At 35.5% G+C, this 72,089-nt stretch overlaps 4 protein-coding genes across 6 annotated transcripts; 3 read left to right on the forward strand and 1 right to left on the reverse strand.

The window, feature by feature from the left end:
* The first annotated feature begins 11,556 nt into the window (after window positions 1-11,556).
* Window positions 11,557-12,789, forward strand: LOC136064173 (uncharacterized). Its single transcript, XM_065765580.1, has one exon. It carries the CDS (start codon window positions 11,557-11,559, stop codon window positions 12,787-12,789), a length of 1,233 nt encoding a protein of 410 aa, XP_065621652.1.
* Window positions 12,790-20,523: 7,734 nt separating this feature from the next.
* LOC112009301 (uncharacterized) lies at window positions 20,524-23,054 on the forward strand. 3 transcript variants are annotated; one of them, XM_065765587.1, is made up of 2 exons: window positions 20,524-21,496; window positions 22,781-23,054. In XM_065765587.1, the coding sequence occupies exon 1, from the start codon at window positions 20,582-20,584 to the stop codon at window positions 21,488-21,490; it is 909 nt and encodes a 302-aa protein (XP_065621659.1). In that variant the 5' UTR covers window positions 20,524-20,581; the 3' UTR covers window positions 21,491-21,496; window positions 22,781-23,054. The 3 variants fall into 3 exon arrangements, with proteins under 3 accessions (XP_065621659.1, XP_065621657.1, XP_065621658.1); XM_065765585.1 differs by having other exon boundaries at window positions 20,525-21,496; window positions 22,540-23,054; XM_065765586.1 differs by having other exon boundaries at window positions 20,525-21,496; window positions 22,803-23,054.
* Window positions 23,055-30,903: 7,849 nt separating this feature from the next.
* On the reverse strand, window positions 30,904-32,721 carry LOC136064179 (uncharacterized). Its single transcript, XM_065765590.1, has 4 exons — window positions 32,525-32,721; window positions 31,976-32,052; window positions 31,493-31,592; window positions 30,904-31,077 (listed from the first exon to the last, which is right to left on the reverse strand). Exons 1-4 carry the CDS (start codon window positions 32,609-32,611, stop codon window positions 30,919-30,921), a joined length of 423 nt encoding a protein of 140 aa, XP_065621662.1. The 5' UTR covers window positions 32,612-32,721; the 3' UTR covers window positions 30,904-30,918.
* Window positions 32,722-35,020: 2,299 nt separating this feature from the next.
* Window positions 35,021-60,034, forward strand: LOC112031927 (uncharacterized). The gene is made up of 39 exons (XM_024064628.2): window positions 35,021-35,214; window positions 35,689-35,765; window positions 36,151-36,250; window positions 36,666-36,773; window positions 37,346-37,462; window positions 38,236-38,386; window positions 39,976-40,223; window positions 40,388-40,576; window positions 41,391-41,467; window positions 41,546-41,663; window positions 42,499-42,582; window positions 43,576-43,671; window positions 43,909-44,010; window positions 44,651-44,719; window positions 45,795-45,890; window positions 46,007-46,114; window positions 48,659-48,772; window positions 49,002-49,085; window positions 49,254-49,382; window positions 49,732-49,930; window positions 50,050-50,193; window positions 50,384-50,427; window positions 52,635-52,718; window positions 52,845-52,913; window positions 53,003-53,079; window positions 53,434-53,503; window positions 53,729-53,878; window positions 54,349-54,414; window positions 54,562-54,706; window positions 54,840-54,904; window positions 54,994-55,059; window positions 55,288-55,381; window positions 57,428-57,464; window positions 57,591-57,648; window positions 57,777-57,887; window positions 58,341-58,408; window positions 58,709-58,775; window positions 58,856-58,924; window positions 59,626-60,034. Exons 1-39 carry the CDS (start codon window positions 35,128-35,130, stop codon window positions 59,701-59,703), a joined length of 3,915 nt encoding a protein of 1,304 aa, XP_023920396.1. The 5' UTR covers window positions 35,021-35,127; the 3' UTR covers window positions 59,704-60,034.
* Window positions 60,035-72,089: the final 12,055 nt, after the last annotated feature.

A 72,089-nucleotide genomic window follows, 5' to 3' on the forward strand; every position in this document is an offset into this window, starting at 1 on the left:
AAATAAAGCTCATTGGTGCCAAAGAAAATGATAGGGATAATGTAAACTTATAGGGTGTTCAAAGACTTGAGAGAAATGAGCCATGAACACAAATCCTTAACTACAACAATTCTAAGATAATGCTCAAAATTAAAAGTATGAAAAAAAATTACAACGTCAACTTTGATTAGTTTAGAAAAGAACACACACACACACACACACACATATATATATATATATATTTTGAAAATGTTTTATTGTGAAGTTTTTGAGAAAAACACTTTTTTGAAAAAAAGACCCTTATTTATTTATTTTAAATGAAATACAACTTCGTAAAAGAACTATTTTTTTCTAAAGACAATTTTTAGGATTTTTCATAAAAAAGTAGAGGATATTTGAAACATTTTTATAAAAAACAAAACACTTTATCTTTGAAGGATATTTTTTCGATTTTTAAAAAGATGGGAGAAAATATTTCCTTGTAGGGAATTTTGACGTGGTAAAACCTATTTTTTGAAAACATAGATTTTTTGAAGAAACATCCACTTGAAAACACTTTTTTTTTTTTTGTATGCAGGAAAAACCTTTTTGAAAACATATTAATTTCGAATTTCCCTTTTGTTTAAAATAATTTTTTTTTATTTTAAATTCTTTATAAAGAAAGGTTATTTAGAAAAGCATCTTTTTTAGAAAATACTTTTTTTTTTTGAAAGACTTCATTTAAAAAAAAAAAGGTTTGGAAAAGATTTTTAAAAAGCATTTCCTTTTAATAGTGTGTAGAGGAGTTGTTTTACTCAAGCATTTATTTTATGGCAACATTAATGATGAGAAATGTAAAGAGACAATAATAACAAAATGCAGAAAAGAAATTGCATGGAAAGTAAAGTAGAGAAATTTAAATGACATAAAAGTAAAGAGCTGAAATATTGTAAAGGTGTATGTAGGGTCAGTTTTTGTAGCCCAAGCCCAAAAGGTATGGGTTGAAGGCCCAGCGAACTCAGGACAATAAATTTGTAGAGAGTGGGCGAAAGAGCTAGGCTGGTTATGAAGTAAACAATGGTTGGCTAGGTTAATTGGAGTGATGATAACATGAAATAATGCCTGAACAACTCCATGGATGAATGTCCGAAGAGATGTTTTATTAAGTGAACAGTGATTACAACATTCAGAGCTACAGTAAAGTTTTTCTTTCTCTTTTTTCTCTCCCCTCCCTCTCTATTATCAGGGACCCTTCTTCTTTATATAGCATCCTCTCCTATCATCTCCATCGTCCACCTGTTCTTCATCTGCGTATCTACTCAAGTGCATGTCACGTCATGTGTCTACTTTAGTTCTTTGTGAGTGGCGGTAGCCGAGGTTACACTGTTCAGGGTCTTCTCCACATAAATGTGGCCAGAAAAGTTGTTGTAGTGCATTAAATACGGTGGTAGCAGCTTTTCATTTATATATTTTTTAGTTCTAATCATCTCCGGATCCACCCAGAACTTATCATTATCATTGGGATTGTTAGGAAAATTATTCAGACCTTCCACACGTTTGTTTGATCAAGGCTATTTGTGGCCGAGGAGTAAGACGTCTTCGGACCAGTAGTGACCTCTTCGGACGGTACTCCCCTTTTACTACTGGGCTTCCTGCTTCAGATGGGCCGCCCCAACCACCTATTGCTCCTCGGAAATATAATAGTCCTTAACAGGGTGTCCCGGGCCCATTAAGTAGCTCTGGGTTTTTTCCCCCCACAGTGTATTACAAAGATTTTTTTTTTTATGTCACTCTTAAATAAATTTTAATCTCTTTCAAGCCTTATGAGTTCTTCGTTATAAAGAAGTGGGAGTTCTAAGCCATCAACCATTCTAATGAGACATACCTATATTGTGCTTTATTTGAGGTTTAAAAACCATTTAAGAAGGGTGAAATAGATAAATATATATATATATATATATACATATATTTTTAATTTAGGTGTCTAGGTATAGTGTATTATTAAAGAACATAGAACATATTATTGAAGAACGCAAAAACATGGGTCATAGATTTATAGTTTGACAAATATGACCCTGATTTTACTTATAAATTGGAAACTTGATAGAATTGGATCCTTTTGATTGCAATGATTCAATAAACCACCAGTTGGGATAGATGTACATGAATAATATCCACCCTATATAGGTATAATAGGTTTCCTCCATGTGTGGCTAGAGAAAATTCCAAATTATGCGTATGAATAGAATTTTTAATTAATAATTTCAAGTTGATCAATAAAATTTATAAGTAATTAAATCAATTAAATATGATTTAAGTACTTTTCATTATTCCTAATTTATATCCGGAAAAGAAAACAAAATCATTTGTAGTCTCGTCCTCTTCACTCAAGCTAGATAACTTGTAAATAGTTTTTCTTGCAAAACAAAATGAATGTGTAATAGAGAAAAATAAATTATGTTATATGTTTTCTCACCTCATATCTCCAAACAATTTTTTTTTTTTAATAATATGACTGGGCCAAACATGGAGGCCTACGTAACCTTCCGAGGAAGGATCCGGTCATCACATAGTTAAAAGATGCTGTGGTTGTTTTGGTTTGTCTAAATTTTTGGTTAAAATGCTCCCTTGGGTTTTCTATTGACCAAAGCCTCTCACAATTAATTTGGATTAATTATGTTTATAATCTATTTGAAATTAATCATGTGATTGCATGTACACTATTTAATTTGGATAGCTAACATTTAATACTTTCCAAGAATTTTATTGATATTAAAATTTAGTTGGAAAAGTTTAGTGCCGATTAGCTGGTTTTGGGTCCCATGTTGAAATTAATGGGTTCAAATTCGGGAAAAAAAAATCGACAATTTAACATGAAAAAACGGGGCTAAAAAAAAAGATTGATCTTGGCCAAATTGCAGATCGACCTATGGACTTGGTATTCATCTACCAATCGGCATACTTAATACAAAGTTCTGTACTCAACCTTGAGCAAACCCTAATTTGAATTTACCCTCCGTTTCTCCCCTATTTTCACTAACTCCAAATCAATGACCCATATCGAAGAAATTTATAGTTTTAATACTTTCAATTTTTTTTTATATAATCCAGCTATCAATTTCTAAAAATAATTTAAAAATTATAATTATCACTAAACATTCATCCATTCTTTTAATTAAATTCTTTTGTGTGTGTGTGTGTGGATCTTTATTAGAAATTCCTAAATCTACCATACCCTTACCCACCTAATTTGTAGAAATTAGAAACCTTGCTCACACCTAACCACTTAGTACCTAGGGGGGAGCCATTAGAATACTAAGTTCAATTGAAATTAAATTCTTGTCTTAAAACATATACCAATTGAATTTTCGAATCAAATTAATTTATCCTACCCACATCCTTTAGGCATTAAATTACAAGGGTCAACTTTGATTGAACAAATTCGATCTTTATGATGGGGTTCTTTGATCTTTGCATCAATTTGATCGTTGTGAAATTCGATGTTTTTTATTTTAGAAAAGACTTGATTGACATTTACTCTTTCCTAAAGGAAACTTAGGATTTTGACCTCAAGAGGATTCCTGGTTACAAAACTAGGTGTCAACAAAATGATTCTCAATCTCAACAGTGTAGCTAGAAAGGTGAAAGTCATTTTCTGATAGAGGATATGAATTGGGGAGTATATGGATGATTTCAATAGGCCGAATATCCATCGTATTATTTAAGATATATGTAAAATTTGGTTTAGAGGAATTAGTTTGTGCTAACAAAAAACTATTCTAAAATTGAATAAAAGAGTTACCAGAAACAATGACTAGATATGATGATACTCCGTGATTGAGACTACCTTTGTTGTTACGAGAATAAATATGTTCGACTACAATATAATAATGATTATTATGCGATGACATTAGATTTTGTTAGTTGGTGGATTGTTTGATATTTCCTTAATCTAACCTTCCACCCCATCTTTTAATGAATGTCATGTGTCAATCTTCATTGAAAAGGAAATAGGCACTATTTATTCGAATTCAGCCTAGTAAAAGGTTTTACCAAAATATTCATTGTTGTCTTAATCTTCAAAAGAGTATTAAAGAATTATTTATTACTTTTTTAGTTTTTTAAATGCACTAGGAAATAATTTTTTTCAATCACAGTAGATTTTTAGCAACTACTTCATAGGACTTATATTTAAATTTCAACAAGAAAATTACCAAAAACATGTCATTTGAAAGGGAAATACCTTGTGATTGAGATTTCCAAGTATTTTTGAACAAATATAGTTTGCTTACTATAAAAATATAATACCTTTATTATCTAATACTTGGGCTTATAAATAAGGTTTGTCAATAGTAGTGTGAACTTCAATCCAACAACCACTTTATTTAATTAGAACAGACAAAATGTTTGACTCGAAAATTAGAAAGATGTTCATTGTCATGTTATTTGTATTCCAGTCACTTTTCTTCGTGACCTCAAGTGCTAGAATATCACAATGGACCGATCCTCAAAAAAATCATCTTGCAAGAATCAACCCGAAAGTACCTGGAGGACCCAATCCTATACATAATACAATTTCCACATGGACCGATTCTTTACAAAATATTCAAGCAAGAATCAACCACGATGTACCTGGAGGACCCAATCCAATACGTAATCCAGCCAGTGCATGGACCAATCCTCTACAAAATAACCGTGCAAGAATCCACCATAAAGTACTAGGAGGACCCAATCCTATACGTAATCCAATCTCTGCATGGACCGATACTCTACTGAATATTTGGGCATAAATCAACCACAATGTACTAGGAGGACCCAATCCAATACACAATCTAGTTAGTGCATGGACCGATCCTCTAGAAAATAATCGTGCTAGAATCAACCAAAAAGTATCAGGAGGACCCAATCCAATACATAATCCTATCAGTGCATGGTTCGATCCTCTACAAAATAACCTTGCAAGAATCAACCAGAAAGCACCAGGAGGACCCAATCCTATACATAATTCAATCTCTGCATGGATTGATTCTCCACAAAATATTCAAGCAAGAATCAACCACAATGTACTAGGAGGACCCAATCCAATACATAATCTAGTTAGGGCATGGGCCACTCCTCTACAAGATTCCTTAGAAAGAATCAACCGTAAGTGAAACACCTGGAAAACATCATAATCTTGATAATCCACAAACCTAAATGTGCCATATAATAACAAAAGGATATGAGCCTTTACAGTACTTGTATCGATCATAACTATTATTTTTTATGTTAGAATAAATTGATGGGCTTTTGAATTTATAATTGATGATTTTGAACTAGTGTTCTACATGTTTGTTCATCCACCGTTGTGATAATATCTTGGGGTTTCCTGCAATGACTTGGCATAGCAATTATAAGACCATAAACTAAAATTTGTTTATTGCTAACTAATTGGTTCTAGAATTACTTATCGTTTTGTTGAATCATTGGGTTTAGACATTAATTCATTGATTTTTATTCGTTATGAAAAACATTAGCAACCTGCCCTTTCTGAGATTTCTTGAGATCAAAGAATCACATCAACGATTGATTTGATTCCTGCGAGATACACTTTTGTTTAAAAGAGTTCAACCAATTCACAAAGAATTTACTTATAAATTGGAAACTTGATAGAATTGGATCCTTTCGATTGCAATGATTCGATAAACCACTAATTGGGAAAGATGTAGATGAATAATATCCACCCTATATACATATAATAGGTTTCCTCCTCGGGTGGCTAAAGAAAATTCAAAATTTTGCGTGTGAATAGAATTTTTAATTAATAATTTCAAGTAGATCCATAAAATCCAAAAGTAATCAAATCAATTAAATTTGATTTAAGTACATTTTTTTAATTCCTAATTCATATCCAAGCAAGATATGAATTAAAGTGCTCTTCAAGGTTTTTGATTGACCAAAGCCTTTCACAATAAATTCAAATCAGTTAAGTTTATAATCAATTTGAAATTAATCATGTGACTGTGTGTAGACAATTTAATTTGGATAGCCAAAATTTAACATTTTCTATGAATTTTAATGATATTAAAATTTAATTGCACAAGTTTAATGTCGATTAGCTGGTCTTGGGTCCCATGCTGCAATTAATGGGGTTGAAATTCAGGAAAAAAAATCGACAATGTAACATGGAAAAAGGGGCCCAAAAAAATGATTGATCTTGGCCAAATTGCAGATCGATCCATGGACTTGGTATTAATCTCCCAATCGGCATACTAAATACAATGGTCTGTACTCGACCTTGAGCAAACCTAAATTTCAATTTACCCTCCGTTTCCCCCCATTTTTCACTAACTCCAAATCTATGAACTTTATTAAAGAAATTTATAATTTTAATAGTTTCATTTTTTTTTATTTAACCATAGTGTCAATTTAAAAAAATAAAATAAAAAAATCATAATTATCACTAAACATTCATCCATTCTTTTAATTAAATTCTTTTTTTTTTCTTTTTGTGTGTGTGTGTGTGTGTGGATCTTGTGTGTGTGTGTGTGTGTGTGTGTGGATCTTTGTTAGAAATTCCTAAATCTACCATATCTTCACCCACCCAATTTGTAGAAATCGGAAACCTTGCTCACACCTAGTCACTTAGTACCTAGGGGCGAGCCATTAGACCACTAAGTTCAAGTGAAAATAAATTCTTGTCTAAAAACATATACCAATGGGATTTTTGAATTATAATTAATTTATCATGCCCACATCGTTTAGGCTTTAAATTACAAGGGTCTACTTGGACTGTACAGATTTGATCTTTGTGCTAAGGTTCTTTGATCGTTGCATCCAATGTGTCACTTTGATCATTGTGAAATTCGATGTTTTTGTTATTGATTTTAGAAAAGGCTTGAATGAAATTTACTATTTCCTAAAGGAAACTTACGATTTTGACCTTGAGAGGATCCCTGGTTACAAAACGAGGTGTTGACAAAATGATTCTCAATGGTGTAGCTAGGAAGGTGAAAGTCATTTTCTGATAGAGGAAGGTGAATTGGCGAGTATATGGACGATTATGATAGGCCGAATATTCATCATCTTATTTAAAGATATAGGTAAATTTTGGTTTAGAGGAATTCATTTACACTAACAAAACACTATTCTAAAATTGAATAAAAGAGTTACCAGAAACAATGATTAGAAATGATGATACTCTGTGATTGAGACTACCTTTGTTGTTACGAGAATAAATATGTTCGACTACAATATAATCATGATTATTATGCGACGACATAAGATTTTGCCTGTTGGTGGATTGTTTGATAATTCATCAATCTAACCTTCCACCTTCATTGAAAAGAAAATAGGCAATATTCATTCAAATTCGACCTTGTAAAAGGATTGTGAGTGTCCTTTTTCTGGACAAGGTCCAGGCCCAAGTAGAAGAAAGGACCTTGGGCATTTTAGTTGTTGTTTTAAGGGACTAGGCTTGGTTCACCGCAGCTAAATGGACTGATTACAAACCAAGTGGTGCACAGAGCAAGAATCCTACAATGCATACATACTAACAAGCAAAAAAATATATGCATGGAATAGCAAGAAATAGTAAAGGAACAATGTGTAAACAAAAAACATAGAATAATTGTTAAGGATCCTTAAAACATGTGAGATATTTCATTACTTTTCTTAATTGTGTATTACAATGTTCTTACTAAGACATGTTACAATGTCCAAATAAGTTCAAAAATTATAGACTTAGATGGATCTCTAAGTCTCTAAGACTTGCAAAGTTTGAATTTCTTTGAATCTAAGTATGTTTTATAGTGGTTGTTTGAGGATACTATACGATATTTTCCTTTCTTTTACTACTTTCTTTGAGTTTTTGATAGAATTTTCTCAATAATTCTATTTTGATTCACTGTTGCTGAATGCCCCTTCACTATTGGATGCTTCCCCTATTATAGTGTCATCCTAGGGTTCTGGGGTACCACTGATTCCCCTCTTTTGCTCTCCTGAGTACCAGAGCTAATGTTGTGCCAACAATTTTGGTGGCTGGTCCCTTCTTTGTTTCTCATAATTTTCTTCTTGTGTGCTTTCTCCCTAAAAAGCCTTTTGTTGACTTTCTGTTCTGGGACGTCCCTAGAGAGCTGACCTCTAATCTCTCTTCCTTCAAGGTTTTCTCACCTTTTCAGACTTAGCTTTTTGGCTGTCTTTCCTTTTCTCATTTTTCCAGAGTGAGCCGATTTCATCCTTGCCAGGTTGAAAGTTCTTCCAGCTACTTCCCTTCATGGTTCCTCTTTCTAGGTTCCCTGAGGTACCAGCCCTTTGTTCATGAATTGTTAGTCTTTAAGCTTTCTGATTCCTCTCTGCATCATTGGGTGGCTGATAAGGACGTATTTGCCCTTCGTTTCTTGTGTTTCTTGGCACTCCTTTTGAGCTGTCGTAATCTCATCCTATCCTTGCTACACATCTGAGGACCCCAAGCTCTTGGCAGTCCCTGGGTATCTCGGCCTAGTTCTTATCACTGGATTCCCTATTGATTTTCTGATCTCGGCAGGCTGAGCTTTCTCCTTTCTTCCCTTCGTTTCATGGGCCCTAAGGCCTATCCATTCGTGGGTCTTGGGCTTTAAATCCCTTTTTCCTTATTGTGAGCTCAAGCCTTTTATTTTTTCTATGGAGTTCAACTTACTGTGCCATTTTGGGCCTTGGTGCAACATTGTAGCTTTTTAGACCTTAACAAGGTTTTACCAAGTTATTCATTGTAGTCTTAACCTTCACAAGAGTATTAAAGAATTATTTATTACTTTTTTAAATGCACTAGGAAATAAATTTTTTCCTCGTACATAAATCACAATAGATTTTCAGCAGCTACTTGTAGGACTTATATTTAAATTTCAACAAGAAAATTACCAACAAGAAGTCATTCAAAAGGGAAATACCTTGTGATTGAGATTTCCAAGGATTTTTGACCAAATATAGTTTGGTTACTATAAAAATATATTACCTTTATTATCTAATACTTGGGCTTATAATTTATAAATAAGATTTGTCAATAGTAGTGTGAACTTCAATCTAACAAGTTAAGTGGGTGATATAACAATTTGAATAAAAAAATAAGACTTAAATTTTTTTTTTTTTTGGGAGTACAAATACAATTTATTTTTTAATCTTAAATTTAGAATTGATTCTCTTAAGAAAACCTTATTTATGCAAGTATTAAAAAAGATTTTACTAATAGAGTTCAAATCTCCATTTTCATTATCATAAATTTTGAGTAGAATTTGTGGTGTGCTTTTGTGTTAGAACTATTTTCCCTCTTTCTTGTGTGTGTATGTATCTTTAAAAAAAAAAAAAAAAAGTCTCCCTCTTCATTAATAAATAAGGAATCTATTACCTGCACAAAAGAACTAAATCAAAGTGTGTTATATTTTGGCTTTAACATAGGCAAAGCGTTCTTTCACTGGGAATATGTGCCCGTTTGGTTCGACTTTAAGGAGCCAAAACGTGCGTTTTCTAGCCCAAAACTCAAAACAAGTGTTTGGTAAAAATTTTTAAAAGTACGATATACAAATGTGAGTCATTGTAGTATGTTTTGTAAACACTTATTGGCAATATTTTCACTTAACAAGATGCGTACTGAGAAGGTTAAAGCCCACTGATTAAAATAGAGGAATTTCACTACCATATAAGTGTAAGGATACTCATGAGTATTCGACTATATGGGTCAACTCTAACTTGACATGTTTATTAAATGAGTCAAGATTCTTCAACCCTAACATAACCCATTTATTAAACTGATCAATCATGTCAACCTGTTTATTAGATTTTATCAAAATTAAAAAATTAAAAAGATAATTAAAAAAACTAATTTTAGTATTAACCAAATTGATATGAATTATGAAAAGCCAAAAAAATAAATATTTTTAATATAAAATTCAGAATTAACAAGTAATTGCATCACAAATAATCATTCAAAACTAAAGCTGTGGGGCCTGTTAGTTAAAAAGGTATAGTAATCCTCAGAAGTAGGCTCGGGGCCCAATGGCCCAATCCAATGACACTTAGTTATCCGAGGACAGCCTAAAAAAGTTTTATTCTTACCAAATGGGTAATATAGGAGGAACGAGTAGATATTATATACAGCGGCATAACACACGTCCGAGGACACCAAAATCCGAGGTGAATGTAACTTTCATGTTAGTGGAGAGACTCCGCCAAGTTGTATCTGAACTGGAAATTGGATATAGCTTAAGGAGGCGTCGGGGAAGGTAACAAATATCTTCTAAGGCCATCACCTCCACATTAAATGTTTTCCAGCTAACACTCTGGCCGCATTAATGTGGAGGTGATACCTGAACAGTAACTAAGCAGCTTTATGGCCACTAAGCTGAAGGTTCCGGTAGGTACTGGATGGGACAAAAAGGAGCTCCCAAGATAAGAACTACACGTGTTCGATGGAAACGGGGGGAAAACGGAGTATATAACGTAGGAACGAAGGAAATAAGGGGGACTTCTTCTGGCAGAAAAAAAAAAGAAGAAAGAAGAGAGAGAGACTGACTGAAAAAGAGCCGAGGAGAGTTTTTTTTTAGGAATAAACCTAAAGTATCCCTTGTTACTTGAGGAGTAGAACCTTTCCTGTCACACAGTACTAGTTCTTGAACCCATACTCTAAAAATTTATTGTTTGGGCTTGATGGGCTGAAAACCTATTCATATTCAGGGTCAATCCAAATTGAGTCCCTACAATTGGCGCCGTCTGTGGGAAGAACTTGATCTGTTGAAAAGGAAAGGCAGGTGTGATACTCACGATGGAAGAGGGAGTACCACAGTAACCATTGACAGGCCCGCAACAGGTAGATGCTAATTAGCACCAAGCAGAGTCTAGGGGCTCTCAGCACAGCAATCCTTTGGTAGACCACGAACAAGGGGAGGATCATGAGGGAAGTACCTGAACAACCCATACAGTTAGAAGCCGCTCCCGGGGTAAAGGCCATGCTTCCCCTATAAAGAGCGGAGGAAATTTGCAGCGTGAGATTAACAAGTTGAAGAGGGAGTTGCGATATGAACGACAAAGGCGTAAGGCTCATAACTCTAAACACTCCTCCGAGGAGTCGGATGACACCAGTTACAGGCAGAGGTCGAGAACTCCCCCCAGCGAGTCTTTTTCGTGTGAGGAAGAGTACCACCGTAATCGAAGAAGTAAGAGTCCGACTCGCCAGGGTCAGGGGAATGATGCCTTGAACAAGGCTTTGAATCAGGTCTCTAAGTCACCTTTCACACGACATATTGAAGACGCTAGTCTTCCTCGGCGATTCCACCAGCCTGTGTTCACCATTTATAATGGTCGAACAGACCCAGTGGAACATGTTAGCCACTACAGCCAAAGAATAGCTATTCATGCCAGGGATGAAGCCTTGATGTACAAGGTTTTCCTGTCTAGCCTGGGCCCAGTGGCAATGAGATGGTTTAATGGCTTGAGAACTAATACTATTGACTCTTTTGAGAAGCTCACTCAGGCCTTTGGTGCTCGCTTTATTACCTGTAGAAGGGTTGTTCAACCCTTGGGGTCGCTACTATCCATGTCTATGCGAGAGGGGGAAACCCTAAAGCCTACTCAGACAGATACTGGGAAATGTTCAACGAGGTGGATAGGGCTCACGATGACGTGGCTATGAACACTTTTAAGGAAGGTCTTCCAACTGAGCACGGTCTGAGGAAGTCTCTGACTGGCAAGCCTGTTACTAGTGTACGTCAGCTTATTGATCGAATAGATAAATATAGAAGAGTAGAGGAAGATCAGATGCAAGGCAGAGGGAAGTCTAAAGTGGTAACTCAAGAGAGGAGGGATTTCAGGCCGGACCGGTACAACAACAACCGACCTCGGAGGGACTTTGGGGGGCAGTCGGGGCCTGCCAACTCCCAGGTGGTTAGCGCCGTGTTCCGAGAACTAGTGCAGCGAGTTCTGGAGAAGATAAAGAACGAGCTGTTCTTTAGGTGGCCCAACAAGATGGCGGGGGATCCTGCGAAGCGTAATCGGAATCTTTACTGCCAGTACCATCAAGACCACGGGCATATCACCGAAGATTGTAACAATCTGTGGGATCACTTAGAGCAGTTGGTGCAGGAGGGAAAGTTAACCCAACTTCTGCATCAGTCCGGCGGCCGAGGAGGCCACGTGGGCTCGGCGTTTCAGGGGGATGCCTCAAGGGGACCTCCTTTGGGCACGATAAACGTTATATTCGCTGCCCCAGGGAGAACTGGATCTTGCCCTTCCAGGGTAATGTCTGTATCTCAGTGCTCAGAGGAGAACCCCAACTCGGGGCCGAAGAGGGCCAGACCTGGCACCTCGTTGGTGTTAGGCTTCTCAGAAGAGGATAAGAGAGGAACCATACAACCGCATGATGATGCTTTGGTGGTTACGATTAGGATCGGGGGGTATGACGTTAAGAGAGTGATGGTTGATGATGGAAGTGCCGCCGAGGTAATGTACCCTGATTTATTCAAGGGGCTGAATTTGAAACCTGAAGACCTGACAACATATAGTTCCCCGCTGGTGGGCTTCGAAGGCAAATCCGTCACCCCGTTGGGAATGGTTAGATTACCCGTGCAGGCTGGGTCAGATATGGTGGAGGTAGATTTTATTGTGGTGGATGCCTTTTCTCCGTATACGGCTATTTTGGGAAGACCATGGTTATATGCTTTGGGGGCTGTTTCTTCCACTCTTCATCAGGAAGTGAAGTATCCCTTAGGGGGCGAGGTTTCAGAGATTTTGGGAAACCAGAACATGGCTAGGCAGTGTATGATAATGGCCATTCAACATCGGCCAGAGATAAGCACTTCGGCTGTAGCCGAGGGTGATTTATAGCAGTCAAGGGTTCAGGGAGCCCAATTCGGCGCATCCCCGGAGGAAATGATGTGTGAGGATTTGGAAAGGGTGAACGTTGGCGATGATCCAGAGAAGTATTTTCAAATCGGGGCTCAGTTGCCTTTGTTAGAAAAAGAAGATTTGGTCGAGGTTCTGAGAAGAAACGTTGACGTGTTTGCATGGAGTGCCTATGAAGCCCCGGGAGTAGATCCGGAGTTCATCTGTCATCATCTGAATGTCAACCCCTCATGTATTCCAAAGAAACAACCACCTCGGCGTCCGTCCAGGGTACACGTTGAGGCTATTAAAGACGAGGTGACCAAGTTGAAGCAGGCTGGGGCAATCAAGGAGGTATTTTATCCTCAGTGGCTAGCCAATACAGTTATAGTGAAAAAGAAAAATAGAAAGTGGCGTGTGTGTGTTGATTTTACAGATCTTAACAGAGTGTGCCTAAAGGACCCTTTTCCTATGCCCCGTATAGATCAGTTGGTGGATGCTACAGTGGGTCATCCTCGGATGAGTTTCTTTGACGTCTTTCAAGGCTACCATCAGATCCCACTCGCGTTGGACGACCAGGAGAAGACTGCTTTTCTCACTCCCACTGGAAATTACCACTATAAGGTGATGCCCTTTGGTTTGAAGAACGCGGGGTCTACCTACCAGAGAATGATGACGAAAATGTTTGAGCAGCAGTTGGGTAGAAACATTGAGATTTATATTGATGATATGGTCGTAAAGAGTAAGGTAGTGGCCGAGCACGTGGCGGATCTCAACCACACTTTTGAGATATTAAGGAGGCATAAATTGCGGCTGAACGCATCCAAATGCTCGTTTGGGGTAAGTTCAGGTAAATTCCTGGGTTACATGGTAACTCATAGGGGAATTGAAGTTAACCCTGACCAGATTAGAGCCATTGCTAACTTGCAACCACCTCGGAATCCCAAGGAGGTCCAGAGACTGATCGGGATGACCGCCGCCTTGAATAGATTCATATCCAGATCGGCGGATAGGTGCAGGCCTTTTTTCTTACTGCTCCACAAGTGGAAAGGATATGAATGGACTGAGGAGTGTGACTTAGCATTTCAGCAGCTGAAGGAGTATCTATCTCGGCCACCCATCATGTCTAGCCCCAAGGTAGACGAAGTTCTTTTTTCCTACCTGGCGATCACCACTTATGCGATTAGTGTTGTTCTGATACGAGTGGACAATGGAGTACAACGGCCGGTCTATTATGTGAATAAGACTCTTCACGAGGCTGAAATACGCTACCTGCCATTGGAAAAGGCCATTTTAGCAGTGGTGCACGCCACCAGAAAACTTCCCCATTATTTTCAGGCGCACACAGTGGTTGTTCTGACTCAATATCCGATCAAAGCAGTACTTCGAAGTGCAGACTATACTGGTAGGGTTGCCAAGTGGGGCACAATTTTAGGGGCTTTTGATGTCAAGTATATGCCCCGTACTTCCGTGAAGGGTCAGGTGCTTGCCGATCTAGTGGCCGAGTTTGCTGAAGGTCCTGAAGAGACAGAGACAAGCCCAGGTGGCATGGATGAAAAATCGGTTGGCCTCATTTCCGCGCAGCCTATCTTACCTTGGACGGTGTATGTAGATGGGGCAGCAAATCAGCGGGGGTCTGGGGTAGGACTTGTATTGATATCTCCTGAGGAAGTCATCATTGAGAAGTCTCTTAGGCTGGGATTCTCAGCTACTAATAACGAAGCGGAGTATGAAGCCTTACTAATAGGAATGGCAATGGTCAATAAGCTGGGTGGAAAAGCTGTGGAAATCTTCTCGGACTCGGGGCTTGTGGTGGGCCAGGTCAGAGGGGAACTAGAGGCTCGAGATACAAGAATGCAGGAATACTTGAGCCAGGTTAGGCGTATACAAGCCAATTTTGAATTCTTTAAAATAACCCATGTCCCTAGGAGTGGAAATGCCCATGCAGACTCTCTGGCTACTCTTGCCACCTCCTCGGCTCAAAACTTACCTCGGATGATCATGATCGAGGACTTGGGCACACCTACCCGAGGAACAACGGAAACGCTACAGGTCAACCAAATCAGTTCAGCGCGTAGTTGGATGGATCCTATAATACTATTCCTTGAGAAGGATACACTGCCCGAGGACAAGTCAGAGGCAGAAAAGATACGAAGGAAGGCTCCCCGATTTTGGCTATCCGAGGATAAGAAGTTGTACAAACGCTCTTACTCTGGGCCTTATCTGCTCTGTGTACGCCCTGAAGCGTCGGAGGATCTGCTAGAAGAACTACATGAAGGAATTTGTGGCAGTCATACTGGAGGAAGGTCTTTGTCTCATAGGGCGATCACCCAAGGGTACTGGTGGCCAGGCATGCAAAAGGAAGCACAGGAATATGTGAGGAAATGCGATCAATGCCAAAGGTTCGCACCGAATATTCATCAGCCTGGAGGAGTCCTTAATCCTCTTTCCAGTCCTTGGCCTTTCGCTCAGTGGGGCTTGGATATCGTTGGCCCTTTCCCTAGAGCAGTAGGAAATAAGAAGTACCTGCTGGTTGGCACGGATTATTTCACGAAGTGGGTTAAAGCTGAGCCTCTGGCTAACATCAGGGATGTTGACGTCAAAAGATTCCTATTAAGGAATATCATTACTCGATTTGGGGTTCCTCAAACTCTCATCTCGGACAACGGTCTGCAATTTGATAGCAAGGCTTTCAGAAGGTATTGTTCCGACTTGGGGATAAAAAATAGGTATTCCACCCCAGCCTATCCACAGGGAAATGGACAGGCCGAGGCTGTCAACAAAGTCATAGTGGGTGGACTTAAGAAAAGGTTGGATGATGCAAAGGGAAGATGGGTGGAAGAACTTCCGCATGTTCTCTGGGCGTATAGGACGACGCCCCGACGATCAACAGGGGAGACCCCATTCTCAATGACGTATGGAGCTGAGGCCGTGATCCCTATTGAAACTGGCTTTCCAACATTGAAAACCAGTAATTTCACCCCGGATGGGAATGATGAGCTGTTAAGGAAAAGTCTAGACTTAATAGATGAGCGACGAGAAAAAGCTATGGTTCAATTAGCGTACTACCAGCACAAGCTGAAGCAGGGTTATGATGCAAACGTCAGACTAAGGCCGTTAGCTCCGGGAGACTTGGTGTTGAGGAAAGTCTTGGGAAATACCAAAAACCCAGCCTGGGGAAAGTTGGGGCCCAATTGGGAAGGGCCATATCGTATTACATCTGTTGCGGGGATAGGGGCTTACTATTTAGAAGATTTAGATGAAAAAACCATACTCCATCCCTGGAATGTAAGCAACTTGAGAAGGTATTATTATTAACAAGTTATGTTTTACTTTCCTTTATAATTTATCTTGCTCCCGCAATATGTGTTTCTAGAATGAATGGAAGTATTAAACAGAAACTAAGTCATGTCAAGTCCTCGGACCACAGCTTAGTGGAAATTAGTACACTATGAATGGAAGTATTAAACAGAAACTAAGTCATGTTAGGTCCTCGGACCACAGCTTAGTGAAAATTAGTACACTCTGAATGTAAGTGTTAAACTGAAATTAAGCTATAACAAACTGTTTAGACATTAAACTTGCTTGTAATCAAGGCCTTCTAAAAGGGGTTCATGTGACTAAAGATACATATCGAAGTATATGCTATGAGCATCACTTAAAGCATTTCAAGGGGATTAGTACCCCTTTGGATGAAATGTAAAAATGCTATCCTAGGTAAGTATAATTTTCTAATGAATGTTACAGGAAACCTTTATAAAGCCGCGGAGGTCACTGTTATAACCTGCTGTGAGTTCTTAATAATCGAGTATAAAGTTGTGATTCTTCCCTATCATGTCAACTCTTATCCTTCTTACTTTTCGAGATCATAAAAAAATAGATAACCAAACATAAGAAATAAAGAACAATCATACACGAAATTATATAGGTAATAAACGAAACCCCAGATGTCTCTTATAACTTGCCAAAAAGAACTACTGTGGCAATCAGGAACATCCTTAAAAAAAAAGAGAGACGCTAAAAGGAAGTTATCTACAAGTAACTATTTAGTTAACTTTATTTGGAGCTTGGGAGGGGCTTTGCCAGCTACCTCATGAGGAACATCCTTTTCCTGCACCGTGAAAATGTCTTCAGCAGGCAGGGTAGTTGAGGCTAAGGCCTGTTCGAAAGTGCGAGAGGCCGCTTCGTCTTTGAGCCCTGCTACTTCTTTGGCCGAGGAGAGGTCATTTTCTTTTCCAGGCACTAATGATTGCTCCTGCTGACCGAGTGTGGGAGAAACCTGAGTCTGAACTTCCTCGGGTGGCTCAGCAACAATAGCAGATACCTCCCCTATTGGGGTAGAGGAGGTAGAGACCCGAATAGCTGGGGGGGAAGTAGATATTTTCAGGTTTCCTCAACTCCGAGGAAGATCCAACTCCAGCTCGGTCGAGGGCCTCTTGCCAGGTCAGGGCACAATATTCCCGGCACACGACGGGCACTTCAGCTCGGAAATTCTCCTCTGTCTCGGCAACGCCCACATTGTAACCCTGCTGCTCAGCAGCGTCTTTTCCTTTTTCAACCTCGGCTTTGGCTTTCTCAGCCTGATCTCTGAGCTTCTGGACTTCTTCCAGTTGTGTCTGCAGGGCCAGCACCTGTTCCTTAGAGGTTGCTAGTTGGGCGTTGGCATCACGCAGAAGCCGCCCTTGGTCCTCGGCCTGCCTTTGGAACCCCGCCCATAAATGCAAAGGATCCCCCACCGTTAGATTTGCATCCAATCGTTGAACGTGTGGGACAACAGAGCAGTTATCATTTAATAATGGCGTGCTCATGACGCCGAAACGTCAGGAGCGTGCCTTGGGCAAACAAAAAGACATTCTGAAAGTGGGGGAAACCTACGAAATAATTGAGGGCTGGATATCAAAATCTCCCTTTTTCCCGAGGTGGCAAAAAACGAGATTTTGAGGGGCTATTGTGGGGTCTGTTAGTTAAAAAGGTATAGTAATCCTCAGAAGTGGGCTCGGGGCCCAATGGATCAATCCGAGGACACTTAGTTATCCGAGGACAGCCTAAAAAAGTTTTATTCTTACCAAATGGGTAATATAGGAGGAACGAGTAGATATTATATACAGCGGCATAACACACGTCCGAGGACACCAAAGTCCGAGGTGAATGTAACTTTCATGTTAGTGGAGAGACTCCGCCAAGTTGTATCTGAACTGGAAATTGGATATAGCTTAAGGAGGCGTCGGGGAAGGTAGCAAATATCTTCTAAGGCCATCACCTCCACATTAAATGCTTTCCAGCTAACACTCTGGCCGCATTAATGTGGAGGTGATACTTGAACAGTAACTAAGCAGCTTTATGACCACTAAACTGAAGGTTCCGGTAGGTACTAGATGGGACAGAAAAGAGCTCCCAAGATAAGAACTACACGTGTACGATGGAAACGGGGGGAAAACGGAGTATATAATGTAGGAACGAAGGAAATAAGGGGGACTTCTTTTGGCAGAAAAAAAAAAGGAAGAAAGAAGAGAGAGAGACTGACTGAAAAAGAGCCGAGGAGAGTTTTTTTTTAGGAATAAACTTAAAGTATCCCTTGTTACTTGAGGAGTAGAACCTTTCCTGTCACACAGTACTAGTTCTTGAACCCATACTCTAAAAATTTATTGTTTGGGCTTGATGGGTTGAAAACCCATTCATATTCAGGGTCAATCCAAATTGAGTCCCTACAAAAGCATATCTCAATATCACAAATAAGCAATCATAATATGTCAAAGAAAATAAACCACAACAACTAATAAGTTTATATACCTAGGGTTTGAAGGGTATATTGGCAAAATATCATTTAATTAAACGAGTCAGACATGTCAAACGGGTTCCATGTGATGGACACTAACCCAACCCATTTATTAAACGGGTTAGTTGTATCAATCTACATATGACACAAATCCATTAAGCCTCAATCCATAACCTACTAATTTTATATCATGTTGTGTCGGGTTTTTGGGTCGTGTCCAATTTTACCACCCCTATATAAGTGTACTAGTACTTTTTGGGGAGTTCGTTTATTTAACAAATGACTTTTAAACTCAACCTTAAGTTTAGGTTAGACCATAATTGTACTTAGTAAGTATCAAATCAAAATAAAAAAATAAAAAACTTACTGTGTAGGTGCATATTATGCTTATGAATTGTATGATTATAGGATTTAATATGTTATTTTTTGAAATCTTATGATTTAATTTGTTATTTTGAAACTATAGGATTTAAGATGAAAGTTTCCAAAAATACTAAAATTGGTAGCAATATTGGACGTTAGGACTAAATTGAAACCAACTAAATTGACTCCCAAGACACGCTGGTTTGGACTGAAAATAAAGCAAAAACTTTCTCTATGAAGACTACATACAGAGTAGCTCTGAGACTGAAATCCGCTGCCTTGGCTGAACACTCATCGGTTCGGGCACACGGTGTTACTTGGGGCAAAATTTGGAAGCTCAATGTACCTCCTAAAGTGCGAACTTTTCTGTGGAGGGCGTTCTCAAACTGTCTACCAACCAGGGACAACTTGTGTCGTAGAAAGGTCCGGGTCGAGGCAACGTGCGAGCTCTGCTGCTAGGAACCTGAAACAATGGCTCATATATTCTGGAAGTGCCCGTTCGGAAGAAATGTATGGGCGCTGGTCAGAGGGCGCGTGCAAAAATGCAGCAACGACATGGTGGATTTTTTCCTGCTATTCAAACACATGCAGCAAACGTTGGAGCCACCAGAATTGGACAGGTGGGCAATCACCGCGTGGAGTATCTGGAATGCGCAAAACTGCTACTACTTCAAGCATGTTCAGTCACAGCCACGATGGACCAAGGAAAGTGCAATAGGATTGTTGAATGAGTACCAAACCCTCGTGGCAGCACAGCAGATAAGATGTTAGAGCTGGTTTTCTCGTGTCTACTTATTTTCGGACAATCTTTGTAATTCAGTCCATCAAGGCCGCCCCCAGCCCCCAAAAATGCCATTCTGTTGGTTTGGCCATACTTGTAAACAATAGTGATTATTTTAATACAATTCTAACCTTTTGCTAAAAAAAAAAAAAAAAAAGGGTAAGAGTTTGAGATGAAAGAAATTTTAAATTTATAGATTTTTTATGGTCTTTAAAAGGAATAAAATGCTTGAGCTACAAATTTTTTTACAAATTATTGATATGATGAGTGGTTATTAACAAGTAAAAAAGTGGTATAAGTGATAAGTCTAAATGTAAACCAATAAAAAATTGCTACCTTTAGAAATTGTAAAAATATTGTAAAAAAATTTGTGCTTATAAAATCACTGTTATAAAAAAAATGATATTATTAAGAGAGCAAAGTGTAATTTTATATAACAAAATTACTAAAATTAATATCTAAGTATATATTCTAATATTTTTTTTTAAAAAAATTACTTGGTATATATTCTAATTCTGAGAAAGAAACACAAGACTACAAGAGGAGTGATAAGGTTTTTTTTTTTATTTTTTTAGATACAAAATAAAATTCTAAACTAACATAATTTAGGTATATATATGTGTATGAAATTCTCTTTTAGAGACTTCTGGAATGACTATTGTATCAAAGATACGCAGTGATAATGAGTTTTTAACTCAAAAGGAGCGCCACTTTTTTCATGTTAGAGTTAAATTTTTTCCCTACGTGTCACTTTTTTTTTAATTATTATTATTATTATTTTGTCTCTAGAGTTTCTCAAGAAGACATGTAACAACTGTGTTCCTCTTACCTCATAATGCATAAATCAGGAAGGAGCTCAAAAAAAAAATGGAGCAATGAGAGTCAAACCCAAAACCAAAACCAAAACCAAATCCCCTCCTTCTCGTACAAGAACAAGAAAATCAAAATTAAATCTATACAAGAAAAAGAAACAGAAACAGAAACAGGAAGAGGAAGAGGAAGAGGAGACTAACAGTAATAACAACAAAAGCAACAGCAACGATGACGACCTTGTTACAGTGGCAGTGGTGCCCACCACCGGTGACGTGTCCGTAGAAGTTCCGGGCCCACTCTCACTACTCCGGAAGTTTCCAAACAACTCCTCTGCCAACAACAATAATCTCAACCAACTCGCTCCGGCGACGCGTGAACTCTACGCGAAGACGGCGGAGTCTTTGAAGAAGCTGTTGGTTTCGGAGCTTTCGCCGTGGTCTGGGGACGTGGAAACGATGGTGGCATCGGCGAACAGGGTTTTCGAAACCTTGGATTGGCTTCAACCATATTACACTGAGTTCTACGACGCCGTTAGGGCTGTCCTCTCTCGCCGCGCTCAGCTCTCATATTTCGAGACCGAGCTCCGAACCCACCAAAACGAAGAATCCGGCGCCGTTTCGTCTTTTCAAGCTCGGTTGAAAGAAGCGGTGGAAGCGGTGGTTAGATCCGAAGCCGAGTATTGGAAAGCCATAGAGCGGGTTAGTGGTCTGAAGAGTCGGGTTTCGGAAATCCGAAAAGCGCTGAAAAATCTCGAGCTTGAATCTGCGTGGGAAGAAGAGGTGGTGCTTGCTGATCGGAAAAGAGAATGGGAACAATGCCTTGAGTCTCACTTGGCTATTAAGAAGGAAGAGAAAGAGTTGGCTGAGCAAATGGAGGAGAAGCAAAAGACCATCGAAAAGATCAAGCGGCTTCGCGATGAGGCCGAGTCTGGTGTTCAAGGCTCTATAAAGGCTTTGTCTTCTCTCTGCTAAAACAATGTAATGTTACTCTTATCTCTCCGAATTCTAACTTTTTTAATTAATATATATATATATATATATAGACATTAGATTAGTTGCGAACTCTGATAGTAACTTATTTGAGCAATGGCTGCTTGGCTAGAGCAATAAATCTCTACCAACATTGGGTGAGTTTGTATAAGCTGTTGGACAATGGTGTTTTGAGGTTAAAATGAGCATTTGTAAAAAAGTTACAAAGAATTGTGGTTGCAAAGTAGAGTTTTGGGTTTTAAAAATGTTGTTTTAAACTCCCAAAACGCCTAACCAATCAAACTCTATCTATGGGAGGTAGAGCTCATTATAGTGTCATATGAGGTGCAGCTCATTGGCAAAGATAAAATGATTTTAGAGTATGGTCTATCTAGAGAGAGAGAGAAAATGTTGTGGTGGTCTTTCCAGTGAAAATACAATTGTCAAAGTGCTGTCTTTCCAGCTCCAGCTTAATATGATAGAGAGCCCAAGTATGCCAAAATAGATAAGAGTAAAATCGAATGGTTTGCCCTTCAGTCCATACAACACACACATGTAGGTATTACTTCAATCTGATGCTCATTTCAGATCCTGTTAACTATTGCAATTTGGCCCTAACCAGGGGCCTGCTAACCATGAAAATACCAAGCACATCTAATGGAGCATTGGAGCTTTAGCTTTGACCTTGCTGAATACAAAACATGATGGAATTATTTGTATCATCTATTAGAAATTTAGAATCAGTGCTGATTTATATAAACAGTTTTCCAGCTGAGCACTGAAAGTGAAATCACTGACATGATATTGGGAGTTTCTTTATTCTTTTGTTGGAAGGGGAGAGGGGGCTCTGCGTGTGCCGGGGGGGGGGGAGGGAATTTTATGATCACAGAAATTCTTTTGTTGGAAGGGGAGAGGGGGCTCTGCGTGTGCCGGGGGGGGGGGAGGGAATTTTATGATCACAGAAATTGTGTGCGCTTATTATATGAGAGATGAAATTGTAATTGACATCACTGTTTTTGTATTTTCTGAGAGAATTGACTTCACTGTTTTAGAGTCCTCTGGTGCATTTGTTCGATCAGTACTTAGATTTCAAAGACCCAAAACTTCCTGAGGACACTTAAGGGGTATTCGCACGATTAGAAGAGGAAGTATCAATGGGTGCAGCGTGGGTTTGGCCATCCCTAGTTGTAAGCAGCAACTAGCAACATGCTGTAGATATGATCTCAGAAATTTTGAACAATGCGGAACAGTCTCTAGAAGTTGACATTTGGATTTACACCTATTCATCTGCAGTGTACTTTGTGCTTTTTCACAGGCTGGTGGTGATCGATGACAACTTGGCTTTAGCAGCTACTACCATGTTTTTTATTGCTTTTTTGATAGAGAGAAGGCAGCTTGTGATAATATCTATTTTCTACTTTCTTTGTATATAACTCAAATAACTTGGATAGTATAGAGGCTTCTCTTTCTCAGGCTTGTGCTGGGAGATGTGCATAATGACAATATTTTGTAACCCTCTCTTTTGTTAATGCAATTTCTGACTGTTAGTTTCTGGTTTTCTGCTTAAGTTTCTGCTTTGGATGAATACAGTTTATGGTAGACAGACTAACAGTATACAAAAAATTTACTTTTTATTCTTTTTAGCCCTTGTTTGAGTTGGGAGGACAGGAATTCAGGGAAGATTATCGTGGATTGTATAATATGTTTTTTGATATCTTGAGGGGGTGTTTGGTAAGGCATTTTAAACAACGGTTTTCAGTATTTAAACAACATTATATGTATTTTCACACACTTTTTTACCCACGTATATTTCCAAAAAATACAAACAACGTTACTCTAGTAACATTATCAAACGCTCCCGAATATCCCGCAATTTATAGTTTTGGACCATCTAGGGGCCACCATTTGTTGAGTGCTAAAGCTTGCTATGTACGACATCATAAATTGAAACTTTCTAAATTTTAAATAATATATATATATATATATATATCAAAATGTTGTGCTTCTTTAAGTTAGACATCTCTTGTTAATCATTTGTTTATTGCATTTTCTTATTGAACTCCAATTAAAAAAAATACAACTTTCACTTGTCAAAAAAAAGACTTTCCTAGTGAAAAAATCCAATCCATTATTAATTTCTGTTGATTTATATGATGAAATTGCCGGTTAAGGTGTATCTTAGTTTTTGGAGGCTTAGAATGAGCCGTAGAATTAGACATCCTTGATTCAATCCCACTAAGAGTTCTCTTAGGTTACTTGATACATAGTTCTGGTAGGTGGGATTGCGTATTTGTGGTTTATTCTATAGAGGTGAATCCAAAAAGCCATGCCTTGGTGAGGTTTTTCATCATTATATATATATATACATATATACATATATATATATATATATAGTATAAATGCGATTTATTTATATGTCACTCTGAGACAAAGTGATATTATATGGGACAACTACACATAAAATTTCACGGTTTAGAAAGAAGAAATACTTGCAAAGAGGAATCAAATAAATTTATGCTTGGAAAAAATGAAAATTTTTAGCATTGTCGAAAGGCTTTGCAAATGGAAGTGATGACATTGTCCTCAAACCCCTTACTCGAGTGGTGGCTGATCAACAACATCATCGTCATCATTATCTTCTACTAGTTGCATAATATATAATTATTTTGTAATAGGATAGAATTACAAAAAAGAAAAACAACATAACGTAAAAGCAAAGAAGATAGAATTAAAAAAAATTTTAAAAAATGCAAATAAGATAGAATTAAATATTATTTTGTATCAACCTACGAACGTTTTTTTTTTAGACTGCCTTTCTTCTTTTTTTTTTGAATAAACATGCATCCTAAGTCATTTTTTTAGATTTTCCTAATAATAAATTAACAAAAGAAGGTATTTGATTTTCATCTAAATTCTTTCTCTTTTTGTCCATATCAACATCTTCACAATATAAAATTCTCTATATATATAGTTTTTTTTTTGGTGTATTCTTCCTTTTTACTATTGAGTATTCTTCTTCTACTACCTATCTTATAATTTTTTGTTGTATTCTTCCAATCTCTACCCTATCAAGGAAGTCGATACCGTACCGGTACCGGCCGTACCGGTTGCATTCCGGTATCGAAACATTAACGTTTCATACCGGTTTAAATACCGGCCGTACCGGCCATACCGGCCAATTTCGAGCAATATCGGCTGGTACCGGGCGTACCGGCCGATATAGAAAAAAGGTTTTTTTTTTTTTTTTTTTTTTAATATATATATATATATATATATATAAAATTTTTGTGCCAAATGAAATTTTTTTAGTTATAAAAAAAAAAAGGCTCATAAATATAAAAGCATTCAAACTCTCTCTTCCTCTAATTTTATATATAGTATTCAATATATGATAATGTTTATTTATTTATTTATTTATTTGTATTGGACTCATCGTTTTCTACTCTAAATTAACTTATTTGGCACAAAAATTAAAAGATTTCGATTAGATGGAACACATGCCGTAAAATTAAACTCTAATTGAAATTCAATTTTTACACTGAACTAACTAACTTTGTTCAAAATTTTAAAATTTTTTATTAGATGGGACACGTGATGCAAAATTAGACTTTAATTGAATATCAATTTAAAATCTAATTGGATTTTCTCTTAACTTTACTTATTAATACACACACACACACACACACAGATGAATTATAAACTTGATTTTTTTTTTTTTTTTAGTTCTACAAAGAAAAGACTCATAAATATAAAATCATTCAAAAATTATGTTTGTTAAGGTTTACTTATATTGGACTCTTCATTTTTTTTTTACACTAAATTAACTCATTTAGTACAAAAATTAAGAAACTTAAATTAGATGGGACATATATTGCAAAGTTAAACTCTAATTGAAATCCAACTTTTACATTGAATTAACTCACTTGGCACAAAATTTTAAAAATTTATATTAGATGAGACACATGACACAAAATTAGACTCTAATTGAATTCCAATTTAAAATTTAATTGAATTTTCTATCAGTTTTACCTATTATAGATTAAAAGTTACCTATCGGCCAAAATGAAAGTTATAGATTAAAAGTTTTATTGTTATTTCCTTTTCATCCTTTCAATTTTAGTAACAAATTTTAAAAATCAAATTTGGCATTACTTCCAAATACTTACTCGGTTAACCTCTTCTTCTCAATGTATCAAAAAAAAAAAAAAAACCCTTCTTCTAATGAAAAAGAGTATATATTATTGTTATTATGAATGAAAATAATTGGGTTTAAAAAATAGCCGGCATAATTATTGAAATGACCGTTGTTTTTAACCAATATTGATGAGTTCTTATATGTATATTACGAGTCCAAATCTTCTGTCCAATTTTTCCTACCCTACTCTATACTCCACCAATAAATACTTGCCACATGTTCACCTAATTCGTTAAATACTATCATTATTGGCTTATTAATACTACAGTTATTAATTAATAGTAGTATTTAATTAATTAGGTGAACACGTGGCAAGTATTTATTGGTGGAGTAGGAAAAGTGGGACAGAAGATAATATGAGAATAATTGCTATAATTGATTTGCAAGTATAATCAAAGCTTTTAAGACCCCATTTAAATGATGTTAAGTGGAATATATTCCTATGTTATTTTATAAGGAAAATACTTAGGTATTTTCAAAGTATAGCAAAATTTTGCTTTCACTCCTCTCATATTCATGGTGGGCTCCACCATGAATTTAATAAGTGGACCCCATCATGAATGTGAAAGAAAGAATATCATTCATTGCACTCTGAAAATACCTAAGAATTACTCATGGACAAAGTTTAGCTACAAAATTGATTATAGTCTTTAGCTACAAACTCACTCAATATCTTTTTATTGGAGGTGAATTTTGACAAATCCACCATTGGATTACATCTTCTTCTTATATCCTCTATATTTACAAAATTTCAAGAAAATTAAAGATTAATAGCTATGTCATCAATAAATTTTTAAATTGCAAGTTTTTGTAATTTAAAATTATGCATAAAATATAAGATTATAGATTATATAGTAAATGATATCCGATTGACACAAAAATTGACATGCGCATTAAAAGCGTAAAGAACATGTAATTCAACGGTTAGATTTTCAAAATATGCAGTAATATTTATTTTATTGAGTAAGCTTGTAGTCTAAGACTACAACTAATTTTGTAGCTAAACTTTATCTATTACTCATTTTATAAGCCTTCATGTTCGGCCTAAATGAAAGTGATATATTAAAATTTTTTTTTTCTTCTCATCCTTTCAGTTTTAGTATCATACTTTAAAAATCAAATTTGGCAATCCTTCCAAATACTTTACTCGGTTAAACTCTTCTTCTTATGGGGAAAAAAATATATATATATATATACACACACACACATTTCTATTTTGAATTTATGAGTAAAAGAAAGTGCTAGAAGAAAACTTCTCACCCTTCATGTAGTGTAGACTTGTAAGGGTATAAGTATATATAGTGAAGTGGTTGGGTTTGTTTGTATCCTAGGACGGCATGCAAAATTGTTAGCCTACTAAAATTGAAAATTCCATAAACTACGTGTATTATCTCAAGAGAGTGATTTAGTCCGTGTTATAATATTCACGTAAATAATATGGTTGACTAAGTAGTGAAATCTCACATTGATTATTAATAAGAAGAAAAAATGATTAATACAATATAATTGAACCTAATTTTTTTGAATTAAATGATGTCTCTACGCGTTATATGTTAACCATTTATTTCTCATGTACGAGATAAGTCAAAACGAGTTAATAAATATCTCTTTAAATTTTAAGAAATAACATTAGTCTGGCGTGTTTTCTCAAAAAAAAAACAAAAACAAAAACATTAGTTTGGCGTGTAGCAGGTTTGGTGGCATTTCTATTTTATGAAATAACATCTTTTTGTTTCGGAACAGATGGGATAATTTGGATTCTAATACCTTTGGCGTGTAGTAGGTTTGCTGGTAGAGATAATAGATTGCACGTTGGTTTCTCTTTTTGGGTGTAATTTGCTAGTAAGGGGGAGGTGGGGTCTATTTGGTTTTTTTACACCGTTATTTCCCTGCTAGTTCTGGTGTTTTGGACTCGTGTACAGTTGATTTTTGTTGTTATTATTATTATTATTATTATTAATGGAAAAGAGGGAAAAAAGAAGAAGAGGGAAATAAAATTATATTTTGTTAAACTTTCATGTGCATTGTATTGATTAGTGACTAGTTTATCAAAGTGTGTATGGACTAACGCAATTGGCCACTAATTTCTTTAATTCATTGGAATATCTTATGTGGAAAGCTTAGGTGCAATTTTTTTTTTCTATTACATTAAGTGAAAGAGGAGGGATTCAAATCCAAGTTAAAATTGAGCAATGCCATTGAATTATAAGGCTCTTGACAAAAACATTTTATTAGATGCGGTGTTTTTTTTTTTTTTTTTNTTATCACTTTAAGCAGGGGAAACAGAATACCAAAAAAAAAACCATCAGCAACAATTTTTTCTAGTTCATGGACACCTAATAGACCTAGGACTCATGCATCTCTTCCTTTCTCACTCAAGTCCTTAATGATTATAATTTCCTTTTTAAAAATAATACTAACAACAACAATAATAATAATAATAATTTGTATTAAAAATCAAAATGCAAGATTACAACGTTGTTTGGACAGTGAGGTACTAGGTGTGTACCCAGCTGTATACCCAAAGAACTCTCAAAAAATGTAAAGATCTATAATTTCTACAAAGTATTTGGTATATCCATCTTTACTGATAACCAATTAAATAAAGAGCTCACAACAATTGATTTGAACCTCACAGTTGACAACTCCTCTGCCCCTTAAAAGTTCTTCTATTCCTCTCCCTCCACAAAATCCATATCAAACATGACGGTACTAAATTCCATGCTCTATGTCTGAAGGAGATTGGTTTCCATCTCCAACCTTGAAGCATCAAGTGCATAAAGTTGGGCATCACCCATCAACCTCCACACAAAACCCAAAAAAAACCCCATAACCCATCAAAAGTGCCTCTTTATATTTAAGCAATCGCATAAAACCTCAAAACTCATTCTGATTCCACTCTTTCCCCAAAGTCATGTACTACCAATTTGGATCAATAATATGCCAGAATAACTAATTTCATTTACGTCATCTGTACCAACCAATTATTGGCTCATTTAGATGCAACTATGTAACCAAAGAATGTCTCATTCTGCAACACTGACATCCAAAATCAGTTATGATTCTAAAAGAATACTAATAAGACCAATATTCTTTAAAGTTGACTAACAGCTAGGACCATGTATTCAGTGGAGCTATCAACTAGGTCTTTCATCTATCTCAATCATAGAGTAATGCCTTTTCTACTCATGGCACAACTGATTGGAAAGCAGTCAAGCACCATACTACGCTATAATCTAGGAAAGTGAAAATTTCAAAATACATGCTTTTATTTATGTCTCTGAACATATGATGGAATAAGAATACAGGTAATCATGACTAATTGACCATCTGCTTCCAAATTCAAAAGGTCTAAAATAGTCCATAAGTTGCACAAATTTCTAATCAATTAGAAATTTTTCAGCAAATTAGTTTGTTCCAAACACAGGGGGTCTATAGATGATGGCTAAGCCATTCTCGCATAGGCAAGGACATGGAAACCTTTTACATCTCTTGTATACTTCCCATGTACTTGGATTGTGGCCCTTTGCTCTTCTAATGAATATTTTTTACTTATCACAAAGTTTACACTCAAAACATGATTCATACAGTAGAAGTCTCAATAACTATCCCCCACTTTAGCATAAAAACATTGCACACATATCCTAAGGATGCAATTTTAGAAGGATCAGATTACCTTTAAAATTTTGAGCACCAGCACCAATAAATTGTATAGCCCGAGAATTCATGGTACCAAACTTTACATCCTTGCAAGAATCATATAACCCTTCACCAAAACTGTCAGTTACGTAAAAATCAATCCCATCCACAGTCATATTGTTATTAACCTGAAAAAGGAATGAGTTTCATAAATAAAGTTAAATGTTTATATGCACCATTATGTATCTATCTCCAATAAGACACGCACGCATGTATGTACATCACAATCACCTCATCAAATGAGAACAAATACTTTAAAAGACTTATTTGCTGAAGCAATTCCAAACTTGTATCCAACAAAAGATATTGAAGCCAACAACAATAGAATATACAGGAAACCTATGGGGACACAGTAGATATCTAGTAGATGTTGCTGCTTGTATCTTAGGAGAATATCATTAGATATGGGCTACACAATGCTGTTAAAATATGTGCTCTGACTACTCAATTTAAGAACCAAAAACCATTTATAAATAACAAGATTCCAAATGTATTTATAAGATGTGGTTGTTGCAAATAGTTTTGAATTTCATTATACAGTTGAAGCACAATGAGGCGCTGGTGCAGACAACAAAATTAGTGCTACTTTAAATTTCCAATGATGTAAAAACATATTTTATAGGAGATCATGTGAAATTATGTTTTAAATGGTTTTTTTTATTTTCCTTATTGATTTATTCCTTATTTCCAATTACTGGTGACTACTCCTAACAACCTAGTTGCTGATGCCTAGGTTTTCCTGCTTGGTGCTGATTCCTGGGACTTTCTCTTTTCTTATTCTACATTCCTTTATCTCCCCTTTCCTATCCCTTTGAACCTGTTCTGCATCGGGGCATAACAGAATGATAAAATCAAGAGCTGTCTTCAATTTTTGCAGGGAATGATAAGTGGCATCCTGACCTTGGAAATAGCAGTCACATTGATAAATAAACTCTGATTTGGAGAGCAGGTAAGCTCACAGAATAGATTTAAGAAGTTTCTCAAGCACGCTGGACAACCTACAAGAAAAGGATCGCCTGCAAGAAAGGATAAACATAAAACACATATATAATGGATATTATTAAAGGGATGCTGGACATCTTGTAAAGAAAGTGCAAGAAGAAGAACAATATCTGAAGAGCTCAGCAAGGCACACTCAAGTCCTAAATAAATAATGAAACCAGTAAATATGTGGACTGTTGGCGCATGTACCAACAACATTAATAGACTAGGGAAAAAAAAAAAAAAAATCATCAGTGCAGTATACGTGAAAAATATTCGTCAACTCAGTTCATATGTATCTAAGGAAAACAGAACATTTTCCAATTCTAATTCCATTTATGTGAAACATAAGCCTGCTGGTTTCAAATTTAAAAATAAATCTAGAGAAATTAATATTTTTTATTCAAAATATAGACTTTGGACAAATAAAACAGAAAACCAAGACTGCCATTGTTATGAAGACAAATTACTATTAGGCTTTCCCAAACAAGTAAAAAATATGAATTATCACATCCAATATCATATAATGCCTGGTCTAATTCAGGAGTGGCCAATCTCAGCCTAAAATACAAACAAACAAACAAACTAGACAAAAGAAGAATCTTACTTGCTGGACTTGTTGCCGTAATGTATTAAACTGAGCTTCTGTACAACAAACATTTCCAGTAATTGTAGGACATAAACTCTGGATCTTTGATGAAAGCAACTCATCTGGCTGGGAAGCATAACAATATAAAACCGTCAGGTAATAACAGCAAAAGCTTAAAACTAACAGACCCAGAAGTAAGATAGACTGCTACTGCACACAAAATTGTGTGTAACAGTTTTTTAAGTCATGATTTCATTTTAAAAAAAAAAAATGCACACACAACTTTGTGTGTAAAAGGCCGTAAGTTCAGAGGGGAAAAAAAGACACTAGATGTAGATTTTAAAAAAAGAAGTCATACCCCCCTAATTTTAGAGAGGCTGATTCCTCGACGCACACATAGATACAAGGATAAAATATCGACAATAATAATAATAAAAATAGTTGTAATATTAGTGATGTAACTTCTGTTGCTGAAGAGCTAAAAATCTAAAATAGAAATTTACAATTCTACCAAAAAGAAAGAGACAATTGTAACAAATACCTTCACAGAAGGGGAACTGTATGGACAGTTCAATAATTTGCCATCCTCTCGTTGTCCACAGATGTCATACATTGCACAATACTCTTCAGAATGCCTTTCCCTAAACAACATCAACAACTAAAAAATCTCAATTTTACGAAGCAAAAATCGAATTCTTTCTTCATATATAGTAAAGCTACTGCTACGAACAAGTAGTTCGAATCTTGCGAATTTCAAAAATCAGGACTCAAAGCAAATTAAATATTATAAATTTTGCAATCATTTAAAAAAAAAAAAAAAAAACAACAAAATCAAGCTTATTCTTCAGCATATTCACCACTGAGTGAAAACAAAACAGCATTAGCAACCACATCATTTAGAAACTGAGCAATTTTATATACCAATTGCAATACTTACTATGATTCGTAGTTTAGCATTTTTAAAAAAATAGATATAAAATTTTTAATTAAAATAAAAAAAATGAAGAAGAAGAAGAAGAATCACCCTGATGTGACAGAAGGAGTCAAAAGAAGCCGTGTATCAGACCTCTCTGCAGTGACTATAGATAGTGTAAATAAGACCTGCACATACATATATTTTCAAATTCAGCAAGATCAGACACACAAGTTCTCCGTGAAGCTACACACACACACACACATATATAAAAGAAGAGCACACAAAATATGCATGTATAAGATAACTCGCCAAAATTCACTTTCCAAATTATTATTACTATTTAATTTTAAAACTCCGTTTGGTTACTGAGAAAACACTACTAGAAAATAAAGTAAGTAAGAAAGAAATTGCTCTGTTTCCACTTCGATTTTTCTTTTTTAAAAAATTATTTGAAAATATTTAAACGATGTAAAACAAGAATTTCTTATAATCATTCATTAACTTTCTTTACTGTAATTTTCCTGAAAAGGAAACAGAAAAAGAAGGAACCGAGAAATCAGGGAAAAGTTGAGAGAAAGAGAGAGAAAATCAAAGAATCGAGCAGGAACAGGAGGAGGAGGAGGATGAGAAGAGAAGCATCAAATCTCTTCTTCTTGCCTGAAACAAGGAAACCGAGAAGAGAAACCCTAGAAAAATCCCCATTGTTCTTCTTCTGCTCCAGATTTCCGTTTGAAAACGAGTCATGCGCTTTGTGTCTCTATTTCTTTCTCAGAGAGAGAAGCTCTGAGTAGAAAAAATAAAAGCGAGCCGTTGAAAGGTGTTAGTGACGTGCTGAGTTTTATGGAGTGAAGAGAGTCAAAATCCCGTATTTATAGTAACTTACTGAGATAGTCAGATGGAAGTTAATTCAGTACTGTGACAGTACTGATGTTGCCAACTTTACTGTTTTCGAAAAGAGAGATTTTTTTTTTTTCTTTTTTCTCCTCACAAAATCTACGTATGACTTTAATTTTACGAAATTGCCCTTGCTTTCGGTCGATTTGTCTGGAATCTAGACATTTTTTGTTTCTTTTTAATCGATAAATTTGATAGCCTTGGTCGAACATTGGTCATTGGAGTGAGTATGTTCATGGGAGTTGTTTATGGGAGTGAGGATGTTTCAGTAATTTGGCTTATTAAGATAAAGGGACTTGCTACTTTACGCGCTAGTTCTGTGCAAAGTCAGGCGCAATGCCCATAGAACTTAAGTCTGCTTTAGATCATGTACACACTACACTGTCTACACTAGTAAAGTTATTGGAGGAGTGAGCCTCACACTAAAAATGTGCCGTTTAAAAAGTATATTATATATATATATTTTTTTTTTTTTTGAAAGGAAAAAGTATAGTTAAATGTTAATATTGAGTAATTTCAATTAAATTTAACCAATTAACATTAAAAGCTTAAATTATATTTAAGGAAGGATAATTATTCAATTTTCCACTAGTAATTTTCCCTCATCTCGCATTAATGAATGGTAGGTTCTATTATTAATTTAATTAATGAGAAGTGTTATGTTCACAACACTCTCACAATATTCTCACAATATTTTCGCAACAAATTCTAAGTAACAAGTTTTAATTTGAATCTACTACTAGAATTACTTTCTTGCCTACTGGTAATAACCGGTAACAACTTGCCACATAGAATTTATTATGAAAATATTGTGGACGTAATCCCGCAACATTTCTCTTAATTAATAGGACTTACTATAACTTGAAGTGAGAAAACATTTTTACTCAAAAAAAAGGTGAGAAATTATTCTTGAAATACTAAATATAAAATATTAGATACAAAAATTTATATTTGGCCCCCCAAATTGAAAATTAGTCATTTCAAATTGCAAACTGACCCAAAAATTATAAATATTAAATAATCATGTTGACTTATACGTGTTCTTTATACACCCAAAGTTCAAAGTTTGAGATTTTGAATTTTAAGTGAATTGCTACATTTCCACTTAAGTGCTTGTTATTTTTTTTTTTTGTCCATGTGTTTGTTTGTCTTACTTTTCAATTTAACAACACTAATTAGTTTTTTTAGTAAGAAGAATATTGGATATATAACAATGATAAATATGATTTTCAACTTTTGTGGTTAATACTATTTTATATGTGAAATTTTTAATTTTCATATATTTTTTTTTAATTTTACTATATTTCTTATTATTGAATGGTTAAATTTGTTTTGGTACCTTCATTTTAGAGGTCAAACTATGACAAGTAACTTCCATCCAAAGCAATAGGTGATAGGTTTTAGCCCAAGAAGCAACCTCTAAAAAAATTAAAAGTAAGGCTAAATATCATCACCTCTCCTAAACCCCACAAAAATAAGAATTTTGTTCATTGAATACAATTTTTGCTGCACCCTTCTCCCCTCAAAGCAATAGTCTTGGCTATGTCCTTATGGCACTTTCTAATGTTTCTGTAACAGCCAAGGTTCAAATCTCTCCTCCCCTATTGTAATTATTGAATTATTTAAAAAATCAATTAATTACATGGTTCTATACTTGTATTGCATTGAGTAATTAATCACTTGGTTAAGTTTAATTATTATTAAAAACTATACTTTTTTCCTTTCAAAAAAAAAAAAAAAAATATATATATATATATATATTTATATACTTTTTTAAACGGCACATTTTTAGTGTGAGGCTCACTCCTCCAATAACTTTACTAGTGTAGACTGTGTAGTGTGTACATGATCTAAATCAGACTTAAGTTCTATGGGCATTGCGCCTGACTTTGCACAGAACTAGCGCGTAAAGTAGCAAGTCCCTTTATCTTAATAAGCCAAATTACTGAAACATCCTCACTCCCATAAACATACTCCCATGAACATACTCACTCCAATGACCAATGTTCGACCAAGGCAATCGAATTTATCGATTAAAAAGAAACAAAAAATGTCTAGATTCCAGACAAATCGACCGAAAGCAAGGGCAATTTCGTAAAATTAAAGTCATACGTAGATTTTGCGAGGAGAAAAAAGAAAAAAAAAAAAATCTCTCTTTTGGAAAACAGTAAAGTTGGCAACATCAGTACTGTCACAGTACTGAATTAACTTCCATCTGACTATCTCAGTAAGTTACTATAAATACGGGATTTTGACTCTCTTCACTCCATAAAACTCAGCACGTCACTAACACCTTTCAACGGCTCGCTTTTATTTTTTCTACTCAGAGCTTCTCTCTCTGAGAAAGAAATAGAGACACAAAGCGCATGACTCGTTTTCAAACGGAAATCTGGAGCAGAAGAAGAACAATGGGGATTTTTCTAGGGTTTCTCTTCTCGGTTTCCTTGTTTCAGGCAAGAAGAAGAGATTTGATGCTTCTCTTCTCATCCTCCTCCTCCTCCTGTTCCTGCTCGATTCTTTGATTTTCTCTCTCTTTCTCTCAACTTTTCCCTGATTTCTCGGTTTCTTCTTTTTCTGTTTCCTTTTCAGGAAAATTACAGTAAAGAAAGTTAATGAATGATTATAAGAAATTCTTGTTTTACATCGTTTAAATATTTTCAAATAATTTTTTTTAAAAAAGAAAAATCGAAGTGGAAACAGAGCAATTTCTTTCTTACTTACTTTATTTTCTAGTAGTGTTTTCTCAGTAACCAAACGGAGTTTTAAAATTAAATAGTAATAATAATTTGGAAAGTGAATTTTGGCGAGTTATCTTATACATGCATATTTTGTGTGCTCTTCTTTTATATATGTGTGTGTGTGTGTGTAGCTTCACGGAGAACTTGTGTGTCTGATCTTGCTGAATTTGAAAATATATGTATGTGCAGGTCTTATTTACACTATCTATAGTCACTGCAGAGAGGTCTGATACACGGCTTCTTTTGACTCCTTCTGTCACATCAGGGTGATTCTTCTTCTTCTTCTTCATTTTTTTTTATTTTAATTAAAAAATTTTATATCTATTTTTTTAAAAATGCTAAACTACGAATCATAGTAAGTATTGCAATTGGTATATAAAATTGCTCAGTTTCTAAATGATGTGGTTGCTAATGCTGTTTTGTTTTCACTCAGTGGTGAATATGCTGAAGAATAAGCTTGATTTTGTTGTTTTTTTTTTTTTTTTTTAAATGATTGCAAAATTTATAATATTTAATTTGCTTTGAGTCCTGATTTTTGAAATTCGCAAGATTCGAACTACTTGTTCGTAGCAGTAGCTTTACTATATATGAAGAAAGAATTCGATTTTTGCTTCGTAAAATTGAGATTTTTTAGTTGTTGATGTTGTTTAGGGAAAGGCATTCTGAAGAGTATTGTGCAATGTATGACATCTGTGGACAACGAGAGGATGGCAAATTATTGAACTGTCCATACAGTTCCCCTTCTGTGAAGGTATTTGTTACAATTGTCTCTTTCTTTTTGGTAGAATTGTAAATTTCTATTTTAGATTTTTAGCTCTTCAGCAACAGAAGTTACATCACTAATATTACAACTATTTTTATTATTATTATTGTCGATATTTTATCCTTGTATCTATGTGTGCGTCGAGGAATCAGCCTCTCTAAAATTAGGGGGGTATGACTTCTTTTTTTAAAATCTACATCTAGTGTCTTTTTTTCCCCTCTGAACTTACGGCCTTTTACACACAAAGTTGTGTGTGCATTTTTTTTTTTTAAAATGAAATCATGACTTAAAAAACTGTTACACACAATTTTGTGTGCAGTAGCAGTCTATCTTACTTCTGGGTCTGTTAGTTTTAAGCTTTTGCTGTTATTACCTGACGGTTTTATATTGTTATGCTTCCCAGCCAGATGAGTTGCTTTCATCAAAGATCCAGAGTTTATGTCCTACAATTACTGGAAATGTTTGTTGTACAGAAGCTCAGTTTAATACATTACGGCAACAAGTCCAGCAAGTAAGATTCTTCTTTTGTCTAGTTTGTTTGTTTGTTTGTATTTTAGGCTGAGATTGGCCACTCCTGAATTAGACCAGGCATTATATGATATTGGATGTGATAATTCATATTTTTTACTTGTTTGGGAAAGCCTAATAGTAATTTGTCTTCATAACAATGGCAGTCTTGGTTTTCTGTTTTATTTGTCCAAAGTCTATATTTTGAATAAAAAATATTAATTTCTCTAGATTTATTTTTAAATTTGAAACCAGCAGGCTTATGTTTCACATAAATGGAATTAGAATTGGAAAATGTTCTGTTTTCCTTAGATACATATGAACTGAGTTGACGAATATTTTTCACGTATACTGCACTGATGATTTTTTTTTTTTTTTTCCCTAGTCTATTAATGTTGTTGGTACATGCGCCAACAGTCCACATATTTACTGGTTTCATTATTTATTTAGGACTTGAGTGTGCCTTGCTGAGCTCTTCAGATATTGTTCTTCTTCTTGCACTTTCTTTACAAGATGTCCAGCATCCCTTTAATAATATCCATTATATATGTGTTTTATGTTTATCCTTTCTTGCAGGCGATCCCTTTTCTTGTAGGTTGTCCAGCGTGCTTGAGAAACTTCTTAAATCTATTCTGTGAGCTTACCTGCTCTCCAAATCAGAGTTTATTTATCAATGTGACTGCTATTTCCAAGGTCAGGATGCCACTTATCATTCCCTGCAAAAATTGAAGACAGCTCTTGATTTTATCATTCTGTTATGCCCCCGATGCAGAACAGGTTCAAAGGGATAGGAAAGGGGAGATAAAGGAATGTAGAATAAGAAAAGAGAAAGTCCCAGGAATCAGCACCAAGCAGGAAAACCTAGGCATCAGCAACTAGGTTGTTAGGAGTAGTCACCAGTAATTGGAAATAAGGAATAAATCAATAAGGAAAATAAAAAAAACCATTTAAAACATAATTTCACATGATCTCCTATAAAATATGTTTTTACATCATTGGAAATTTAAAGTAGCACTAATTTTGTTGTCTGCACCAGCGCCTCATTGTGCTTCAACTGTATAATGAAATTCAAAACTATTTGCAACAACCACATCTTATAAATACATTTGGAATCTTGTTATTTATAAATGGTTTTTGGTTCTTAAATTGAGTAGTCAGAGCACATATTTTAACAGCATTGTGTAGCCCATATCTAATGATATTCTCCTAAGATACAAGCAGCAACATCTACTAGATATCTACTGTGTCCCCATAGGTTTCCTGTATATTCTATTGTTGTTGGCTTCAATATCTTTTGTTGGATACAAGTTTGGAATTGCTTCAGCAAATAAGTCTTTTAAAGTATTTGTTCTCATTTGATGAGGTGATTGTGATGTACATACATGCGTGCGTGTCTTATTGGAGATAGATACATAATGGTGCATATAAACATTTAACTTTATTTATGAAACTCATTCCTTTTTCAGGTTAATAACAATATGACTGTGGATGGGATTGATTTTTACGTAACTGACAGTTTTGGTGAAGGGTTATATGATTCTTGCAAGGATGTAAAGTTTGGTACCATGAATTCTCGGGCTATACAATTTATTGGTGCTGGTGCTCAAAATTTTAAAGGTAATCTGATCCTTCTAAAATTGCATCCTTAGGATATGTGTGCAATGTTTTTATGCTAAAGTGGGGGATAGTTATTGAGACTTCTACTGTATGAATCATGTTTTTGAGTGTAAACTTTGTGATAAGTAAAAAATATTCATTAGAAGAGCAAAGGGCCACAATCCAAGTACATGGGAAGTATACAAGAGATGTAAAAGGTTTCCCATGTCCTTGCCTATGCGAGAATGGCTTAGCCATCATCTATAGACCCCCCTGTGTTTGGAACAAACTAATTTGCTGAAAAATTTCTAATTGATTAGAAATTTGTGCAACTTATGGACTATTTTAGACCTTTTGAATTTGGAAGCAGATGGTCAATTAGTCATGATTACCTGTATTCTTATTCCATCATATGTTCAGAGACATAAATAAAAGCATGTATTTTGAAATTTTCACTTTCCTAGATTATAGCGTAGTATGGTGCTTGACTGCTTTCCAATCAGTTGTGCCATGAGTAGAAAAGGCATTACTCTATGATTGAGATAGATGAAAGACCTAGTTGATAGCTCCACTGAATACATGGTCCCTAGCTGTTAGTCAACTTTAAAGAATATATGGTCTTATTAGTATTCCTTTTAGAATCATAACTGATTTTGGATGTCAGTGTTGCAGAATGAGACATTCTTTGGTTACATAGTTGCATCTAAATGAGCCCAATAATTGGTTGGTACAGATGACGTAAATGAAATTAGTTATTCTGGCCATATTATTGATCCAAATTGGTAGTACATGACTTTGGGGAAAGAGTGGAATCAGAATGAGTTTTGAGGTTTTATGCGATTGCTTAAATATAAAGAGGCACTTTTGATGGGTTATGGGGTTTTTTTTGGGTTTTGTGTGGAGGTTGATGGGTGATGCCCAACTTTATGCACTTGATGCTTCAAGGTTGGAGATGGAAACCAATCTCCTTCAGACATAGAGCATGGAATTTAGTACCGTCATGTTTGATATGGATTTTGTGGAGGGAGAGGAATAGAAGAACTTTTAAGGGGCAGAGGAGTTGTCAACTGTGAGGTTCAAATCAATTGTTGTGAGCTCTTTATTTAATTGGTTATCAGTAAAGATGGATATACCAAATACTTTGTAGAAATTATAGATCTTTACATTTTTTTGAGAGTTCTTTGGGTATACAGCTGGGTACACACCTAGTACCTCACTGTCCTAAACAACGTTTGTAATCTTGCATTTTGATTTTTAATACAAATTATTATTATTATTATTGTTGTTGTTAGTATTATTTTTAAAAAGGAAATTATAATCATTAAGGACTTGAAGTGAGAAAGGAAGAGATGCATGAGTCCTAGGTCTATTAGGTGTCCATGACTAGAAAAAATTGTTGCTGATGGTTTTTTTTTTGTTTTTCTGTTTCCCCTGCTTAAAGTGATAACTCAAAAATAATTTGATAGAAAAAGCCACTTCTTCTTTTTCTTATATAAAACGTCTGGGATTATGAAAAGAAACTGGAACATGTTTTTATTTCTTTCTTTATTTACTCATTATTCAGGTTGTGTTATAGTTTTAGTGCTTATATTGTGATTTTTGTTTTGCAGAGTGGTATGCCTTTATTGGTAGACAGGCTGAACCGCACATGCCTGGTTCACCATATGCCATTAAATTCCTTTCAAATGCTACTGAGTCATCTGGAATGAAACCTATGAATGTTTCTATTTACTCATGTGGTGATATTTCATTGGGCTGCTCCTGTGGTGATTGCCCTTCATCTCCAGTCTGCACTAATACAGCTCCTCCTGCTCACCACAAAGCAGGTTCCTGTTCAGTGAGAGTTGGGTCTCTAAAGGTGAGAGAACATATGTACTTAGTTCCAAACCTGAGCGGTTGCTTTCATTTACTTGTTTATTCTAGATGCATAATTTTGTAGGGCATTCTTTCATTTTGGATTTGTGTGAATTTCTATAACATAGATGGCTTTGCTAATGTGGTTTCCATATTTGCCAACTGCAGGCCAAATGTATTGACTTTGCTTTAGCAATCCTGTATATCATATTGGTCTCTATGTTCTTAGGATGGGGTTTGTTTCATCGAACAAGAGAGAGGAACCCACGTTCTAGAACAAAGCCATTTTTGAATGTCAACGATGGTGGTCAACTACATTCTGTTAACAGGCAAAAGGATGAAAACCTCCCTATGCAGGTGCATGCTGATTTAACCGACTCCCTCATTATAGTAATTAAAATTTATAATTTGACTTGAGTTTGAGCCTCTCACTCATTAGCTTTGGCTAAAATGAAAGAAAAATTATTCACTGTCCATTGTCCAAAATTTGTGGGCATCTCCTGGAGGAGTTTGTGTAGAGACCCAGTAATTGAGAGTTAAGGTAGCTCCCACACGTCCTCTGATCCTTTGGGAGTCTTTACTATGGTTTCCATATTTTAGATAATGTTATTTATATGTGTACTGGATGCCCTAATCACTGGATCAGAAATAAGAGTAATATATATATAGTTAGAGCATGGGCTAGCTGACTCATTGTTGCCTTGTATTTGTTCAATCAATTCTTTCTTCCCTATTTTGCTTTTTTTTTTTTAATTGTCTCAAACTCTACCTGTTGACTCTTTAATGTCCCTTTTGCTGTGTCCTGTTTGCGAAATATGTGTTTTCTGCCAATGTGAAATGGTATTAATGTTCTTAATTGGGTTTCTAACTCTAATGCTTCTAGTATCCTTTGTATTTTCAATCGTGAATCTTGTGGATTATTTATGCTGTAGCATAGTAAAAAAGAGAGAAGGTGGGAACCTGAAGTCACCTGCCACATTCATGCACATGCGTCTTCTTTTTGCTTGAATCTTGTTTGTCTGAATATGAAGAATTAGTGTCAGCAACCAACATAAATTCTTGTATATTACCTATAAAAAAGAATTTATGCTCCCCCACCCTGTTTTTTTGTATTACTATCTGTTTCTTCCATTTTTAGGCTTATATAATTACAAGTTTCTTTGATTGTCAGATGCTCGAAGATCATCCTCAAATTAGGAATGGGGTCCAACTTTCAGTAGTGCAAGGATACATGTCAAACTTCTATAGGTCATTGAAATGCCATTGATGCTCACATTGGTACAGTCAGAATGATCTTTGACATTGTGTATATGTTTTCATGTTCAGGAGATATGGAACATGGGTTGCTAGAAATCCAACCTTAGTTTTGTGTTCATCATTGGCAATGGTTCTTGTGCTTTGTTTGGGTCTAGTCCGTTTCAAGGTGGAAACACGGCCTGAGAAGGTATGATTTGGCGCTTAAAGATCTTTCTTTTCAATTCCTGGTGCCTTGTTTAAGGCCTTATTGTTGGTTTTCATTGTTGTCAAATCTGCTCGAGTTTTCCTCTTGGAATTAAGTCTTTGTGTTTTCTCATCACAGCACTTCTGCTGTAGTCAGAATCCAACTTTGCAGTTTGCATATATTCATGATAGGAAGATAATTTGTGTAATACCAAGAGCAATTATCTCACTCACACTTAGAGACATAGATTCTCTTGTACATGTTAAGTTCCTTGGACTGATGAATGCATGAAATGTTTTTTTGCCAATTGAAAGTTCCTTTGGTCATTTTCATTGACACAATTATAGCATGCTTATATTTCTAGTTCCTCAGTTGGGAGTGGTTGTTTTGACTTTAAATGCAATATTTTTGTCTGTTTTTATGATTTTAGTGGTCTTTTTATACTGAAATATTTCCTTGGCTACAAGGTTTTTATGCAACTGTTAATGAGATTCATTTTAAAAGAATTTTAGATTCTTAAAAATAAAAGAATTTGGAAACTTTGATGAATTACTGGGAGAATGTTTATGGAGATGCTAATACAAATTTGGGATTCAAGACAGCAAAAATTACAAAAGTATCATAAGAAACAGATAAAAAATAAGTTTGGGGGCGTTACTGTCAGGGGAGAGTAGATTATATTTTATCAGAGCCACTATCAATGTGCAATATTACAGGTTTTGTTTAGTTGTTTCACAAGTCTTCTCACTTTCAATGCAATCATTCTTAGTTTGTTATTTTCACTAACATATATGTGTTGCCTATAAACGTCTTAACTGTGATTTGTACATTGTTTCAGCTGTGGGTAGGGCCTGGGAGTAAAGCTGCAGAAGAGAAGCAATTTTTTGACAGCCACCTTGCACCTTTTTACAGAATCGAACAGGTTCTACTTAATATGTCTGTGTATGTATAGTTATTTATTTGTCAACTTAGCATGCTTTCATTAGATTTAGAAGGTAAATAATGTCTTTAAGGCCTTACGGAGACCAAGATCCAGTCTTTGCTTGTGCTTTTAACAGATGTTGCCCGTCTTATCATGTTTGAGTGCATAAATATATATTTTTTATATTATTATTATTACTAGTGTGTAACCCTGTGCATATGCATGGGGTACAATTAAAAAAAATCACAATTACACAGTTCAAATTATACATTTTTTTAGTTGAGGTTCAAATTATACATGGTATTAGCTTACACATTTTTTTAAATTATACATTTCTAAAATATGTAACAGTTTCTCATTATATATATATATATATATATACATATATGATTTAGAATTTAAATGAATTTAGACTTTCACCCAATAGTTCACTTACCATAAAAATTAAAAATTAGATAGACAAATGGTGCAAAATTGGACTACAATTGAAATCCAATTTAGAATCTAATTGGATTTGTACTCTTCGATTTTTACACTCAATAATCTATACATATAATTCATTATATATATAGATTATTATGCCCTTATTCTTTCCTTTCATGCATTGTCAGAGAATAATACCTGTATAACCATTTTTTCACCCTAATTTTGATTTCTTTTTCCTTTGTGGGGGTGGGGGTGGGAAGTGTTGTTGTCTTTCAAAGAATAATGTACATAGGTTTTATGTGCCTTAATCAGCATCCTTGTAATTTACTGTATTTGTAAATTTTTATTTGTCTCAGTTTTTATCCAATACTGAGACCATTGGTAAAATAGTACTTGTGATTTGATACAACATCAGGGAGTAGATAAGTTGAGACTAAATATTATGTGATTCGATACAACATCAGGGAATTGATAAGTTGAGACTAAATATTATAGCAGGAGGATTTGTAGTATTTATTTAATTTTGATGTAGCTAACCATGCCTTTTTATTTTTTAACTTTATCCAGCTTATATTAGCAACAACTCCAGATGCTGTGGATGGCAAATTACCAAGTATAGTGACAGAGAACAACATCAAGTTACTTTTTGAAATACAAAAGAAGGTATCCATTCTGGTATAGCTTTTTAGTTGTAACAAGATTATGTGACTTGTGGTGGACTATGATTTGATTTGTAATTATACTTTGCCTTCATTTTTTTTTTTTTTTTGGGTAATCATGGTTAAAAATTTGTATTTAATTATATTTTGCCTTCGATTTTTATTTTTGGGTAAGTGTGGTTAACAATTTGTGTTTGTTTGTTTGTTTGTTTTTTTCCGTATTTTCTAAAAAAAATTTCAGGTTGATAGAATTCATGCAAATTATTTAGGATCAATGATAAGTCTCAATGATATTTGTATGAAGCCGCTAGACCAGGATTGTGCCACTCAAAGTGTTCTGCAGGTAAACTTGTTTTGGGTAATGCGTACTATGAACTGTAGTGATGACTGATGAAGCTTTCAAAATCTTATTTTCTTATTTTCATGTGCATTAATATTCCTGATTTAATTTTAATTGTGCTGTGCACAATTTTGTGCACTTCAAGGAAGTCTAATCCAAGTATTTTAAAGACATGCTATTTTCATACATACACTTCTTCTGTACTTGTGTTAAAGTCACTGGGACTAGTCAATTAGCTTTTTTTTTCCTTTATTTATTTGTTTATTACCTTCATGAAACATCAGCAATTTTTTTATTAGACATAAATTGACGTTGCCAAGCTAATATTTCCTTTTCTTGTTTAATTTAAAATATAAAGTTCATTGATAGGCAGCATCTGCCATTGACATTCCGTTTCTCTTTTTGTAGTGCCATAATACCATATCTCTATTTTACAACTTGTCATTGCATCTTGTTAACATCTTAAACTGTTTACAATCTCTTTTTATTGAAGTGATGCATGATATTAATTATTCATCATGGCTAGGGAACCTTGATATTTGATGGCATAAGATATATATATATATATATATTTTAACAAAATATATTTAGAGTCATGTAATTAACATGCTGTTTCCTGTTTGTTTTGTCTTCTTGGTGACAGTATTTTAAGATGGATCCAGAAAATTATGATAATTATGGGGGAGTTGAACACCTTAAGTATTGTTTTGAGGTATGTTGTGGTAATTTCCATCTTCATGTTGTTGAAAGCCGGAGAGCTTGTTTCTGCTGATTTGTCTGTTCACATGCCTAGAATTTTGATAAAGTTTTCCTTCCCATTTGCTTTAGGATTTTCATTTTCAAGATAAGTTGCCAGAGACAATACAATCTTAATCAATTTAATAATATGATTCTATATTTGCTTGTATGGATACATAGGATGGGGATTGGTATACTCAAAGTGATAGTAGGATTAAATGGTATAGGTACTTGTACATATGTTTCCAATCCAACTGCTTGATACTTACTTAATATCAGGTGGATGGGTGATGAATGTATATATCTGAAATTTATCTTCCCACAAAAGAAATTGTCTTTTGGACCAGGCGGAGGATCGGGGAGGGGGCAGATTTTGAAAATCCCCCACTCCCTCTATTTTTTATATAAAAAAATAGAATTTATATATAAAATTTAACTAATGGCCCCCTAGATTTAAAAAATTGTACTACATCTATGCAAATGATTAGTGCAATATTTTTCCCATTATTAATCTTATGCCATATGTAGCTCATTAAGTCAAAGTGTATGCAAGGTGTTCTTTTTTTTTTTTTCTTTTTTTTTTTTGAGAGAGAGAATTTGAACCTATGGCATCCGCTCCTAATAATATATTTTGCTTGCCCCCCTAAATATTTTCTTTTGGATCTGGCACTGTAATTTGAGCACTTGTTTTATGCCAAAGTAAATAATATATATCTGAGCAGAAATGATGAATGTGATGTTGGGTAGTCTTATAATGTGAAGTTGATCTGCCATTTTCAGAGTTATATGCTTATCAAAATAAAATAAAAAAATTGCAGCAATGTTTTCGTTCCTGAATTGGATGACCAGCCTCACATATTAGTGTGCTTAGTTTTGTCCATTCAGATATTTGTATATTTTCTTGGTCTATTTCTTTCAAATTTATTAAATGGCTTTGAAGAGACTCTTTTTCCATAGCTATGAATAGATTGTTTAACATCATATCATGGCTTTATAGCCTCCTCTGCCCCTCTTAATTACTGACACTTTATTTACTTCTATCTTTTTAGCATTATTCTTCTGCAGATAAATGTATGAGTGCATTTAAAGGTCCTCTAGATCCAAGCACTGCATTAGGAGGTTTCCCTGGGAACAATTATTCTGAGGTAATCTTTTCATCCCTTTGAAGTTGCAAACTTGGTTCGATTTTAGATCGCTGCATAGGAGGTTCCCCTGGGAACAATTATTCATAGGTAACCTTACAGTGATATTTCTACGACAGGCTTCTGCATTCATAATAACTTACCCTGTAAACAATGCTATTGATAAAGAAGGGAACGAAACGCAAAAGGCAGTGGCTTGGGAGAAAGCTTTTATTCAGTTAGTGAAGGTTTGTTCACTGTACTAGTGTCATTCCAGTATTTTTTTTTTCTTGCAATTGTTCTTTTCCATGCCCTACTCTCAAGTATTAGACACATCTACAAAAGTTTCATTATAAGAAAAATGCATTTTATGTGGAATATACATAATAATATATCCGTGTTAAGTCCTATTATACCATTTTGCATAGTCTGAGAATTTTGTTAGTGATTGTATTATTGAATATCTGGTTTTTGGAAGTGTTTAGGCAATTCTTGGTGTGGACACTAGATTTGACTTTTTAATTTTGATTGATTTTTCTTAGAACTGATTGATTGTGATTGACACTAATTGACACTGATTAATGCTATCAGAGGAGTTTGATTCTATTTGATTTTTGTTTCCATATCTTATGTAGTCTCATTACTAGTTTATTTTCTTTCAATGCATGATATATCTTGAGAATCCTATTTAAAAGGATAAAAAATGTCTATTTTAGATGTTTTGTTCATTGATTAATGGAATTTTGGTTGGGAGTTTTCTTCCAGTTCTTGGTGCGGATTCCAAGTAAGCCAGGTGTTGATTCTTGGGTAACTATCATGGTCTCTTGGTTGGTGCTGATTCCACGAAACCCTAGGTGCTATAATATTCCTAGGTTCTGTCCATTTTGTTTTATTCTTTTTTTTTTTTTTGGTTTCCCAAACAAGTCTCCCTTTTTGGAGTTCATTGTCCTGCATCAATTTTACTGTATGCAATTTTTTCCTCATGACTTGGTAAATCATCCATCAATATAAAATTGTCCATTCCTGTTCGTTACAAAGCATAACACATTTTTATAAGTCATTATTCATTTATTATGATTTATGAAGTTCAAGTTAGTGCATTGAAGTCATCTACAAATTGAAGCTAGAATCTAGTTTAAAATTCATGTTTATTTGATTTAAATCATTCTAAATTATATGCAAGACAATTTAAATATGACATTTAGTGATCATAGCAACAAAATTTAGATCCCCCAAGTCATGGTATTCTATGATTAGACTAAAGTTTTTGGGGCTGTATGGGATAAGCCTCTAGAAGACATTAAAAAGGGTTGGAAGGGCTTTAAGCAGTTTATCACTTTCAAGGTAGGGGATGCCTCTTCAATTAGGTTTTGGCAAGACTCATGGTGCAGGGGGTTTTCTCTAAGGGACAATTTCCCGGAACCATTTCATACTGCAGTGATAAGGATGCTTTTGTGGAGGGCTTTGTCTTTTGTAGGGGATAGTTATCACTGGGATGTCAGGTTTGTTTGCCCTGTCCAGGATCGGAACCTGGAATCAATTGCCAATTTTATGGATCTGATTTATACTGGGCAGATAAGAAGAGGCAGAATAAATACACTTGCTACACTCCATCTTCACGGAATGTTTTTGAAATCAAACCATGTTATAAAGTGTTGCACTTGACCTCTCATCAGTCCTTTCCTTGGAAGAATTTATGTTGGCCTAAAGATATGAGAAAGATCAGTTTTTTCCTCTGGACAGCAGCTTTGGGGAAGATCCTTACTACCAATGACCTCCAAAAGTGAAGATTAATTGTGATAGACTGGTTCTGCGTGTGTAAGAGGGATGAGGAAACTGTAAATCATCTCTCCATTGCATGCTTGCTAGATAACTTTGGACCATGGTATTTTCTTGTGTTGGGGATTACTGGGTTATGCCAAAAGGTGTTAATGGAGCTTTTAGCTAGTTGGAAGGGCGACCTCAACTGGTATGCTAATGCTGCAATTTGGAGTATGATTCTGCATTACCTCGTGTGGGGTATTTGGTGGGAGTGGAATTCTAGGACATTTGAGGGTTGTGAGAGATCAGTACATGAATAGAAGCTTTTATTCCTCAAGACTTTGTTTGAGTGGATTAATGCTTTTTGGGTCTGCTTTGCTGCTTTCCTGACTTGCTTGATTGATGTACTAGTGTTTAATTTTCGTGTACCCCTTTTAAACATCCAGTGATCTTACATTGTGTTTTTTGAGCTTATTTAATGAAATTTTACTTATAAACATACCAACTTATTCCTTGTAACAAGGGAAGGAATGAGGGTTTTGAGGAAAGGAATGGCAGCCTATGATAAAAATATGTGTTCCTAACCTAAATTGTTGGATTTTAGCGTTTCTGTCTTTAATACCATGTTTTAGGAACCAAGATAGCTGATCCTGAACTGTTGATATGATTTGATTATATGCATTTTCTCATCTGCATTCTAAATGTAAACATACCAACTCTTTCCTTGAAGCAAAGGAATAAATGAAGGATATGAGGAAAGGCATGGCAGCCTATGATTAAAACGTATGTCCCTATGTGTTGAAAAATGGTAGGAAAGGATTTATCTAGCTCACCCAAATTGTTTGATAGAGTATTTCTACCTTTGATTCTATGCTTTAGGAAGTAGGGTTTCTGATACTGAACTGTTGATATGATTTGATTATATGCATTTTCACACGTTAGCATTACTAGTTTGTTGGTTTTTAATGGTTTAGAGCTGCTTTTTCTCCATTTTTCAAGATCCCTTCAACGTGTTTCCTTCTGTGTGATAGGATGAGTTGTTGCCGATGGTGCAATCTAAAAATGTAACGGTTTCTTTTTCATCGGAAAGCTCCATTGAGGAAGAATTAAAAAGAGAAAGTACTGCAGACGCTATTACTATTGTGGTAGGTTTTTCTTTTCCCTTTTTTTTTTTTTTTTTTTGAGTGTAAGAAAGTTTTGTTTTAGCTATACCTTTTGAAATATTTCCGAACTCATTTATAATGAAACTCTTGATTGTCCACAGTCCTGTGGATGTGCTTCTTTTTTTTTTTTTTCCCTTATATTATATTTAAATGCACTTTTACACGAAGATTTTAATTTTTTGTCTATATTTGCTCCCTTTTTTGGTTGCAGATAAGCTACCTTGTGATGTTTGCTTACATTTCTCTTACTTTGGGTGATTCACCTCGTTTATCTTCTTTCTATATTTCATCTAAGGTATGGTCTCATCCAAGGTTTTGATGTTCTTCTATATCATGATGGACCTTTATGCTCCCATGGAGCCATGCTCTATTGCTATTTAGTTTTAGAAATGTTAAATTTTCTGCTAAGGAAATCTTATCTTATATTTTGTATAATTGATATTATAAGATGACTGGCTTCCAGGTATTGCTTGGTCTCTGTGGAGTTATGCTTGTCATGTTGTCAGTTCTCGCTTCTGTTGGATTTTTTAGTGCCATTGGAGTTAAATCTACACTAATCATTATGGAAGTTATTCCATTTCTTGTTCTAGCTGTAAGTTCTTACCCTTCATGTATCTTCTAGATTTATGTGTTTGTCATACTTGTGATTACAATGTTCTTGACTGGAAGGAGACACACCAATCTTATTTTGTTGTGCTTAGTACTCTATATATAGAATGTCATATCTTAGTTGTGAAGATTTTTTGTCATTAATTTTTCACCCATATGCAGTTAACTGATTGCCCTTTTGTATCTATGTAAGCGATTTTGGGTGCATCCTTGTTATAGTTGTATGAAGATCACTTAATGATTTGTCTATCGTTAGTGATGAATTCCACCATTTCTCCCCATTGTTCTGTTTTACATTGTATCTTTATATTAATGGTCTTTTGCCATATCAGGTTGGGGTGGATAATATGTGTATTCTGGTGCATGCTGTTAAGCGGCAACCTTTAGAGTTGCCTTTAGAAGGACGGATAAGCAATGCACTTGTGGAAGTTGGACCATCCATAACACTAGCCAGTCTTTCAGAGGTTTTAGCCTTTGCAGTTGGGAGTTTTATTCCCATGCCAGCTTGCCGTGTGTTCTCCATGTTTGCAGGTTAAAAATGTTCATGCATTCCAAATTTTGCATGGGAAATAGTTTTTATATTTCTCTTATTGTCATGATGTTTTATTTCTGGTCAATTTTTTAAATTCCATTTGCACATTCTTTTGCAGCATTGGCTGTTCTCCTGGACTTCCTTTTGCAAGTTACTGCTTTTGTTGCTTTGATTGTTTTTGACTTTCTCCGAGCTGAGGATAAGAGAGTTGATTGCTTTCCTTGTGTAAGAGTTTCTTCATCTTATGCTGACTCTGATAAAGGTATGTTTGGTACTTTTATAATTTACAATTAATTGATCCATACCTCTGATATAGTTTTTTTGATGCTTGAATTCCTTGCATGATATATATATTATATATGTGTGTGTGTTTTCTTTTCATTTTTAAGCTGTTCATCTCTTCTTGTACACTGTACTTAAATCTAATTTAAGACTAACTACTGAAATTACAGGCATTGATCACAGAAAACCTGGAATCCTGGTTCGATATATGAAGGTAATTATTTTCTTTCTTTCTTTTTGTTTGTCGAAATTTTCATGTTAGTCTTATCTTTTAAAGGTTAGACCAATGATCTGATTTTATACTCAATGGATTCAATGGAAAGTACCCTCAATGTTCTCTGTAATTGAGAATTCACATGTATGGTTATGTGGTCATTGTAACTCTTTGTGACATTACACCACTGACATGGGACAATTTGGAGGAGGGTCTAGGATAATTTTTGGATTTTGGGTTTAGAACCTTTAGAAAGAGGGTTAGGGTTTAAGAATGAATTTGGGTTAGAAAAGGGAAAAGATTTGATTTAGGGTTGATAAAAGGGGAAAAAAAGAAATGGAAATAGAATTTCTTCCCGATTTGTGTTTTTCCTCAATATGCAAAACATTCGATTTTTATTGATCAACTCTAACTTGTTGGAGTACAATATCACACTTACATAGGCCCTAAATCTTAACTTCTCCTACTGGAACTAGAACTCCTTTGACTAGTAAACCAAACCCTGATGGAATTGAACCAAAGCCCACACTTAAATACTACACTAAATAAGACTTACTTGCTAATAAAAGAAAATCCAAGGTCCACAACTATGGCCCATACCCAACAATAGTAAAATTACAAAAGTAACCTTGACTTTAGAATAATCAAATAAAGCATTAAAAAAAATCAAATGGTAATTAACTCCATCAACCACTCCATAACCACACTATGGTTGCGCAATCAACCTATCAAAACTTTTTATTAGATAAATATTTTGAGAATTGAATAGTTTGATCACATATTCTTCTTGTTCATAACATCCATGCCAAATACCATATTAATGTTATATACCATTTGATTAATAAACTCATGTTTTGCATATAATTTTTAAGTTAAAAATACATTAAATTTAAACTTGTTGTGATGAGATAGTTTTTGATATCTGATTAGCTTGATATTTTGCAAGCATTTAAATTAGAACAAGACAATGTAATCCAACGGTTAATTTGTCAATATACTCATTCAATACAAAATTATGGAGCAGTGTAACATTGTCAGTCTTAGGGAGCTGATTAGGCCATATGAGGCCGCTTAGCTATGTTTCACTCGTTCATCGGGTGTCTTGTTGGTCTGAGTTTTCCAACAAACTCTGCAGTTGGGGGTGGTGATTGGGTTCATTATTGGTGCAGATCAGGAGAAAGTACTGGGTTTATGGGTATGATTTTGGTTATTGGGGTTAGATAGTGTGTTTAAGGTGGCCGTTGGAAGTGATTCATTTAGGAGTTGATGGCAAACCACCTGCAATGGCGGGGAAGGTGATTTTTCCCCCTATGGTTCTTATACCACGTTCTCAGGAAGTGTGTTTAGGTTTTATTAATTCATCTTAACACATGTATATTTTTTAGATGTGGGTAATTACATTGATATCACAATTTTACCTGTCTCATACATACTCATAATAATATAAATATGTTCGCAGAGTGTGGAGATTGGTTACTTTCCTTTAGTTTGGAAGGCCTGTTATACTCCCTGACCTTCAGCAAAATTTTATGCATGCCTGGGTATCATTCAGTGTGCACGTCATGCGTATGATATGTTTCTGACATATTTCAATTTGTCAATATTATGCATTTCAAAGCAATTTATTTGTATCTTAAAGATAAAGTAACTTTACAAAAGCTAAACCTCCACCACTGTTTGCGGAGGTTGTTGCTCACATGCCTCGCTAAGACATGTAATTGTTAAGGGTGCATCATTTGATTTTGTAAAACGCCTTAATTGAACATGTACGATTTTTGAACATTACTTTTAGGCATGTTTATATTAGTACTGCTGTCTTAGTCAGTATTGATAGCAGTAATGTTGAACCAACCTGCACTCCGAAGGTTTGCAACTTTTCCATGTTGTACTGGTAACAGTTTTGTTGAGACTAGAGGTTTTGTGAAACTTGACTGTAAAATGCATGATGATATCTACCTTTAGTATTTGGGCCATGGCATGATGCTTTGTTGAGTATAGTATACATGTTATAGTAGTTGTAATCATTAATGATAAACATTGTTTCTGTCCACTCTCGAGGAGTCATTCATGCTAAATATTTATTTTCCAAAAAATAGGGTCATTTTTGTGTGGTGATTTGAATTTCTTTTTTCTTGTAATTTTTTTATTCTTTATATTGCTATCTTTCCTTAATGTCTAATCCAGTTGAGCTTTGATTTGCATTTCAGGAAGTCCACGCACCTATTCTCAGTCTTTGGGGAGTGAAAATAGTTGTCATTTCTCTCTTTCTTGGATGTGCATTGGCTAGCATTGTGAGTTTTTGTGGATATTTGAAAAAAAAAAATCATTATCTTTTGACATTCTGTGAGATTCTCCTTTTATCTGTTTGTGCCTCCCTATTTATCTTAATTAATTTTTCATTGCTTTACATCTCATAGGCATTATGCACTAGGATTGAACCTGGTTTGGAACAAAAAATTGTTCTTCCCCGAGACTCCTATCTTCAGGTTTAACTACTTTACACCTCATTATCTATATATTATGGAAAGAACTATTTGTTTTGTGTATGCTAAGACTAAAATTCTGTTTTCTACAGGGGTATTTTAATAATGTTTCAGAGTATCTCAGAATAGGACCACCACTCTATTTTGTTGTGAAGAACTATAATTATAGGTATCATAGTGTCATTATATTCCCTTTTTGCTCCAATTTGATCACCTTTGTAGCTATGTTGTTATTCTTCTTATCATACTTGTGGTTCTCTACCTTTATAAAAAGAGAGAAAGGACCAAGTGCCAGCTGCCAAGGCGCATGCCTCCTGTGTATTTTATACAATTTAATCTTCAGAAATTTAATTACTGGTGTTTGATGAAGCCTTATTTGTTACTGTTGATTTTTCAACCTGAATTTTTACCACCATGTGTCTGTGAAAGAAGAGGAAGAGGAGGGTTGAAGGGTGAACCTTGATTTAGATCTATGTTTGTCACTATGTTAAGACTACAATACTGATATTGATCTATTCCTCAGCTCAGAATCAAGACATACAAACCAGTTATGCTCCATTAGCCAATGTGAGTCAGACTCCCTTTTAAACGAGGTAAAGCCTTTTTCCTTTAACATAAAAAGTCTGATGTGTTGTTCAATGTTTTTCTTATAACATACTTTTGATTTGGTAAATCACTTTCATATAAATGTGAATCTTTTCTAAAGGGTGACATAATGACTGGTTTGGTTTATTGTCTTTTGTTGTGATTTTTATATCTTTGGTTGTCCCCTTAGTTTGTTCTATTTGATATGAATTATGTCTCTTTTGCTTCTGTAGATTGCAAGAGCGTCCTTAACACCAGAATCAAGTTACATAGCTATGCCAGCTGCATCATGGCTTGATGATTTTCTTGTGTGGATGTCACCAGAAGCATTTGGGTGCTGTCGGAAGTTCACAAATGGGAGTTACTGCCCCCCTGATGATCAGGTCATGACACAATAAGTCCATTGGCAGAAGAATAATGTTTTTTTTTCCCTATAATGGCCTATCTTTTCTGTCACATTTTCTGTGTTTTCTGGTTGCATGATTTTTGGGCTTAATGACTGCTGTAAATTAGGTTAACATTAGAATTTCATTTGCAGTATTGGAATTTGTAATAATACTAAAAAGGTTTGAAATTATATAATGGCTAGGTCAAAATGAACTCTCAAAATGGAACTGTGGAATTGCTCTTTTCCAACTTTAAGGGTAGTGAGACTCAAAGTAATAAGTTGTCTTTTTTAGGGGATAGCATGATTAACTATGCATGACTTTCTCATGGTAATAATATAACAATGATCGTGCTATAAACTCATGCTTCCCTGTCAGTTTTGGGGGAACCGACTCAGCTATTAATACTGATCTTGTTCAGTACCAAGCACATCCCATTGAATTTACTGAAGTTTGTTCTCTTCCAGCCTCCTTGCTGTTCTTCAAATGATGTTGCTTGTGGCGTGAATGGAGTATGCAAAGACTGTACCACGGTAATTTTTGCACAGTAGATTGGGGAAAAAATAATTTTGGATGAATCTTCTGTCTAATTGTTTTGTAGTATAATTCAATTTTTGTTTGTCTATTTAACATATTTAAATTGAGAGGTCTTAATTACTAACAATTATGGAGATTGTCAGTGCTTCCGTCACTCAGATTTGCAAAATGATCGTCCATCTACGTTGCAATTTAAGGAGAAGCTTCCATGGTTCCTGGATGCTCTACCCTCTGCTGATTGTGCTAAAGGTGGCCATGGGGCTTACACTACTAGTGTGGAACTAGAAGGTTGGTAGGATTTAGTATTTGTCCTTCCATTAGTTACTCTCAGGAAATTAACGTATAATGATTTATTGATTGAACCTAGAGTATCTGTTTCAAAATTAAATTTGGTATTAGCTAATTAATCACACTTCATCAGGATATGACAATGGTATTATTCAAGCATCATCGTTCCGTACGTATCATACCCCCCTAAACAAGCAGGTATGAAAGTCCTTTCATCGTGAGTTAGAATGCTCTTTGTTTTCTTTCTTATCTTGTGTTAAAAAGAGCTCCTCTTTCTTTTATTTTAGGTTGACTACGTTAATTCAATGAGGGCTGCTCGAGAGTTCAGTTCAAAGGTTTCTGATTCTTTGAAGGTAATATTTCAGTGCTTCTCAATTCTATACAAATATTTCTTGCCCCAGTTTTGGGTAGAAGTTCTTACCATATTATTGATGGTAGAACAGTAAGAATAGTGAATCTTCTATCCATTCAATGAATAAGAATTATCTCCCTTTCTCTTAAAATAGGTGCAACATTTTGCAGAATGGGCTTTGTGCTAATCATGCTACATTTGTTGAAGTGAAATTACTTTTTTGGTGCAGATTGAGATCTTCCCATATTCAGTGTTTTATATGTTTTTTGAGCAATACCTTGATATATGGAGGACAGCATTGATCAACCTTGCCATAGCAATTGGTTAGTGAATTTGAGAACTCCTATCATTTGAATAACTGGAGTGTTTATTTTTTCAGTACAGCATTGATTTTAGAAACTTAAATGGGATCTATGTCCTGTGCTAATAAATTTAGCATTTAAGTGGTCTTCATTTTTATTGCACAAAATACTTGGTTGCACAGCCTGAAGCGTATATGATTTTGCCTGCTACTGGTATATTGAAATAATAACCTCTTGCAATATATATGTATGTCTGTGTGTGTGAACGACAGTATTGATATTACACTTAACTGGGACCTATGTTGTAACGACCCAAATCCATAAAACACAAAATTAGGTACATGACTAACTAATTGGTCTAGCAAATGTCAATTAAAGTTACTAAACTGTCAAATAAATCTCTTACAAAACATAAAAATCCATAACTCAAAAAGAACTTCAAATTTCTTATAATTTGAAACAAAATAGAAATAATTAATATCCTGTAGATAAAGCCAGTCACAATTGAATTTGTCCAAGTTCTACAAAGCTCTATCTGCATACTTTATTGAGTGCTCCAAAGCTACAGCTCTCAGTTAAAGTTTAATATGAAAGTTATCAATGAAGGAATGAACTACATAGCCCGGTAAGCAATTATACATGACACATAGCAGAACAGATTCATACTACAATAAGCAATTATACATGACACGTGGTGGAATAGAGTCATGCTACACATGAATATTTTGAATAACCATATCATGATATCAACTTAAAAGTCTTAAATATAGTTCAAAATTAAATCACTTAAAATATATGCATTTAAATTCTTAAAATCATTCAACAACACACAAAAAATTGACCAGTATACTTCTCCTACAAATGTATCACACATTCTCACATACTGCCTTGTGAGTGGACACCACCATCTAATCCCTGATGGAGAGAGATGTTGGTTACAAGATATAGACCTCCAATTATACATTCTTACAGGCATAAAAGTAAAAAGAAGATGGCCTTGTGGCCTAATAGATGGAGCTTGCTAATAATGGGCTTGAAGACCTACCAAGCTCAGTCATTTAATAATTAAGGTTTCTTTATGCATTTTATTATTCTCTATTTAAGCACATTTTTTCAGCTTTGTAAGACAGTTTTGAGATTGATAATAAACATTTGTTTAGTTTTACAACTGGTGCCTACTCTAGTCATGCATGGTGTTGACTCCAAGCAAACCTAAGTGCTCCCCACCTTGTGAGGGAGCTTACACATATATCCAATCAACTTTCAAGACACTTTATGGTTCAGATATCATATTTCATACTATAAGTGAAGTTTATGCAGATTACAAATATTTACTAAGTAATAAGAGTCTTTGACATATGCAAGAGCACAATATCGAATTGAATATAAAACATAGGATGCTTGGCTCTCCTATGAAGCACATAAGGATTGGAGAGCTTATAAAAATATTTTATAATTCTTAAGAAAGTATAAAAACGCAATTTAATAAAAGACAAAATGACAAACATTCTAAATACTATTTGGAACCAAGGAATACAAATTTAAAATCACTTAGATTTAAAAAGTTCAAAGAACAAGTTTTTGGAAAACTTAGTTTAAAATGCAATTAGTTTCTAAAAATAACTTAGCTTAGAAAACATCTTTAATATAAGAGCTAGAGGATCAACTTAGAAATCATAAACTTTAAAACATTGACTTTTAAGAACTTGATGAACAAAAATTATGTATGTGATGCCCAATTAGTTTCAATTCACAAAATCTCCACAAAACAACTCTGATCGCTCTTGAACGTAGCCTCACTTTGGAAGTTAAGACTAGTCCTTATAGAGATTAAGGCATTCAACTTCAACTCCTACATTGAAACATCAAACAACTAAGGATATGATTGTGCCTGCTACTTCTGTATTTCAATAATATCCTCCTCTGTCAGTGTGTGTTGTGCTATTTGATTATTATTTGTCTAAATAATTTTATTTTATCAATTTAAATTTTAAATTTTATAGTGACTTGTGTAATAATCTATTACATTTTAGACGCATTAATTGTTTTTCTTTGATGATGTAACAGGTGCAGTGTTTATTGTTTGTTTAATTATCACGAGCAGGTCAGTATCAATATATTTATCTGTTGGTTTAGATAATAGCCCTTTGTATTTTTGCACCTTTACAGTGAGTTTTAATCTTTCTGGAATGACTGATCTCATTTCTTATTCTTTGCTTATTAATTGTAGTTTTTGGAGTTCAGCAATTATTTTACTGGTGTTAGCAATGATTGTCGTGGATCTCATGGTAATTTTCTTCCTTGATAATTATTGAACTTTTCATTTGCAATGGTGATGTTAATTTTGCTTTAATTAATTTAGAATTGACCATATGTTGTTTTCTTGTTACATCGCTTACAAGATTACGTTGTACAGGGTGTGATGGCAATTCTGGAGATCCAATTGAATGCGGTCTCTGTTGTTAACCTTGTTATGTCAGTGGGCATTGCTGTTGAATTTTGTGTGCATATGACACATGCTTTCTCGGTTAGTACCCTTGGCTTCTTGATGGACTCTTGCAAACTTAGTTTGTTTCCTCCGTATTACATTATGTTTTTGTTTCAAGTATGAAAATATTCTTCTAAAAAAGGTATGAAATATAAAATATATTTTGTTGCAAGCTATTCAATTTCCCACATTTGATTAAAGTTATTTTCAATATTTTTATGCAAACCTCTAAAAAGAAAACAATATCAAATATCATATTTGATATGATTACAATATTCTTTGAACAGTGAAATGGAAGTGTTATGCAAAGAAGTATACTAATAGAACTTTCAACCTTTGAATGCTTTTCTTCATTGTGAAAACTTAATTTATTTTGAAAGTCATCATTGGTGAGATGAGATGCTGATAGCTCCTCTTCCAAATATTGGGATATTTTATTTTCTTGGCTTTACTGTTTTTGTTAGTGCCATAATAGAGGAATTTCTTGTACAGGTAAGCAGTGGAGATAAAGACCAACGCACAAAGGAGGCTCTGGGTACAATGGGGGCATCTGTCTTCAGGTAAAATATTCTTTTTCAGTCAACAGAGCTAATGTCCAGATTCCTAAGAAATTTGCATTAATTTTGACATAAACAGACTATCGTGCTATATTGACATAGCCGTAGTTGTAGTCATGAATTCAGCTTCTAATTGCAAGGTCTAAATTCCCTCCTATTTTGTGGATAACCATTAAACCATGGTTTCCTCCTGACCCTGTTGCAAAATATTTGGCCCTAGCTGTCAAAATTCCAATGTAAGTTTGATTTCAGTTTAAAGTGATCTCAATAACAAATATACAAATCTTCGACATAATTTTGCAGTGGAATCACATTGACAAAGCTAGTTGGAGTGATTGTTCTTTGTTTCTCAAGGACAGAAGTTTTTGTGGTAATAATTGCTCCCTCTGAATTTTGAATAAGCCAATATTTTCCATTGTCATTAATATCTTCCCTGCTTGTGTTTTGCAGGTTTATTACTTTAAAATGTACCTGGCACTGGTGCTTCTTGGTTTCTTGCATGGACTTGTATTCTTACCCGTAAGTCCAAGATACTTGGTCACTACTTTCTTTTAGAATATCTGTCTTTGTGGTATCCATGTAGGTAATGAAATCATGAACAATCTTGGTGATTTGTGGTATCCATGGAGGATACTGGAATAATAAAAAATCTTGACATCAATAGGCTCTCTTTAGCAACAGAAGGACCAAAAAATTATGTTAAAATAAAGTATGCAACAAGAAAGTTGCACTATTTTGGCCAGTATGTCAACATACCAAATTATGATAACTGGATGTTTTGACTTGCTGTTGCCTGCCACATGAAAGTCAGTAAATACCTCTAGTTTTGCTTCTATGCATGATCTTATTTGTTCCATGTATCAGTTATTAAAAAAACATGTTTATTCTGAATTTTCATGATATCCGTTGGTGTTAGCACCTATTGAGGCTCATGGTTATGACCCAATCCCCCCCACCCCCACCCACTCTCTCTCCCAAAAAAAAAAAAAAAAAAAAAAAAGAGGAAAGAAAAGGAATAATTCTAGACAGTTGAAGTAAAATTGATTTCCATTGATACACCTACAACAATAAGGGCCAAGCTTTATTTCCAAAATTTTGGGGTCAGCTATGGATCTTCAATAGAAAAATCAATGTCAGCCAAATGTATTCCACTGATACTCCTATGAGAGAAATTAATAATATAAGGAGAAAGTCATTTTTTGTAGCTTTTATGTTTGCAGGTATTTTTGAGCATGTTTGGTCCTCCTTCTAGATGCGTGCTTGTTGAGCAGGGTGAAGATCATCCATCTGCTTCATAACAGCTGTAGGAAACCATTTTTTGTTAATGTCCTCTTTTATACTGAGATTGCATGTATCATCAGTGCTAGAAGATATTTGAATAGCTTCCAAAATGTAGTATATAATTTTCTAGTGATGAGGAAAAAGAAAAGGGAAAAAAAGGTAAGCAAAATTTACCTTCCTTTACATCTCACTTTAGTAATTTGACGCATAGAATGAGAATGTCAGTAACTTTGGTTTGGCTTCTGGTCCATCAAGGCTGATAGTATCTCCTCTCTGATGTACAATTAAGATGAAAGGAAGAAATTTTATTAGTAACATTGATGAAAGAATGAGTTAACGTTGTTTGAATTGGTTTCCTTTTTTCTTGTTTCATTTGCAAATATCCCTTGTGAGTTGTGCAATGGACTTTTTTTTTTTTTTTTTTTGAGAAAGATTGTGCAATGGACTTACAGTAACAGGTTATTATTGTTTTCTTAATTATCGCATTATTTCCTAATGTCCTGTTAAGTGGATCACAACATCTGATTTAGATTGACATTTGTTTCTAACTTAGTATTATGATTAGGCAATACTGCAATTGCAAATAAATGGTTTTAAATTTTAATCGCTAATGCCCTTTCAATTAGTCTAAATAAGTAGGATTCCAATTTCTGGACCATTTAATTGTCTTTGGAGATGGTAAAATTCACTAGTTTTAAGTTCCTTTGGGTACATCCGATTAACTCAGTAGTTGAAATGATACAACTAATTGGCATGTACTACCGTCTCCAAAGATTCACTTGAATGATCTATTTAAGCATGAGAGAAGACGAAATCATAGAAGGTTAAAAGTTCCACCTCTGCAAAAGAGAAATTATTCACTCTTAAGAAAGGAGTATTGCCTCCTCTCACTAGATGTGTGGGCAGCCGGAGTCCTCCCTCCCTCATTTCTCATTGGCTGTCCATCAATTTGTCAGACCCAACCCACTGACCCGTCCAACCCAATTTGACCTGAGGACCCATGGGCAGATCCGAATGCCCAGACGGGTCGAGTGCGGGTTTGTTAATTTTAAAAATCAGTTTTGCATGTCAATTCCAGGTCCCTTGAATTCTAACCCATATAAACCGACCTGACCACCCAGAATTTTAAGAAGGAAAATCGTTGACTTGGGTTTCTTATTTACACTAAAATCTGAATGCACATTACACGCCTCCTCATCCCCTTTCTTAAAAACAAAAACATGCCTCAAGGCCCTCAACCCTTATTAGTTTCAGAAAAAATTCTCTCTCTCTCTCTCTCTCTCTCTCTCTCAAATCCCTAACCCTAACCTCATTATTGTTGCCGTCGTCCATCATTGAGTTGGGCTCTACTGCTGCCCCTAACCCTCGCCTCCTCACTGCCGCTGTCGTAGAGTTTGGTCTATTGCCGCCATCATTGACTCAAAGTTCAACTTGAAACTCCACATATTGATGAATCCCTCCTCTAATGCACTTGAAATCTCCTCTAATCTTTTGCAGTCTGTGGGTTAGTAAAAGCAAAGTCTTTTTTTTTTTTCTTTTTTTTTTTTTTTTTAAATATTGATCTTGTGGATGTGGTGCTAGTGGGGGAAGGAATGGTGGTGGTGTTGTGGGTTTAATCTTTATCTCCCTCTTTTTTGTTTCAATCTTTGGATCTGGTGTTTTTGTTATTTGGGTTTTGATTTCTATCTTGTTGGGATTCAAACCCGAAATCACCCGTCAGTTTCAACCCACTCAACCGATGACTCATGCCATCGGGTTTGACCTGAACATTCGGTCGGCCTCAAGTCTCTTTTTCATTCACCCGATTCAATCGGGTCGGTTACAGGTCAACCACAAAACCGATCTGACCCGATATATATAAGTTGAAACGTAACATTTATTATTACTAGACTCCTGTTGAGTGGCCACACCATCCATCCATTTTCAACATTTTTTTTAATTCTTTTTTTTTCTTATTAATTTCCCAACTTATAATTATACTTTCTTTAACTTTTCTCATTCCTTTTACCTTTTCATCTCCCTATTACTATCTACCTTAATATCATTTTTTCTCTATCCCTTTATCTTCTTTTATTTTTTACTTTTCTTATTCACCTCCTCTTATTATAAATTTACAATTCTCTATTCCATTATATTCATAGTTTTTTTCACACAAAAAAAGTTATTTCTCTTTCTCATTTTTTTTTTTCATTTTTGGTGGATTTTTTTGAATATTTTTCTTGCATCTCTACTTTACTTTGATGAATTTTTGTATTATTAGGAACTCTACTTTGGGTTGATTTGATTAAGTTTTGTGTTTTTAAGTTGTTATTCTTTTTATTCTTTTTGATTTCTTATATGTTATCATATTGCATTATAAAGATAGTATATAAGAATATAATGCTATTTTATTACATAACATTACTAGGATAATTTGGTGTTTATTACTATTTTTTTATACTTTTTTTTTTCTTCTTATATTGTTTTCTATAAATTTCTTATTATTCTCTCTCACATTCTCACTTGAAAAGTGGTTTTTTTTTTTTTTTCTTGCAACTCTATTTTATATTGATGAATCATTGTGATTTTTAAAACTCTATTTTGAGTTCATATGGTTTGGTGTTGTATTTTTTAGTTCCCAATCACAAGTAGTTTCTTTCTCTCTACAATAAAATTTAGAGAATAAATTATACATATTCAGTATAAGTTTGATATGAGTTTTGATTATCATGATAATCTTTTTTTTTTTTTTTTTTGAGAAGGATTATTGTGGGGTCCGTGGGCCTGATAGCCTCAGTCCTTCATATAGCAGGCCCAAGGCCCATGCCGAGGAGAGCAAGCTATTTCTGAGGAGAAAGGGGGGAAGCCTATTCTCTTGAATCCACGCCGAGGACACCTTGTCCTCGGCCTGACAAGATTGATTCCGGGGAGTGGCTAACCCCAAGGTAAGCTGTCACTCTCGCATTTAATGCACTCAACTAACCCCCCTGGCCGCATTAATGGAGAGGTAACCCCTTGGCAGGATAACGTTGGTCAGAGTGAGCCACTTGAGTATTGATAAAGAAACCCCAAGGTAAGCTGTCACTCTCGCATTTAATGCACTCAACTAACCCCCCTGGCCGCATTAATGGAGAGGTAACCCCTTGGCAGGATAACGTTGGTCAGAGTGAGCCACTTGAGTATTGATAAAGCTTCTGATGGGATGGACGACCAGAAAAAAAGGCAAATAGACAATCAACAGATGGAAGCAAAAGATAGGAAGATTAAAACTATAAAAGAAGAGCAGGTTAAGCCAAAGAAGGAGAGGGAGAAAAAAGGCCTCCTCGGCCACAGGCCGAGGAGCATTCCCTCATTTGTAAGAAAATACTTAGCCATTTTTAAAGATAAGTTTGGGCATGGTGATCAACGGCCAGCACCTAAGCCTGTCAGCCCACTCTCTATAAATGTATTGTTTGGGCTTGTTGGGCTGAAAACCCAACACTCAATTCAAATTGAGTCCCCACAATTATCATGATAATCTCTTTTAAGAGAATGAGTAATTTGAACAATTTTTTAAATAAAAATTATACATACATGCATATATGTATATATTTATTTATTTTGCTTAAATGTATAATTAACCTCAGACAATTCATTTAAAAGTAATGACATTAAAACAGAAGAATAATTGCCCTAAAAATTACAATTGTATATTCATAGCATTTATGTTTAAAAAGACTTTCATTTAAATTTAGTCGTACCAAAGTGGACTAAAATGCTACTTTAATATGGTTCAACAAATGCGTAACAACAATAAATGTTATGCTTAATATGATCAAGTGCTTTCAACCCAAACATGTCTTTTTCCATTATGTAAGTGCACAAAAATAGATTGAAGTGGACCAAAATGAATTGAAGTGATCCGAATGGACTAAATTGGACCAAATGGAACAAAGTGGACCAAATGGACAGAATATGACCAAAGTGGACAGAATGGACCGAACGGGACTAAATAGAACCATAGTGGACAGACTGGAATTAGGGCTGTATCCAAATCAAGCCGTTCATGAACAACTCAGGTTCGGCTCGATAAAAAGTGCATTCATGTTTGTTTATAAATAACCCAAGCTTGAGCCTTATTTTTAGAGTTGTTTGATAAACAAGCCGAGCCCAAACAAAAAATATTGTTTGTGAACAAGCTTGTGAATAATAGAGCTCAATAAAAACATGCCGAGCTTAGGCTTGTTTATAGCTTGATATATGTTTAATAAATAAACTCATTATTATGACATTACACATATGCTTTAGAATGTTAATATATAACTTGTTTATTCATATATGTTTTGGAATGTTAATTTATTTAGATTTGTGAAGATTATAGTTGCATGGATGACAAATGTGAATGTGAAAATTGTAATTTGAACAATTTATAATCACAGGTGGAATTAGAAGCATGATAAAATGAGTATATTATTGTTTTTTGTTTGATTTTTGGTGATATAAGCATTTGATGATGCAATTTTTTTGGATCCCAATCTAAAAAACTTGGATTGAGCTCAAGTTTGAGCTCAAACTTGGCTTGACTAATTAATCAAGCCAAGCCAAGCTGAGCTCAAACTTTTTGGCATTCTCACAAGCTCGAGTTCAAACATTGTTTTTAGGCTTGTCTCAAGCTCAAGCCAAGCTTGAGCATTTGATTTTTATTGACGAGCCAAGCTCAAATATGCACTACTTGACAAAGTTTGGCTCGTTTATAGCCCCAATTGAATGGACTGAATAGAACTTTAGTGGACAGAATGGACTAAATAGAATCGAATAGGACTAAATTAGACTGAAGCGGACAAAATGGACCGAATAGAATCAATGTGGACCAAATAACACTTTTGAATATTTATTATTTTTATTACATTTTTAGGGCTCATATTTCTAATTTCTAATGTCTATTTTAGTATTTGTTTTGTATTTTTTTAACTCAAAACTAAAGTGTTTAGTCCAAATATAATAAAATTTCATACTTTTCAACCCAAAAATCAAGGAAAAAAAAAAGAAGAATTTTTGAACTAAACTTGAAAAGAAAATCTACAAAAAGAATCAATGCGAAAATACTATTTTGGTCCCTACATTTTAGAATTACGGTCAATTTGGTCCTTACATTTTGATAACAGTCAATTTGACCACTGTTATTTTCAACTTACAATCAATTTGGTTCCTACCATTAATTCTTTAACGGAAAATACCTATGTGGCAAATGGTCTGCACAATTAACAAACTTCATGCCTAGGTGTCTTACAAAATAATAATAATTTTTTTTACACATCAACATAAAAAAAAAAAAAAGAATTTATTCCTCAAATTTTTTTTAATAGAAAGCCTTAAGAGTTAGTTTAATTAACTTAATTCTCTCATGTTTTTTTATTTTTTATTTTTTTTTAAATCACTTTCTTGGCAATCAATCTTGTAGGGTTACAATTTGTAGCCCAAGCCCTAAAAATAGGGGATATAGGCCCAATGAGCCCAATACAATAAATAAATTTCTAGAGAGTCGGAGAAAGAGCTGGGCCTTTAGTGGATTGGACAATGGCTAATAGGGATTTAAAAGATGAACAAGCAAGAAACACATGTAAAACTTCACGAAATGATTGTCCAAGGAGATGGATTATGAATTAAACCGATAGAACTGAATGTTAATGTAGTTCTTAGTGCTACAGTAATTCCTTTTCTCTTTTTTCTCTTTTCTTTTTCTGATCCCTCTTCTCATGGGACATCTTCTCCCTTATGTAGTTCCTTTTAGACCATCTTGATCCTACTCTTGTTAATCATCTAGACCTTCACTTGAGTGTATGCCCCATCAGACATCCTTTTTGGCTTTTGGTGAGTTTGTGATAACTGCAGTGCATTTAATGCGGTGGTAGCAGCTTTTCCTCTAGATATTTCTGAATTCCTATCGCCTTTGTATGTGCATGATTCTCATCCTTATCGTTGAAACTTCCTGAGAGGTCACCCAAATCGCCCAAATACAGACTTGATCATTATTCATCGTATCCGAGAAGGAGCTACTCCTCGGAACTTTCCCCGAGTAATTCTAAACTTCAGGGTCTTTCCCAATCATTTAACCCTCCTCAGACATATCCTTGTCCTCAGATAAGGCCCAAGGCCCAATATATGAATTTGGGCCCTTACTCCCATAATAGCCCCTCAAAATTTCAGTTTTTCCCTCGCATTCAAGGAGAAAAAGTGGGATTTTGATTTGCCTCAAAATTAAGAACTAGGAATATCAAAATCTTTGAGTTTTACAAGTGTGGGAGTATAATTTTGTACGCTTCATCATTGCTACTGACATTTCGAAATCCGTAAAGCGTTATTAATTACTTTAGGCGGTGTTATGTCTCTAGCATCCAACGGTGAGGCATTGATCCAACAGATGATATTTTTCCTCAGGGTTTGGGCGGGATAACTCCCACTCATTCCCTGCCCTCTATATAAAGTCTCAAAGGAAGTCATTTTTCCTTTACTTTACAAGCTCTTAAGTTCTTCAGCGATTTCAAACATTCAAATTCACAAGACCTGTCAAATCATAAAGCTTACCATTCCTGTTTCCCTAAAAATCTTTAAGAGTTCTTCTAAAAGTTTCAAGGATCATCCTCACCTTAGTTCGTGTAAGTTTTGATTTCTCCGAACCTTTCTTTTCTCCTCGGCCAACCTCTTTGGCCCTCAAATTCTTATTTCCTCGATTGTTATTGTTGGCGTTTTCCCTTTTAACTTGTCTAAGATGGGTAGATTTAAGCATTTAGTGGACAGCCTTGCGAAGATAGAGATATTTAAAGAAACATATCACATACAGCAAGGAGTAGCCCTATGATACTGTTCCCCAAAAGAAATATCAACCAACCGAGAAGTAGGAGAAGTCATAATCCCTATGATAGCTTTCATAGAAGAGGGAATGACTCTCCCTATGGGTGGCATCACAAGGGATTATCTTCACAACCATAGGATATGCCCTCACTAGTGTGCACCCAACCTTTTTAGGATCTTAGTGAGTATTGATGCTCTGAACGAGCATTTGGGCCTGAGGCTTACCTAGCACAATGTGGTGCATATGTACGAGTGTCACAAACAAAAGGGGATGGGATTTTATCTCAAATTCCCATCTAATATTGTCAGGCTCATCTCGTGTCTCCCCAAATCTAACAAAGGGATGAAAGACGACTACCTGATTGCTTCGGGGGCGTGGCATGATGGTCTTCATTGCCCAACCCAAGAGAAAGAGCCAGGTGGGACATCCTAGATTTAGGTCTCCTAACAATAGATTTAAGCTTTTTGTCCTCGGCCTTGTTTTGCTTCTTTTGTAACAATGGATCTCAACTTTCTGACTGTGTTTTGTTCTTCTTTGATGTTAACAGATAGAAGACACGTAGCTCCTCGGCTCAGCTTTACTAACGTTACAGCACTCAACTATTTGCTGAGATCCGAAATCTTCATAAGTGAAGACGAGCAGCTTCGGGCCGTCCACCTAATTTTGGATTTTCAGCCTATCTCGGAGATATTCCAAGAGGTTGGTAACGCTATACGATCAGGTGATCGTTGTATAGCCCGCATTGACGTGTCTCGACCCAATTTCTTAGCTCCGCACGATTTTCCACCAATACCACACCCCTTTCCCCAAGGTGGTCCTCTGATTGTCCCACCAATTCAACAGGCTCCCCTTGAAGTAGCCGCAGCAAAAGAAGGGGTTGCTTCATCGAACTCTTCACTAGAGGAACAAATTGACAAGTTCCGTTTTGAAGAGGAGGTGCCTCGAGAGGTACGAGTGATTCCCCTTTCAGATGCCGAGGAAGAGCCTAACAAGCAATCAAGCGTCCACGCCCCAATTCTAATAACTGCTCTTCTAGACGATACCTCGAAAGAGGAAGAAGAAGAAGGAATGGCTCTAAACAAAGGAGGGAGCAAAACTTTGAAGGAGTTTATGACTGCGAGGAACCAAGTGTCCACTTCAAAGGAGGCTAGTAAGTCCCAAATCCCAACTTAAGTTCCAGCTAACCTTCCTCCTCCCCTTCCTCAAGTTCCTAAGGATCTTGGATTGAAGGCATTTCCCAAGATGAAAAAGAAAATGCCCAATGAGGCTTTGGAGGAAGGTGAAGTAGGCCCTCTAAAAGGGAATAAACAACAAAAGGTGGCCAAGAATAACTGGGGTAGGAGATCGCCTTCCGTTGAGAGCTGGGACGAATCTTTTAAGGCTAATGTGCGCTGATCACAGCGCACTTGGTCCCCCAAGTTGGAGATTGATGGTGCTCCCATCCCCAGGGATGCCATGGTCCGAAGCTACCAATGAGGGCATTCTGGCCACCTTACTGAAGCCCTGGAGCAGCCGCTTCTTCTTCCAAGAGATATGGATGCTTACAGGCGTTTCAAGTAGCCTGAGCTATTCTTATCCCTTAAGAGGGATCTTGCCATGGTAAGTGGTTCGGTCTACTTTTCCAATTGAATTTTTTTCACTTTTATTCATTCTTTTTCTTTGTCTTATATAGAATTCTTGTGCTATTGTTATGCAGATTACCTAACAAGTTTTTGTGGCCAAAGAATGGGTCAAGGATGCTCGCAATGAGGCTAGGGCAGAGGCCCAATCGCATTCTAAGGTTGAGAGAGTGTTGGGCACTCTTAAGCAAGACCAAGCTAAACTGTCCGAAAAGTTGAAGGAGGCAATCAAGGCTAGGAACAATGTTGATGCAGGCCTTACGACTACAGAGAGGTAGGTCGAAGATTAACGCCAGAAGTTACATGTGATCGAGATTAACTTAGCCACAGAAAGGCAACTAGTAAAATATCTTCGAGCTGAGCTTTAGAAAGCCAAAAAGGCGGCTCAGTTAGCCAAGGAGGCGGCGGAGGTAGAAAAGTCAGCGTCTTATCTACTCGGCGTAGAAAAAACATAGATAAGGTTGGTCGAGGAACTTTCAGGGGTTTGCCGGGATTATTGCTGCGTAACATGGGGCAAGGCCCTTGACGCTGCAGGAGTCCAAGCAGACTCTGTTCTGAGGCAACCTGGGAGCATATACTATCATCTAGAAATTCGCGAGCTCCCAAGTTCTGACCCTTTTCCTTCTCAGCATCTTCTAGAGGCATCAAAGCTGCCCCTTACAGGCCAAACTACTCTTAATCCTGTTGAGGCTTTGAAGGGGTCCAACTAGGCAGAGGACCTAGGCAAGGAAGCTGCAGGAGCTCTGGAAAAGGAGAAAGTCTAGGAGAAGGAAGCTACTTCCAAGGCCAAGGCGAAAGATAAACAAGTTGATCCTATGGCCAAGGATCTTGCTTCTTCTCAACCGAGCTAAGCAGCTGACCCTCCAGCCCCCAAGACATAGACTTAATTATTAGTAGATTTTGCAATAGTTTTTTTTTTTTTTTTTTTAAACTATTTTAAAAATTCCTACGTGGTTTGTTATTGCTGTATCGATCCGACCTGAAATCCCTTCTCTCATAAGGGATAACCTTATCCTTTCCTTTCCCTTGCTGTTGATCTTCTTCAACTCTTTTAGACTTATCGATCTGATCCATGAGCTTACGCATGTTAGTAATGGGCTTGCCAATCAGGGATTTTCTTAAACCGTGTTCGACTGGAAGGCCGAGCTTAAAAGTACTGATGGCCACATCGTCGAAATCATCTTCAATCTCATTGAACATCTCCCAAAATCTGTTGGAGTATGTTTTAAGATTCTCCCCCTCTTGCATACTCAAGGATAGGAGGGAAGCCAATGACCAAGGAACTCTCCTGCAAGTCACGAACCGAGAGCCAAATGCTTGAGTGAGCTCATGAAAGGAGTTTATGGACTCTGCCTTTAGGCCGTTAAATCATTTCATCGCGATGGGTCCAAGACTAGATGGAAAGACTTTGCACATCAAGGTCTTGTCCTTAGAATGAACAGCCATTCTCTGGTTGAAATGGCTTACATGTTTAACAGGATCTATTCATCTGTTGTAAATGGTGAGTGTTGGCTGATGAAAATGCCGGGGAAGTCTTACCCCTTCAATCTTACGCGTGAAGGGCGACTTGGAGATTTGGTTTAAGGCTCTGCTCATAGCATCGTTTCCTACACCTCTATGTGGTAGGCTTCTAAACCGCCGCTTGCTATGGTGTTCCTCTTCATAGGAGAATGATTCACTGGGTGGAGTTCGAGACCCCTGCCTGTAACTAACTTCTTTTTCGCCATCAGAAGAAACGTCACTGTCAGGGGAAGCTCGCCTCTTCTTTGCATGGCTCAATTCCCTCTTCAACTAGTCAATCTCTAGCTTCATGTCCCTATTGCTCTTTGTATGGGAGATATGGCTTCCCCTCGAGGTTGGTTCCTGTCAATATGTGTAGTATGCGCACTTCAAGGTTGACAAAAGGGTCTCCATGCTGGGATCCCCTCGATTCTGCTTGTTGTGGAGCTGGATCGGCCATAATTGATCGTTGTCTTCACTATAAAACAAGATCTCCCCACAAACAGCGCCAATTGTAGGGTCACAATTTGTAGCCCAAGCCCTAAAGATAGGGATATAGGCCCAATGAGCCCAGTATAATAAATAAATTTGTAGAAAGTGGGAGAAAGAGCTGGGCTTTTAGTGGATTGGACAACGGCTAATAGGGATTTAAAAGATGAACAAGTAAGAAACACACGTAAAACTTCACGAAATGATTGTTTGAGGAGATGGATTATGAATTAAACTGATAGAGCTGAATGTTAATGCAGTTCTTAGTGCTACAGTAATTCATTTTCTCTATTTTCTCTTTTCTTTTTCTGATCCCCCTTCTCATGGGACATCTTCTCCCTTATGTAATTCCTTTCAGACCATCTTGATCCTACACTTGTTAATTATATAGACCTTCACTTAAGTGCATGTCCCATTAGAAATCCTTTTTGGCTTTTGGTGAGTTTGTGATAACTAAGACTACACTGTTCAGGGGTCTTCTCCACATAAATACAGCCAGGAAAGTTGCTGCAATGCATTTAATACGGTGGTAGCAGCTTTTTCTCTAGATATTTCTGAATTCCTATCGCCTTTGTATTTGCATAATTCTCATCCTTATCATCGAAATTTTCTGGGAGGTCACCTAGATCGCCCAAATACAGACTTGATCATTATTCATCGTATCCAAGAAGGAGCTACTCCTCGGAATGTATTCCTCCATTCTTCCCCGAGTAATTCTAAACTTCAAGGCCTCTCCCAATCATTTAATCCTCCTCGGACATATCCTTGTCCTCAGATAAGGCCCAAGGCCCAATATACGAATTTGAGCCCTTACTCCCATAAATCTCTAATTCATTTTTCTAATGTTTATCCTTAAAAAAAAAAAAAAAAAATCTGTAATTCATTTTTTTTCCTTTTCTTTCTTCCACTTTCTAGGTAACCAACTTTGAGGCCTCTCCCAATCATTTAATCCTCCTCGGACATATCCCTGTCCTCAGATAAGGCCCAAGGCCCAATGTACGAATTTGAGCCCTTACTCCCACAAATCTCTAATTCATTTTTCTAATGTTTATCCTTAAAAAAAAAAAAAAAAAAAAATCTGTAATTCATTTTTTTTCCTTTTCTTTCTTCCACTTTCTAGGTAACTAAACACAACATCCTCCTTGAAAACTCCACAAAGAACCGAGAAAATCATGTCCAGATCTGTTAATTGAAATTCAAAACAAAACCCATCACTAATAGTAGCCACAATCCATCTCCAACCCAAAATGAAACTCATCACCAATAGCAGCTACAACTCATCATTAAAAGAAACCCAACACTTCTGCCTTCACCAATCCTAACAGTAGCAGTGAGATTCAGATCTTTTAGATTTTTTAGAGTATTCTACAAATAAATTTTCTTAAATCCTAAACATTCTTTTAGGATTTAAGGGTTTAGATTATGTCATATTAACATTCTAATAATAATACTCTTAAAATAATAAAATAATATTGCAAACAAAACAATTAAGATTATTATTAGTAAAATACTGACATAGCCTAAAAAATTATTAAGATTTAAGAAAATCTACTTGGCAGTGCTTCCTAAGAAATCTAGAGGATCTGAATCAGCATTGGCAATGGACTCCAACCCAATGGTGCATCTCCAATGACTTGAAGACTCTCCTTAATCGACAACTTCTGCAGTCCTTGTTGGGTGGTTGAGTCATGCGACAACTGATCGACGCAACAGAGGTTTGGTCTCGTCAGTGGTTAGATTGCGGCGGTGGCAAGGTAGAGAGAGTGGAACAGGTGGTTCAAGCTCTCCCCATCGTTTGGTTTTGGTTTCCGAGAAATCATGAGAAATGAAAAAGAAAAAAGATCTGCCCCAACTAACCCAAATTGCTGGTCGCTGTTTAAATTTTTTTTTTTTTGGGCCATTTCTAATTTGGTTATTTACCTTTATTTATTTATTTATTTATTTGTAAAAATTGGATATTTACTTGATTTGTGGTCATTGTGAT

Source organism: Quercus suber, unplaced genomic scaffold (assembly GCF_002906115.3).
Source record: "Quercus suber isolate HL8 unplaced genomic scaffold, Cork oak 2.0 scaffold_641, whole genome shotgun sequence".
Taxonomy (NCBI): Eukaryota; Viridiplantae; Streptophyta; class Magnoliopsida; order Fagales; family Fagaceae; genus Quercus; species Quercus suber.

Coding starts and splice junctions, on each gene's coding strand:
- LOC136064179 (XM_065765590.1), bottom strand. CDS start 32,611: ATGACTCGTTTTCAAACGGAAATCTGGAGCAGAAGAAGAACAATGGGG. Junction 31,593..31,975: donor ACTCCTTCTGTCACATCAGG/GTGATTCTTCTT, acceptor GATGTTGTTTAG/GGAAAGGCATTCTGAAGAGT. Junction 31,078..31,492: donor ACAGTTCCCCTTCTGTGAAG/GTATTTGTTACA, acceptor TATGCTTCCCAG/CCAGATGAGTTGCTTTCATC.
- LOC112031927 (XM_024064628.2), top strand. CDS start 35,128: ATGACTCGTTTTCAAACGGAAATCTGGAGCAGAAGAAGAACAATGGGG. Junction 35,215..35,688: donor TCTCGGTTTCCTTGTTTCAG/GCAAGAAGAAGA, acceptor ATGTATGTGCAG/GTCTTATTTACACTATCTAT. Junction 58,776..58,855: donor CAAGGACAGAAGTTTTTGTG/GTAATAATTGCT, acceptor TGTGTTTTGCAG/GTTTATTACTTTAAAATGTA.
- LOC112009301 (XM_065765587.1), top strand. CDS start 20,582: ATGAGAGTCAAACCCAAAACCAAAACCAAAACCAAATCCCCTCCTTCT.
- LOC136064173 (XM_065765580.1), top strand. CDS start 11,557: ATGTTCAACGAGGTGGATAGGGCTCACGATGACGTGGCTATGAACACT.